Source organism: Epinephelus lanceolatus, chromosome 2 (assembly GCF_041903045.1).
Source record: "Epinephelus lanceolatus isolate andai-2023 chromosome 2, ASM4190304v1, whole genome shotgun sequence".
NCBI lineage: Eukaryota > Metazoa > Chordata > Actinopteri > Perciformes > Serranidae > Epinephelus > Epinephelus lanceolatus.
In genome coordinates this window covers 37,523,666-37,595,754 of record NC_135735.1, presented here as the reverse complement: position 1 = coordinate 37,595,754, position 72,089 = coordinate 37,523,666, and positions in this window count along the sequence as shown.

Below are 72,089 nucleotides of genomic sequence, written 5' to 3'. Positions count from 1 at the left end.
CCTTTCTTTCTTTTTCCTTCTGTGTCATGTTCAACATTACAGATGGGCTGGAAAACAGGTTAAGCCTAGTTCACATTACACGATTTTCACCGCGATTTTGACGTTGCAGAGGCTCTTGAGAGCCACCTTGGGTCGGAGGTGAGTCGGCAGATAGTCTGCCACGACGAGTCCTCATGTGTGAACAAGCCTACGAGCAAGTCGCCCACTCGTCTGTGACTGGGACTGGATATCTGGCATGCTAGAAAACTGGAGAAGTGTGACGCGACTGACAAAGACCATCAGCCAATGAGAAGGCAGGATATGTCCCACGTCAGCACACAGGAGGACGGAAGAAATGCGAGGAGGACAAGCTGCAGGGTTGCCACTTGCCAGGTCCGCTTATTAGCCTTGACTTTGGGCTTGTTTCTAAAGTGGAGTTGCTTATTTGGGCTTGCTCTCTAAACATCACCTTTCTCTATATATATCCGTCTGATAAGGTATTTAAACGCATGATAGTCGCTTCTTTTGGGCTTGTTTCCATAGCCCTGGTTGCTTGGGTCCATGTCATTGGTTCGACAGCCCATTGGTTCGACATCCCATTAGTCCGACTGTCTGCGGTGCTGAACGGCTCGCGGCGGGTGTATGGTGCGCCGCGACCAGCTTGAGGCGGAGCAGGCTGACGGCTTATGTGTTTGCCACTTTCTTTTTCATTTTAACCCACACCATGATCTTTTCCTGACCCTAACCAAGTAGTTTTTGTGCCTAAACCTAACCAGACCTTAACCACAGGGCGTCATGATGATTTCGGAACGGACTTCGGAACAATGAGTTTAATATGGTCGGATCAATGGGATGTCGAACCAATGGGCTGTCGGACCAATGGGCAGTTCCTGGTTGCTTGTTTCTCTGACAAGATCTGGCAACACTGACAAGCCAGCCGGCAAGCAACAACAACAATGATGGCGTCCACAGGATCACGGGGAGCGTGTTGTGTTTGGACCCAGGATAATAAAGAATATCCATGCCTTTACGATGTGTCGTCTCCAAGTTTGGTCACCACGTTATCTGGGGCTCTGTCTGCGAGGGCTCGGTGGAGAAATCACACACAGGTCGTAACGCAGTTGGTGAGACTCCCGCTAACAGAAACACACGTTGCCAGGTATGAACACTCAAAAGATTACGTCTCTGCGACGCAAAATCAGGGTGAAAATCGTGTAATGTGAACTAGTCTTTAGTAAACAATGGAGCAGCATGGAGGCCAGTGAAAATGTTATGGTGGTTACTTCTATTTTATATCTCTTAAGGCCTGCGCCCACATAGTATTTTTTCTGGGTGCCAGTGTCTTTTTTTCAGTTGTTCCCAATGGAGGAGTGAGCATATGTGGCTGCATGTGACCGTCTAGAGTAAAAACGCCATGCCGAGCGTCTTTTTTTTTTAGGGTGCTCCAGCTTTTTTTATGTGGCAGCTACAAGCGCTTTTCATTGAAAATCTCTTAACTTTTTTTTCACTTCTTTAGCTAGGCTACTGTCTACCATGACAATAAAGATAGGAAAGCCCATTTGTGGGAGCAGATCGGCCAGGCACGTTTTTCGGCTGGTAAGTGCTGAGCTTCTATTTCGGTACACTTTGTAAGCTTGTTGTTAACTGTGTGGTCAAGCCTCTGTTAATGTCACATTATGTTAGCTACCTCACTAACATTAGTGTCAAGATATTGTCATCATAGAAACAAAACCCATGTGCAGCACATTATTTAACAAAGTGCTGGGAGCACTTGGAGAGCTTGAAAAAGGCTATGTGGACACAGGCTTTTACTTATTCAGCCTCTCTCTCAGACTCAGTGCAGACTAAAATCGGAACAATGTTAGCGCACTGCTGTCCCGTGGGAAATAGAGTAAGGGTAGTTTGGCTAGTCAAGGGACAGCAGGTACACATAGTTTAAATGACTTATTTATACCATCAACTCCTGTGTCTCAACTGTCTGCAACATACCTCTTAAATGAAGCAGTAACACTCCAACAAGCGGGGTTAAATAAGAGTGTTACCTAATTAGCTGCATTAGCTACCTCCTTTTCTCTACGAATGTGTTTCAGAGTTCATCAAAGTTGAACTTGATGCCAAAAATTTGCAAGGATTTACCTCATCCTTTTAGGCAATTTTTAATATTGGTGACAATCCCATTAGAATCAATTGATTTATATGTAAAATATTGCTGTGTACATGATGGTGTGACCAGGCTTTAACTTTCCTCCCTGAAGCTCTCTCCCAGTCCAACCCATCCTAATATTAGCACAACCCCAGTGTTAACAACAGGTGACAAGTCCACAATCAGGGGTTAAATGGTAACTAGCTTGGCGTGAGTCTAAGAAACAGGATTTAATGCAGCAACTCCCTGCACACCTGTCCTGCTCTGAGCTGAGCTGAGGTTTCACAAAGGGGAAAGCCTCGAATGTCTGCCTCACAAAATACAACAGGGTGAAGAAGGTGAACAGAAACAGGTGATAGTAGCTGCGTCTACCGTCTCTGACAAAACTTTCCAGCTGAACCTGAATCCATATGATGATGTCACTCATTTTAACATCCCGTTGATTAATCCCTCTGTCAATTCAAAGCCCAAATTTGCTGCTGCGGATTTAAGAATGCACCCAAGCAATATACAAGCTGATTGCACATAAAGTCATAGGCTTGGTAATGTTGGAGTGTGTGCATGTGTGTGTGCAGTTGTGTAAAAGTCTGGGTCAAGGAACTTTAGGAATGCTGCTCTGTCCTTTTGTGCAGACTCGCTCCTGTGCCAGGACGAGGGCCTTGCCTTTAATCCATGGTGATTTGGTAAACACTGACGTTAAGACCGCTGCCGGCCAACATCTAATTCTGTTGTTTTCTCCTCCAAAGAAAATGTGTATTTCTTTGGAGATGTCTTGAAGCAGATGGAAATGTGGGGGGGATAAATTTAATCTGACTAAGGCTCATGCTTTGATTGGACCCCAGATTAGGATTGCAGCCTAGTATTTTCAATAATTATTCTCTAGTTGAATTAAACGTATCCTCTTAACACGAAAAACATACGCTTGCCGTGCATGTCTGCCCGAACATCTGTAGGACCACTGCTTTTAATCTAAAATATTTATTAAGCAGAGGAAGAGCTCAGCATGCGCAGATAGCTACATATGTGGAATACAGTTTACAGCAGCTGCAATTAATCCATGATGAGATAAACTACACGTGATATGCAATTTCCTTAAATCTTCTCATTTAAACTGTGTTTCTCCTGCTTTCTACTGGCAGTGTGCAACACACAAAGGACAGGATAATTATGTCACAGCATTATTTGCAACATTTAGTTGATTGAATTCATCCAAACGTGAGCCACCTCCTCTCTTCCCTGCTTTCACCTGGACAATAGCCTGGAAACTTATCTCCTAGCCTGCCTGCTCCTCACTGTCCCATATCAAACCTGTATTGTTTTTCTACTGTTTTTGTCTCAGAGACAATCCAGCCACTGAGCTTGTTTGCTAATTGATGGCAAAGTGGCCGAGGCATTCATCCTTAGGCCCCTCTGTTTGTAGGTGTGGAGCCGTGTAGCCCCTCTTCCTGTCGTGAATTAGGACCACTTACCCAGCCCGCTTAAGCCCCATTGTTCTTTTTGTCACTGACCATTTTAATAAATCTCAGGTGGTAATCTCACAGTGCTGCCCAGTCTTTAGGGTTGTGTGTAAAAACAGTTACCTGCCACAACAATGGCCTCATCGGCTGATTTTATCTGACGAGTGTTGACAAAGAAGGCAGCTGCCCTGCTGGACATAAGGTCAAGCTTAATACTACCTACCGCCTCCCCTCCCTCCTCCCTCTCTGCTCCTTCCAGGAGGGAGTAGAAGAAGGGAAGAAGAGGGAGGACGGGCTGAGTTGGTTTGGGAGGGGGGTGTTCGCTGCATCTCCTTCCTCACATTCTATCAGGACAGCTGAGGACCTGCTCTTCTCTTATCACTGTGGAAATGACACTGTGTAATTCACTATGCATGTGTGTGTGAGCGTGTGTGTGAGCATGTGTGTGTGCATGGTTTAATAAAGGGCAAAAAAAAAAGCCCAGAGCAGCAATGAGGCAATGAAAAAAGAAGAGAAAGATTAAAAAAGCATATGTTTTAGAAGTCATTAAGAGGGACTCAGCAGAGCCTGCTGTGGACTTGATTTACACTGGGCCGTAAGCCGTTGGTGGGTGTAAATAATGTATTAATTTTTAAAGAGATTTTTTTCTCTCTCTCTTCTTTCAACGATAAAAAAAAAAAAAATCTCCATCTGGTCAAGTGTGAAGTAGGACAGAGCTAGATTAGAGAATGTTCTGTGTTATCTTATCTGAGCATGGGCTTAATGTCTGCACAATCAATGCTCCTCCAACAAGTGGTTCATTAAAACAGAATGGCAATGTTTAATTCCATGTATTACAAATGTGCGCTGGCACAAAAACTGACACGAGAGGAATCAAAGCGCAAAGTGGGATATGGATTCACATTACTGTCATGAGTAAATTAACGAGAAATATCTGAATCAGGATGAGTGCAAATGCTATAATTGTGAAGAAATGTGTTTTAGTCGCACTGGTGAAGGGACAGGGACAAGAGGAAATCAAAGGAGGATATGTAACAGAAGTAGAGCTGAAATGATTAGGCAATTAATCGACTGAGAAAAAAAAACAAAAAAACAATTTTGATCAACAATAATTTTTCAAAGCAAAAATGCATATTCACTGGTTGTTCTTTAATATGAAGAACTCCTGGTTTTATCTGTCTCATATGATTAACACTGAAACTCTCTTAGGTTTTGAACTCTTGGTTCAAGAAACCAGCAATCTGAAGATGCCACCTTGGATTCCATGATAATCACAGTTATTTTGATCAATATTAAGATCACTTATCATCATTTATCACAATTACTCCTTTATTTAGGAAGAAAATACTTTTAATGCACTTTTACATTTAAGTAATCAGAGCACTGCTTTCACTACTGTACAAATTTTTGCTTAAAAATAAGACTTAAAATAAGTTGGGTTTGTTTTTTTTTCAACTACATTCAGTGCATCTCCTAGAGGCAAAATATAAATAAAATTGCACCCAAAATAAAATGTAGGCTCACTAAAAGTAAATATGCCATTATAGAATGCAACCAAATGAAAACTGTTTATTGGATACATATCTTTGGCCAAATGGAATTTGATTGCATCAGTTATTTCAGTCTGTCTTTGAGAGGTGGATGGATACATATCCATTGCTGTGTTTTTTTATTTTTATTTTTTTATCACAGCAATCATGGTACTGTGCTGCACAGCATCACTGTTCTGGATGTCTGAGTTGATGCTGGACAAGGACAAGGATTCAGAGAGGTAACATTAGCAATGTTAATTTTCTTCTGGGCCTTCCTGCATTCACCGTACTGCAGTTTGTGGTGTTTTTTCAGGTGGTATAACAAATAAGTGGTGTTGCTATGCAGAGCAGAGACAAGTCTCATGAACTCTTCGCACATGATTTGTTCTCTCCTAAATCTGAAACTTCTTCCAAACAGCAGATGATGATGGTTAATGAGTTAATGATTTTCATTTTGCCCAGTTGCAACATTCAGGAAAGTTTTTCACAGGCTGCTGCTGCAGGGTGCACACGCAGTGGCATGACAGCTCTTTAAAAGTGGAGGCTGGCTGTTGGTTTAGGAAGCTCCTGATTTGATGTGTGAGTTTTCTATGAGTGGCGTGCGCATGTCAAACAACAGTATCACAGTCGATCATGTTTATTTCATTGTGAGCAGCCAAAATCGTGATTATGATTAATATTCGATTAACTATGCAGCTCTATTTTTAGTAGCAGCACTACCTCTGGGAAATGTGTCATTTATTAATATGCTTTTCACTGTCCCTACTTGTCAATGTGCCTTTCATTATTATTTTTGTCTCATAGCTAAATGGCTAAAAACTAAATTTCTTTATAATAATGGCCCATTTTCAGGCTTGCAGTGACTTCAGCAGATTCCTGCCACTGTAGTACTGTTCCGACCCACTCCAGAGCTCACACAGACGCCAGGGTCAGACTTTTAAAATAATTGATGCAGGTTTCTCTATTGATGTTGTAAAGTCTTTAAAGCTCCCTGTAATGGATCTGTTTGTCAAAAGTACTTTAAAAACACATCTGACTTGCCATCAGCTTCCATCAGCAGTCGTCACGTCTTATGACGGCCTGGCGTTTTACTGCCAAGGGACTGCTCCAACACAGGACCTGCTTTATTCAGCATCCTATCATTAATCTATGTGAGCATCAGCTTCCAGCAGGACGACAGGGACAGCGGCGCATCAGCCAGCCACATCCTGTCCCGTTCGTCCAACGCTCACACGGCCTCAGCCCCGATCATTCAGCCTCATATCTATAATTCATGAAGTCCTCTGGCTGTGCTCTCACACCACTGCCAACCCCTATAGAGGAGTGCAGAGGTAGAAAGCTGTTTGGTGCCAATATCTCATCATGCTCAGAATCGCAATGGCTCAGTCTGGTCTTCATCCATCACATTGGCGAGGTGAGGCCTGCCATCATATTACCCAAATATTATTAAAACTTTGAACCTCCTGTCCCATAAATTTGGAGCAAATCGCCAGCGATGCCTCCTTATGTGGAGAATGTATGGGCTGCTGTAGCTGGGGAGTAATTACAGACTTAAAGAGGAAGCGTGGCTGAGCATTCTGCTATGAAGAGAGTGGACAGAAGGAAACCTGACAAAGGTAGGAAGAGATCTGCAGCTGGATCTTTATAGTTCCTGTTGTCCATATTCTTGGGGAGTGGTTTGTGACTGAAGATTGCCAGTTTGACTTCTTTTGCTGTCTGGGAAAACTGGGTGGGGATAAGTGAATGAGTAATGTGTCTTCCCTTTCCCGCAACATGTACTGTTGAAATGCCCCGCTACAAGACAGAAGACAGTAACTGGGGGTTGGGAATATTCAGTGCTATGCTATAAACAAACCAACAAACCTCTTTATGAGTAAAGGTTTAATAAGAAAAATCTATATTATTCATTCACTAGGTCAGACCAACCTGGACGGGGAAGTATTACTGGAGATAGAGAGACCAAACATCTGCTGTTAAATGCAAGCAGGCTGCTGTGTGACATGTTTGCAGTCTTGTCCTCTTCAGATGTTTGGCCTACAGTGATCCACTTCAAACACTTGGCTCGTGTTGCTCTCTCTCCTGCTCAGACTCTTGCTGGCTCTCTCATGTCTATCTTTCTCAGTCTCAGCTGAGCTGAGCTGCTGATACCCTCTTCTCCTTGACTCCTTCTTTCCTCTCTCGGCTATCTGTGAGCTGTTTTATTTCTCTCTCACTCTGTTTCAGCTCTCTCTTCCCTCTCCTCTGTGGTTTCACTCTGTCCTCTTCCAGTCACAGTCACTCCCCTTCCCTTGCTGTGCTTCCTCTATGTATTAGCATCTTTGGACGTGCGTGCTTGGTGATGATGAGATTTGATCCCGCATGCTGGATGATCCTTACCTGACATCCCACGCCAGGCAGATTCTTAAGCAGGTTAACTTGAACATCTTAAGAGGAAAGGACACACTGCTTCATTTTTCTCCCCTTGAATTCAATGTGACACAGGCTAATCTGGCATTAAAGTTGAGCAATGTGTCCATCAAACTAAGTACTAAGTGACAGCATGCAGGGCTCATGTTGTGTTACTGCACAGAGAGTAACTATAGCAATGTGATTAGGTGAGAAAATCAGTCTAAAAAAATACAAAGGATGAAATTATTGGAGTGCTGTTTCAGCCTCTGATAAAAGGGGCTGGGGCCACCTTCCAGGAACCAGCAGTGGGTGCTCGGTGAGGGTGGTGACGAACAGGTTGTGATAATTGATGGGACATCTGCTGAACTGCAGGTGTCTGTTACTTCACTCCTTTCATGAGTTAACAGATGACGTCATCCAGTGAGACAATGCTGTTTATGCCAACAGTACGGAGCAAGTATAATTAAAATGTAAAAATGTTCAAATATGTTAAATATATCATACTTCCACTCTACGACATGTCAGAGAAAAATACTTTTATCAATAGGACATTTATTTGACAGCTTTAGTTACTTTGCAGATTTAGATTATGAATAAAAAATCTAAATCAACTAATAAATGATGATGTAATATTACAGATTAAGATTCTCTGCAGTTATTATCTCTGTCTTTACCAGCTGCAGCATAAAAGTGATCAATAAGTATGGTCCAATAATGTAACATAAATTATTCTGAAATAGGCCATTCTGCGTAGTGAGTACTTTTCGAAAATAATTTTTTTTATTCTAATACTTTTGTAGTTTTACTGACCTAAGAGTTGGAATCATGACTTTTATTTGTAACAGAGTATTTTTACACTATAGTATTGCTACTTTTATCTAAGCAAAATGTTTAAGTACTTCTTCCACCACTGAAAACAAAATCGAACTTTGGTACTAGGCACTTTTCGCACGCTTCGGCATGCTTCCATACTATTTAAACAAGACTCTACATGTCAGCCCAAAAATATGAATTTACCTTGGCATGTGTTGCAGCTATTTTTATGCTCGATTAATGATTTGGTCTATACATTGTCAAAAACAATAATGTCATAAATGACCAGAAACCACAATGATGTCTTGAAATCATCAGCCCCAAAAAGCTCCCAAAGCTTACATTTGAAAATGATGTGCAAGAACAACCATGAAACTATAACCAGAAAATGCTTATCTTTGCTTGATTAATTGTTATCCAACAATCATCTCATGTGTTAATCAGCTAATAGTTTTGGCTCACCATTCAGCACTGAATTAACAGCTCTGGATATCAGGAAGTCATACCACATCAAACGGCGCCTGGTGCTTTATGATGGTTGACAGATTTGACATAACATCATGAGATGTGTTCATGAATTGACTCACATCTCGTGCCCAGACAAACAGCTCTAATGCCCTCATCATGACTTCAGAGGAAAGGCATCGGCAATCCTTACATGTGAATGAACCTCAACACAGCTACATTTGCCCACAGATGAAGAAGAAGACATTTTTTTTTTTTTTTTTTTTTGCAAATACAGCTGGCAGGCGACTTAAAAGGGCCATTAGACTGCTCTTGTAATTGTTGAAAGATAAGAGAACAGAGAACAGGGAAAAATGCAACCAGGACAGAGACAGGAGAGCAGGGGGGGAGGTGGGGGAGGGGAGGGGGTGGCAGGGCATTCTTCAAAGCGATATCAATTTTGCCATTAATTCCATTTGAATTGATTTTCCTCCCACGAACACCAAAAAAACAGATGCTAAAATGCTTTCTTTTACAGTGTCCCGTAATGTAAAGTAGCAGAAAAAGATACAGAGCGGGAGAGAGAAGGAGAGAAAGATAGAGAAGGATAGAGAGACAGAAAGGGAGAGCATGGAGTTCAGCATCTCTTTGATTGCTATCTTGGGGCTATAGTGAGCAATTACTGGCTGGAACCTTTAAAGAAGCTGATTACAGGCAGTCACAGACTGTGAAGCAGACAGACAGACCTGGTCCCAGGTACCACTCAGCTGTCTGCTGACCATCTCACCAACCAGGGTAGTATCCTTTAGCAAGACACTCCACACCCAAATGCTTCAGTGGATCTCCTCAGGAGCAAGAGGTGGATATAAATGTCGACTCTTACCTGTGTTGCCAACACAGGTAAGAGCTCAACATACCGTTAAAGGTTGCTTCAGTATCATACAAGATGGTCTCTGAACCCAGCAGACCACAAGCTCCAGACATCCTGCTGTTCCACTCCTTCAGTTTCATCTTTCATGCTGCCTGGAAGTCAAGAGAGGCGGACAGTGAGGTAAGGTGTTGGAGAGAGGGATGGTGAGAGCAGGAAAGAGCAGGGGAAGGGGCAGATCATTTGTTTCCAGTTTTCTCACAGCTCCAGGCCTGGCGCTCCTACTTCTGTTGATTTACGGCCTTTCTCAACACGACCACATCTGAGAGAGGAATAATTAGAAGGCTCTAAAACTGTGCAGTTTAGGGCTGTTGTAATGAAATTTGTTGGCCTCCAGTCGTGTTTTTGGGGTGGAGTCAGAGCTGAGAGGTAGACGGGGGAGACAGGGAGGATGTAGGTGAGTGTCTGAGATTCCAAATAGTCATGTGCGAGCGCGGGAGAACAGAAGTGCATAAAAGCATGCATGCCCATACACACATACTCTCAGATCTCATGCTCCGCTTCCCACAAACTCTGATCCAGCTTGTTCGAAGAGCTTTGCAGCGCCTTTACAAGATCATTTTATTCCTACCAACTCCTTGTTATGGTGATTAAATATATCCCCAGTGCAAGGCATCAATTACTGGGCAGTGGAGCACCACAAAGGGGCCTGGCTGGGAGCTGGGGAAGGGGCTTGCCTGCCTGGCTCGCTGGCTGGCTGGCTTGGCGGCTGCTGTCCTGGCTGCGATGTGCAAGACGGAGGAGTTCCAGGCCTCGTCAGTCCCCAGCCCAGCTCCAGAGGAGAGCAGAGAAGCGCTGCAGGGCCTGGCTAAGGGGAGCCCTGGCTGGACAAGCAAGCAGCTGCCTCCCTGGCTCCAATGAACGATGGAGCTCCTGAGGGAAGCCAGAACCCCCCCCGCCCCTCTTCGCCTCTCTCCCTCTCTCTCTCTCAGCTCTGAGGTTAGCTGCTCTGACGCAGGTTCTCTAAACAATACTGCCTTCCCATAAACAACAACAGCTCATCTCTTGCACCGGCTCAAGAAAAAGGTAAAAAAAAATGGAATCGCTAATGGCGCTGACAAAAGCTCGGAGGTGGATGTGGTGGTTACCCCATCAGTTTTATTTTGTGGAATTACTTAACCTCCCTCACAGATGAAATGGCTGTGCCCGGCATCTCCCTGGAAGATAAGTGAGAAAAGAAACACAACAAAAGAATAACGGCTATTACTGCCGTCATCTACAAACAACTATAATCTGGTCTATGCCATCAGACCCAAAGCTATTTCCATTTATCTTGGGTGCAGGCGTTTTTCGTTTTTTTTGGTGAATGTGTTGCGGCCCTTGACCACTACTTCAACAACATACATCAGAGAGTTTCTGCAGTCTCCACGCAGCCTACCCTCATCCCTTACTTCAACAGAAATAACACACACATACCCATTCATATACGTGTTTGCACATAAAGGCATAAACACACACTTTTAAGTCAGTTTTTGTGTTCACACCTACTGTAGAAATTTTATCAGGAAAATTAAACATTTACTTTGAAGGGGAAAATTCTATTACCTGTTAGCAGTTAATAGAAAACTATGTGTGAATACTTACTACAAAATAAAATGACAGCACTGCGATAGTACTTCTCCAGACACACACACTGCTCCACTCATCGCGGTGGGGCCAGCCAGGTGACCCCCCGGCATCACCACCAGCCCAGCAGGAATGGCAGCTATGCAGGCTGCCCTTCTTTAATGGCACCTTGCCTCTTATTTACTGATCCCGGGGCATGCATCATTTACTCTGAAGCTACTGGTTTTTGTCCACCTGTCACCTGACCCCTTCCGCCACTGTTGGAGGGGGCATGGGGCTCAGGTGGCGTAAAAAGGGGGGACATAGAGGCCATCACTCACACTCAGCGGTTGTACATCACAGACATCTGCACTGCAAAAAAATGTCCCTCTTTACAAGCACTTTGATTTGGTGTTGTATATCAAAATGTGTTTCTTTCTCTTGAAAAATGCCAAATACGCTTTTATCAAAGATTTTTGTTAGATTTTGAGTATCTAAGTCTTCATAATGAATCCTGTCATAATGAATGACATCTATATAACTACAGGTATGTAACAGGTCAGGACTGACAGCATGTGAGGGGATGTGAGGACAGGCAGGGTGGAGCCAGGTATTAAAGATCCACAGAGGATAAGGTGAGACACCAGAGTCGTGATGTCCTTGCCCCTCACAGGCTGAATTCTGGGCATGTCACAGCACGAACTAAAGATTGCCTTTACACTGGGGTGGGAACTACAGCTACAAATTGAACACTTTGGTTTGTCTATTTGAAAAGATTACTAGTATTTAATCAGTGACCTGGCGCCCCTTGCAACAGAGATCCTTGAAGTCAGTATCACTAAAATTATAGGTGGTTATTTAATTCTGATTGTGCTTAACGCTGCACAATCACCCAAAATAAGCGACGCACTTTCCTTCAGCGGCAGGATTTCTGATAAGGCCAGACTGACACGACTCTCACCAAGTCTACTCCATACAACAGTGCAACACTTCATTGGACATGTGTGGACCCTTTTTCTATATCCAGCCAGCCTTTCCCTGCTCACTTTCTAATCAGGGAAGGGGAGGGTTAAGGGGCGGCTGGCCAAGAGGACTGAAGAATCTTACTGGGATGTAATCCCGTCCAAGTGGCACTGGCTCTTTCTTCTCTCTTGTTAGGGCTCCTTTGTGAGGCTCCAGAGCTTGGGGCCCGGAAGGGAGCAGAGGATGTGCAGTGGATGTGGCAGTAAGGCCTGGGGAGAGGTGAGGGTGGGGGTCGGGGTAGAACCTACACTGCAAAAAAATGTCAACCCTAACAAGCTGTTCAGTCCAGTGATGGAATTCATAATATTGTTTCTGAAAGGCAGCTGATCATTTTCATAGTTTGTTTATATTGTTTTTATTGATCGATTAATTTATATTGTTGTTATTGATTCCTTAATTAACCACACATTCCAAGAGTACAAAGTGAGGTCTTCAAATTGAAGATATTCAATTTAAAATAATATGAAAATAAACAGAAAAGCAGAAAGTCCTCTCCGTTGCTGGAGTGGTATCAGTAAATGGGTTCTTTTTGCTTATAAATTACCTTTTTCAATTATAGATAATATAATATAATAATATAATATAATTGTACTGAAACTGTTTCCGTACTAGCTAGAAAAACAAAAAGTGCTTCCTTTCTATGCCAAAGAACTCTTCCCAGGACTGTAACACATCTGACGTTACAAACTGGCTCAGTGATTAATCACATTTCATCTACACAAGGAATAAAATGTAGAAAAGCAAAATTCAATGTAAAATTTAAATTAAAAAAAAGACTATATTTGACTTTATAGAATTATTTGCAATGGAAGATTTGCTGTATTACTCTATTTTTTATATTAAAAAAATACTTATGCTACGCTACTGCCCAAACAGTATTTACACATGTTCATAAATTAAAATAATAAATCTCTGTACTTTTTATGTAGTGTGTGCCAGCTGAAGTGAGGGTAGACGCGCCCTAACCGTTAAATATCAGTGACATTAACACAACACTGTGTTGTCATCTGGAAATCATTTAGAAACCTAGTGATCTATGACAAATGGCTATGTATCCTATTAAAATAAACACATTGGAATCCAAAATCCATATACATGCATTTTTTTCCCTCTTCTCCGCACATCTGTCTCCACACGCTTGAAGAAGTGTGTGGGTCCACGTGCATGTCTCCTCCTTTGAAAATGAATGGCTTATGTATCCATACCGATACATGTGTATATATCTCTTTTTATGGAGGCCTGTTTGTATGACAGCAGTGTCACTGGACCATCTGTGCACACTCTGCATGATAGTGCCTGTCTTTCTGCTCTTCTGAAGTGAAGCTGCCTAGTTAGACAGACAGTAAAGGGGTGGGTACGGGGGCTCAGTAGGAATGCAGCCCTGTGTATTGTTTATAAAAATAAACCATCTGTACAAAGATATTTGAAGAGAATTTATATTAAACAGCTGCATAAGCAAGCTTCTGTGTGTGGACTGGTGATGCAACAGGACCACACCACAAGTCTGAATCTGATCATCCTCCAGGACAAGGAAATAAAGAAATCAGAGGAGAGGAGTTTTGACTGGGGCCCATGCTGATGCCTCCCTCAAAACACCAGGAGCCTGCCACAGTGGAAGGAAAAACAGAAGACAGCTTGAGTGTGGAAAGGGATCCTCCAGCCGACAGGTTAGAGTGGGGACATATCATTCTGCAGTGGGGCAAACTTGGGTGCACAGGAAAGCCCTAACAAGTAAAGCTGAGACACTCACCCAGTCGCTGGCACATCATAAGGAGCAGATGTGGAGGGCTAAGAAGCCTGCTGCATGCAACCGGCCATCTGGCCAAGCTAAATATTGCCTCAGTGCACCCCAATTCTATTTGCCTTTGGCGCATTTGTATTGTCCATGGTCACACATAGGTACACTCCAATCACTGTCGACAGGGAGGGGGATTTATGGAGGTGCCATCAGGGTGATTAGTTCCACTGGTAAACAATGGCCTACCCTTGTTGTGTTTGACTCTGTGCGCTCTACAGCAGGCGTGAATGGCACGCAGCAGAACAGCACTCCCACTACTCAATGGTGTCTGTCTCTTTCTGCTAAAGTAACATCAAACAAACAGTGCAAACAAAGGGGGCTACTAAACGCAGACACAGAATCAAAGGGTTGGTGTCTGCACAGAGGGACTGTGGCACTTCACCCGTTCCAAAATGCCTCCTGCTCAGTATGGCCAACATTTCTGGACACAAACAACTGAGTGAAGCATAGTTGAGTAGTTGGGCCAGCTGTATTATACAAAAGGAAAATAATTACCACTTGTTGCATGTGGCTTGAGACGTCTATAATAAACGACAAGGCTTAGCACTTTTTGTGTTCACACCTACACCTATGCACTTTTCTGTATTATTAACTGAATTACATACAAAAGCTGCTACTGTTCAGTTTCAGACTTCAGCATCGGCAGGATTCTGTGCATTGTTCGCGTATGATCTCACTGAGAACAGGTGTCAGCTGAACACTAAATGGAAATGAAGACTTGAACACACACTTAAGTAAAGCAATTGTGAACATTAGATAGAAGAATGGCATGTTTAATTAAAGTCAGCCCTTGGTCTTTAGCACATAGCAAAATCAAATCAGGAGTTGGTTGAACTTTGTGTCGACAAATCAACAACATGTCTGGCACTGTTATTAGAGGTTCACACCATAACAGCTAAATTAAAGGGAAATCTACATTTTGTTGCTCTTACATCAGCATATATTATTATGTATATATTATTTACTTTCACTTGTTATCTTATCTTATCTTAGATGGTTTAAAGACAGTGATACCATCACATTGTTTGAACATCAGACAACACTGACACGATTATATTTCAACTGTACATCTAGCTCCTGCATTTAATGGACACATGTTTAAACTCTCAAATATTGGTACTGGGATCGGCTTTAAAAATCGAGTACTGCTCGGACTGTAGACTTGTCATCTTTCTGTGAATACATCACTTATCTGTAAGGAAAAAAGTATCTTTAAGGGGACAGTCTACATACCCCCTCACCCTAAAAAATAAAAAAATGTACAAAAAATGGAAATTTGATGTATAAGGCTTAAATGTTACACTGATTACTAAAATAATTCTGTTACTATACTATTAGGAATGTGCATGTAATTAATAGAATTTAGACATCACAACTGGTTGCAACTGTCCTCTTTGGGCAAACAGGAAGCCTCTCTTCCTCGGCCCTTCTTGGATGCGGCGCAGTGGGCCTCCACTATAGGATACAGACTTATCTGAAGACATAAAAAAATGCATCCGTCATTAGTCTCACCTTGGTCTGCTTGCATCACAGACCAGGCATTCCATGTCCTCCTCTAATCATCTGAACACCAATATCCTGCAATTAGTTCAGTTTCCACACTCTGCCCTCGGGTCCTGCTTCAGCCTGGGAAATGGGATCCAGTCCCTTCCTAAGCCTCGGCTTTGGTGCTGCAGAGCACGTCACACACTCGCAGTGCAGCCTGCCAGCCATGATGTGGTTGTTATCTTACGTTTGCATGGGAACCACATGTAGTCAGTGCTTTCCTTTCATATGGCATGTTAGTTAGCACAGACAGGGTGGCAGGGTGGGCTAAGGATTACAGAGACTGTCCCATAATGATTAAGTCCAGCTAAGTGTAATGCTAAAGAATCCTTTAGCATGGTACAAACCTCTGCCTGAGTGTGTAAATTCCTGAAATGCAAAATGTACAGCCTGCTTGCTATGATGTGGTTAATTATGTGTTCATGGGAAATATAAAAGCAGGTAAATGTCTTTCATGTTCTGACATGTTGGTTATCAGACAGAGAATATGTTGTGTTTTTTTTCTACATGTTTGACTCCGAAGTATAAACAGGGTCAGTCAGAGTTTTCCTGCACAGGAACTCTTTTGTCGATCACTGGATTGGGATCATATTATTAACGTCAAGTAGCACACAGGCGCACTTGTACAGTTGTGTGTATGATAGGAAGTCTGCACGCACCCATCAGAGGGCCCCTGCTTATCCCATCACACAGAGTTAATAATAGCCGCAGAATAGCGCTCTTTAGAATGTGCTTTTAATTGGTTTATAAATTCTGCCAATTATGCAGCGGAATTCCCCCTCAGGAGTCACCTTCACTAATCTGCTTCAAGCCTAAGTGGAATCCAACAGGCCGGTGTCATGGAGTCAAAGACTGTTGCGAGAGAAGGGTGCAGACAGCAGGCGTGCGTGTGTATGCCCATATGTATGTGTGTCTGAACAGAGGATGGCTGTCCTGCAGCCTGGCAGATCATGTGAATACGGCAGGCCAATTGGATTAGCAGATTACCACAAGATTTGCCCTATGACCTCTGGCACTCAGACAGTCATGTATTTGGCTGACTGACGTTGGTACAGGCTGTCGCTTCCTCTCACACATATACAGTGTGCATACACACTAATATACACACACACACACACACACCGGCTGGGTAACGGTGTAACCTTTCCCTGTCTGGAAGGGCATAGATAAACAGGACACTATAACTTAATGTTCTTGCTTCAGGAGGATTACAAGTATGAAGGAGATTAGCTCATCCACTACAACAATAAGCAGGGTTAAACCCAAGTATCCTCAAGTGCCAACTCTATGGACTTATCTTTGACCATATGGAGGTATTAAGAGTAGATATCGATATATAGAAAGAGACAGAACATGCAACTTGTTGGGTATTATCTCTGATTTATAATGTGCTTGAGGTTGTCTTAATACATGTCAAGCATATGTAAGTGCACCACTGGACATTTTTTTTCTTCTATGGCATTCATTCAGCAAAGCTGGTCTCACTAGGTCACGCATGGCTACTTGTGGTTTGAAGCCAACCTCCCCAGGAGAATAAAGCAGACTTGTTCAGACCCGGCAGCCCTAATGTGTGGACACATTTTCTCAGAGTCAGAAAGCGCTCTGCCAGTGGCCCTCGCTGTACCTGATGACCCGCAGATCACCCCTGCCATTCGATGATGTATTTAATTTCCCATGTCTCTTGGCTGACTGACAAATACAGGTTATTCACACATGTTGCTGCTGTTGTTCCTAATCCATTACACAGCTCACATGTCCAGGTTTGCCAGTAGCTGCTCTCTGAACAAGCAGAAAAGACATAGCAGCGCTGTTGCCAAAAGCCTTTGAACAAAATGACTTCCTCTCACACACCACGGCTTTAATTATGTGTTGCAGAACATAAAACAGGTTGGACAATTTGTAGTGGGAAATCATATTTCCATTGAAAGGGCTGAGGACATAACCAATGATTTATAGGAGGAATGTCATAATTATTTTTCTCCACCAGGCCAAGGATCGGGTTTCAGCTAATGGGTGTCGAGCTGAAAGCACTAATTAGGTTTTGTAGTCGACTGACACCGGCAAAGAAAGAGAAGGTGCCACAATAAATAAGTTCTCACCGTGTAACTCAAAGCCTGTAATTTGAGTCGATGCTCCTGTATTAGGTTGTGGGAATTATAAACGTCTCAACAAAATGCAGATAAGTAATTGTGAGGTGTCTCAGCCATACTATGGCAGTGTGGAGGGCTGTGACAAGTATGATTACTGGAATAAGCCTGTAGCAAACCTCACCGTGGGCTGCTGTATGAATTTAAAAACAAATGACATATAAGACGCTCACGACTTTCTTAACATTTGCTACTGTAAACCTCTACAAAAATACAACCCTGTTACCATCATAAATTTGAAACAAATATATTAAAGACTGTAATCTTGGAGGGGTGTATTATATTACCATACGCTAAATAAACACATTCAATTTTTGATTTAAACACTCACTCCCCTCTCAGGAATAATAGTGATATTTTTGAGGAAATTAAGTCCTTGTAAAAGATGGATTGTTCATACTTGTCCAAACATGACATAAATCACTGACTAACTTCCAGGCAAGTGTTGTTTTTCTTCTTCGTGCCCGACATAAAAAGCTATAAAATTATATAAACATAGACTGTTACCTTTCTCAGTCTTGCATGAGCAAACAAAAAGGTCTGTTGGCCCGAGCGCATGACCTCCACGGTTTGGAATTTTCCATCTCTTCTTTTGAAGAGGCTTAAACATGACAATTAGAGAGTGTATCACATGACCTCTTGATTCATGGCTATTCAGTTAGAGCTGCGCATACATGCGCGTACATAAACCGTTCCTTTTGGCTTCCTACAACGTGAGGAGCTAGCGTGGGGCTGTGCCGAGTGCCAGCCAGGTGCTCTCAGCAGGCTGTCATCTTGTGAGACGCACTCAATAGTCATTAGGGATGAAGGAGGCCCTATCTCTCCATACAGGCCCATGGCCCTTAGCAACACACCCACACACCCACACACACACCCACACACCCACACACACACACACACACACACACACACAGCCAAGTGGCACCTTCCTGTAAACAAACAACACACGGCAGCAGGACATGGCAGCGGCTCCTCGTCTCCCTCCCTTGACACTGATGGCTTATGTCCCTCATGCATTAGTACTCTCCTCTGGCTCTGGAGAGCAAACCAGTTGGGCAAGCCAGGACACCTGATGGTTGCCAGGTTGGATGCAGCCAGGACCTGAAGGAACACCTTTTAACAGCAGTCGAGATGAAAGTCACTGCAGGCTATGGCTTTTTTTTCTCTCTTTTTAAATAGCAGCCAATACAGTAGGTAGTAATACCAAAACAACCACATGTGCTACTGGTGTAAGGTTTCTACACCACTAATCACAACTCACAAGTTGACACAACAACTTTATGTACATTTTATGACTGGAAGTATGTGAATGACTTATGTCTTCTTTCTTTAACACCAATCATCATCTGTACTCAGGAAATACATACTGGAGTCACATTCTTACAAAGGTAATTAATCAAAAGTGTAGCAAGAAAACATAAGTGGTCACGATCTTTTAGCAAAATATCAATCTGCATTTCCTGAAACACAACATGTCCAACACAACAGCTGTGACATGTCAATAATGGAACATGTGTGGCTGGCTAGCTGCCAAGACTCTATAATTCATTGTGGCAAATATAATCACAGCAAAATGGATAAAAAGACTTTTTGATTAATAACGTGTTTGATATGGCCGCTGTTATGCAACCAGAGGATGCAGTTATTTTCCCTTTGCTTCTCATTTACTGATGCAACAGTAAATGTTTAGCCAATGATGTAAGCAAGTATTGTACCGAATTATACACATCCTGGTGGCTCAGATGAAAAAGATGAACAGTTTTTTTGAGGTAAAATCAAGCTTTGAACTTTAATAGCATGTTTTCACCCCATAAACCCTGTGGAGTACGGTAAAACATCATTTAAAAAGTCTCTAAAACAGGCGCAAAAAAAACATCATCATCTCAAATATGAAATCCATCCACATTAACCCTATGATTTGCACAATGATCCATGTTTCGACACAGCATGTGAGATGTTTTACTAGCTTTGCTTCATGCCACTTCAGAGTAACATGTAAAGGGAAATTCCATTACTTTTCAACCTGGGTCTAACCCTTATAATTGTGGCCAGTCTGACTATGGGTCATGCTGACTGTGCACTCACCACCTCTGTTGTTGGGTAAATGCAGAGTCTGGCAAAAAAAATAAACAGTGTGTGAGGTCAAGCAGGACAAGCATCTTAAAATGCATCACATAAACTTACATTTACTTTTTACATTTATACTTTTACATGAATCATTTCAAACACTTGCTCCGGAGAATGACTGGGAGTCAACACAGAAATTAGAGATTAGCTTTTGAAGCTAACTGTGAGACGAAGAACATCAACATAATACTGACAATGTGATGTAAGACTAGAGTGGTATTGTGTGAGGTTTTGGCAATATGACATGTTTAATGTTGGGTTTTTTCCCCCTTGTCTTATAAGCTCCAGTGCAGTTTATATTTAGCTCCATCACCCAAAGCAGGCTGAACTTCACATTAAAAGCGTTGGAAAACAGAATTTAAATAGAAAATAAATGCTGTGGTGAATAGAGGGCAATGATGTGGGATGTGAACATCTGTATGATGAGTTCATCCATGGCGAGGTCTGATTCTTCTTGATCCTCCTCGGATCAAAGGCTGAGAAAGCCAATGGAGTGGAGCAGGTATATCACAAAAGCAATAATAAAATCATCAAGTGCCTCGCAGTGCAGAATAGTCGGCTGCCAACTCATTATGTTGGCTATAAATAATTTAACATGTGGTTTATGAGATTATGAACATTATTTTACTATATTTTGTTTCTAATCGTTCTAAACGTCAAAACAAACAAATACGTTTGATTAACGTCTCTGTAATTTATTCTGTTTTTAAAAGCACGGCTATTTCTGTTGTGTTATCTGATTCATTCTGGTAATAGCAGTGAAGCTACATCACCCACACTGCAACAGTCTGTTTTTGCCAAAACAGCACATTCAACAATCCAACACAAAGTGTAGAGTGACATGCCCCATACGACCCAGAGAAAAGACGACCAACACACACCTACCTGTCTGCCACACACACACATACAACTGCTCTACAGTTATCCACTCAAACTACTCTCTCCACACACACAGAGCAAGGTAGATGAGATGTGAGTGTTGGAGGGGGAAGAAGTTATATATGTGCAAATTCGCAGACAGACCCCCCCCCCCACACACACACACACGGCTCTGCCCTGTTTCGACTAGGCTGCAGAATCCCTGGCCCCTGTCATTCATTAGTTTACAAAAGCTGTGTGAGGCAGACATGAGGTCACTGTGCCGCTTTGAAGACTGAAACACACAGACAGTGTATTAGAAGGTAAGGAGCATCTGACTGGGACCAAGACAGAATACTTATTAACCCGGTCAATGACTGCTGCTATTGTCTCCCCTCACCTCCCTGGCGAGGAGGAGCTGCACTGAACAAGACTTTGGGTGTGTGAAGGGCCAGACAGGTCAAATCCTTTCCCGTGCCCATCTGAATAATGTCTCCCTGATACTCTGAGAACACCCCGCTCCATTGCAGATTGTGCAAATATGACCACTGATCTCAAACAATTTGTGCAACTACGCAAAGTTATTCTTAGAAAGCATAATATGTCGACCAATGTGTAGACATACGCATGTAAGAACACGCTTTCCATATGCACACACACACACATACACACACATGCCGCCATGGTTGGTTGCTGAGTCAGTGTGTGAGGTTGCTGGTGTATGAAATGAGGGGAGTACCTTTCATTTCCTCCCCCTGGTTCTCCTCAACTGCCAACAGGAGTATGTATACCTCCCCCTCGGCTGTTTCAGCACGTCACGGCTATGACTCAGAGCTAAGAGAGCAAACAGGAAGGATGTTAACTGCTGTGAAACACACACACACACACACACACACACACACACACACACACAAATAGAAAGTAGCTCAAAGGAGCCTAAAGGAGCACATGGAGAAGGAAAAAATGTCAGATAACAACAGTCTAACCGGAGCAAAGCTGGTACAAATACATAGGACTAAGCACATGACACGTGAGTAGACAAGTACTTCCATGTTTGCACACACTTACAAAAAAGCCCACACACACATTTGCTGTCAGAGTGAGGTAGAGAGAGTTCAAAGGTGTGATGGAGTGTGATTTCTGGTGAGACGAAGACGTGAGAAGTGGACAGATAGAGAAAGGATGACAGTAAGAAAGACAGACAAAGAAGAAGAGCGAGAAAGAGCGATTCGGGTGAGTCGGTCAGATGCCGTCACTCACCTCCGTCCTCACCTGGTAACTTTTCTGTCACCTCATGCCATCACCTTGTCACCCCACGTCCGTGCCACCTTGTCACCTATCCCCTTAGCAACTGAGCCTGTCAGCCCCGTTCTCATGCGACCAGGTTCACCCCTGACCTTTTGTTTCTTTCATACACGCTACAGAGAAAAGAGCCAAGGCACAGGAGGGAGGGCAGTTGTGTCCGGACATGCCTATCACCCTAGATCACAGGCCGCCGACATAAATGCTACAGGGGCCATAGATTTATGAGCGTGTGTAATATTGTGGGTGAGCTACCCCCCTTTAGTCCTGTTACTAACACAGGGGTAGGGTGTCTGGTCAGGGCACACACATACACACACAAGCACGCACACACATGCAAATGCCATTAAAATTAAAATTAGAGGCCTCTTTCTTTGAATGGAAGAACTGTCGCTTTAGTGTGTTCGTGTGTGTGTGTGTTTGTGGGTGCTTAAACATGTATATTGTTTATGTTTTACAAGTGGAGAAAGTCATTACGTGACTAAATGTGACTCACATTTGCGTCAGAAAAACGAAAAAGGCTTTGTGGCTGGTGTTGACGGCAATAAGTCAAAAAAAAAAAATCAAGTAAAAAGAAAAACATCTGCATTAAAGACCACATCCTGATTATGAGAAGCCTAAAACATGATAGCTGGGACATGTCAGTGTTACCTAGGACTTCTAGTTACGTAAATTCCTGTTGACTGCTGGTTTTTGTGGTCTGTATAAATTCTGTGTTCTTATGATATTTAACGCATGGGGACCGCAGTAGCCCAGAGGCTAGAAAGAGTGTAAATGACTGGAAAATTGCCTGTTCAAATACTGTTGAGGTGCTATTGAACAACGAACCAACCCCCCCAACTGCTCCAGTGGTCAACAGTAGAGGTCTGTGGTTGAACTGGGCAGTTTCATATGTGAGAATGGATGCAACTGTGAAGTATAGTGCTGCTGAAAAATAGGCATCATGATGTAAATGTGTATATATGGTATATATTCTTGGACAAACAAAGGTTTGGGGGTATGATCATGGAGTCAAAATGAGTCTTGATATAAATAACATCAAACTGGGAAGAAATTATTTGGGGTAAGGGATGGGGGGTAGGTTAGTCTCACTTTTTTGTTAAAGTAAAGAAGGGTTGTTTTTATTTTAACACCCCAAATTTAGGCTGTTTTTCAGCATTCCCCATGCAGAAAATATTTGTAGTGTGCACAGTCTGTCATAAAGGTGCAAACTGCCATGCACAAAGTATAAGAAGCCTGTCTCTTTTGCTGTTCCATCACACTGATGCCTTTTTTCTACCAAAATTAGTACGTATACACAGGTTTTTTAAAAACAGGTTGACCTGCTAAAAATAGAAAATACACTGAACAAAAATATAAACGCAACACTTTTGTTTTTGCTCCCATTTTTCATGAGCTGAACTCAAAGATCTAAAACATTTTCTATATACACAAAAGACCATTTCTCACAAATATTGTTCACAAATCTGTCTAAATCTGTGTTAGTGAGCACTTCTCCTTTGCCGAGATAATCCATCCCACCTCACATGTGTGGCATATCAAGGTGCTGATTAGACAGCATGAATATTGCACAGGTGTGCCTTAGGCTGGCCACAATAAAAGGCCACTCTGAAATGTGCAGTTTTGCTTTATTGGGGGGTCTGGGGGGGTCAGAAAACCAGTCAGTATCTGGTGTGACCACCATTTGCCTCACGCAGTGCAACACATCTCCTTCGCATAGAGTTGATCAGGTTGTTGATTATGGCCTGTGGAATGTTGGTCCACTCCTCTTCAATGGCTGTGTGAAGTTGCTGGATATTGGCAGGAACTGGAACACGCTGTCGTATACGCCGATCCAGAGCATCCCAAACATGCTCAATGGGTGACATGTCCGGTGAGTATGCTGGCCATGCAAGAACTGGGATGTTTTCAGCTTCCAGGAATTGTGTACAGATCCTTGCAAAATGCCATCAATAAAATGCACCTGTGTTCATTGTCCATAACATACACCTGCCCATACCATAACCCCACCGCCACCATGGGCCACTCGATCCACAACATTGACATAGGCAAACCGCTCACCCACACGACGCCACACGCTGTCTGCCATCTGCCCTGAACAGTGAACAGTGAAGGATTCCTCCGTGAAGAGAACACCTCTCCAACATGCCAGACGCCATTGAATGTGAGCATTTGCCCACTCAAGTCGGTTACGACGACGAACTGCAGTCAGGTCGAGACCCCAATGAGGACGACGAGCATGCAGATGAGCTTCCCTGAGACGGTTTCTGACAGTTTGTGCAGAAATTCTTTGGTTATGCAAACCGATTGTTGCAGCAGCTGTCCGGGTGGCTGGTCTCAGATGATCTTGGAGGTGAACATGCTGGATGTGGAGGTCCTGGGCTGGTGTGGTTACACGTGGTCTGCGGTTGTGAGGCCGGTTGGATGTACTGCCAAATTGTCTGAAACGCCTTTGGAGATGGCTTATGGTAGAGAAATCAACATTCAATTCACGGGCAACAGCTCTGGTGGACATTCCTGCAGTCAGCATGCCAATTGTACGCTCCCTCAAAACTTGCAACATCTGTTGCATTGTGCTGTGTGATAAAACTGAACATTTTAGAGTGGCCTTTTATTGTGGCCAGCCTAAGGCACACCTGTGCAATAATCACATCATCATATCTCGGCAAAGGAGAAGTGCTCACTAACACAGATTTAGACAGATTTGTGAACAATATTTGAGGGAAATGGTCTTTTGTATTTATAGACAATGTTTTAGATCTTTGAGTTCAGCTCATGAAAAATGGGAGCAAAAACAAAAGTGTTGCGTTTATATTTTTGTTCAGTGTAGAATACTTTCCAATTGCCAGTAGATCAGAGCTGTGTACATGGCCGAACATGCCTATCCATGTGTTTGGTTATTTTCATTTATTAGGATCCCCATTAGTTAACACCCTAGCATCAGCTAATTTTCTTAGGGTCTGACACACAAATGATACAATAGAACACATAATTGTGTACATTATACATATTCAAACATCACTATATGCGCATGCTTTTTTTTCTGCTGTCTCACGTTCAACGTCATGAAAACAGGTTAGTAAACAGCAGAAAGCAGCATGGAGGCCTGTGAAAATGTCATGGTGGTTAACTCTTTTTAGGTCCCGTTTATACGACAATGATTTCAACTGAAAATGGTAAACTTTAGTTGTGTTTTGGCTGATCGTTTACACGACAGCTGGGTTTTGAGTGCCTCCGTTGTCATGTAAACTTGCAATATGCAGTTCCTCTGAAAATGGAGACTTTTCGCACGTGCGCATGCCTAGTGACTGGAAGCATAATGCGCATGTGCGAAAAGTCGACCATCACAACAACAATGGCGGACTCCCTAGCTCTGCTTGTGCTGCTCACCCTGTTGAATTTATCAACGCTTCCCCATCATAGTGTAGATTTACTGTAGCAACTCCACCTCGTCGTCCATCCAGATAAACGTTCGTGCGGTTGCCATTTTGTTTATTTATACATCGCTGCTCTGTAAAAGGAAGCATAAGCGTCACACCACCAACTACTGGCCTGGCATGTATACTGCAGCATTTTTGGTCATTTTTGCTGATCTGTGTGCATGGCGATTGTTATCAAAACGTTGTCGTCTAAATGTGGAACTTTTTTCAAAACGAAAATGAGAAACAATTCTGTTTTCAGTGGATCGTTTTTGTGTAAACATGGCCTTAGTCAGCCTCTCTCTCAAACTTGATGCCAACAAGTTTGGACTGATGTTTAAGTGCTGCTTGGATGGAGATGGACTGTTGCATTGTTGCGTTGCATTGCATTGCGCCGGTAAAGCGGATAGTAGTAGTTGTGCATCCATCTGAGTGTTGGGTTTCCATCACTGCCAATGGAAGCAGATCAGAACTGGAGCTGATTAATATCCATGTCTACTGCAGAGTCATTTGACCCAGGAGTTTATGTTGATACCCATTAAATAAAAAAGCCAGATGTAAGCAGGTGTTACTGGGTATTTTGTACCATGGGAAAGGGGTTAAATCTTATCTCTACCAAAAGTAATTTCCTTCTTCACTTTCCTGTGAATCACAATGAAAAGTAAAAAAAAAAGGAAAGTTGTATGTGTCTTTTAAAGTTGGCCTGTATCATGATTCAAATTCAGCCGTGTAAGTTTTTGGGATAAATTTGAAAACTGCTAACTCCTCTTTACATGTATGCATTGGTGGCTTTTCTGACAATTAAAATCCATAAATTTAGCAAGGTTTAAATTATATTACAGCATTTTAAATTCATTATATCTTGCCTTTAGTTAAAGTTGTACCAACTTTACAAACTATATGTTGAGATATTGGGCGGAAGGTGTTTCAGTTTTCAGTTTTCAGTTTCAGAGTCGGGTCTACATACAATATTTATAATGTTGGAGAGGGTCTTGCAATTTAAAAAAAATAAGATAAAAAAAACCACACGATTGTAGCAAAGATTTTCAAAAGCAGACGGACTAATGACCGAAAGAGACAACTGGGTGCTCTGACAGAGACAAGCCAGTCTCGGTGCATTTAGTCAGCAACACGGAACATTTTGCCATGAGGGCTGTGAGCCAAGGAATGCATCATGAAAACAGAGTGCAGCAAGCCACACATGTCCAATCAGACGCCACGGAACATTACCCATAATCCTCTCGACAAATACATGCATCTGATACCATAACAACGCTCGACTAACACTTAGGAAGGGAGAGTGTAGGACGCATCCGTAGCAACACCATAATTACAAAGAGAGCCAGGGCTGACTAAGTTTAGAGGACTCAGTAAGCAACCCACCCCCCCCCCCCCCCCTCCTCCTCTCTCCCCTCTTCACATGCTCCCACACTGATATTTAACAAAACATTAATCTTCTTGCCAGTGGCTCCAAAGAATACTGGTGATGTAGCTTCGGCGCAGAGGCTGGGGTAATAGTAATTCCATTGTTCTGCCCTTTTATTTATGCCTTGGCTCTACCAGGCAGATGAGGTAAGTCTCTTTTTTCATGTTATTATTCAGAAGTGGTGATACATAAAGCCAGATTACACAAATGTCTCTCTGTTTCACAGCGCCGCCACCTCACACCTCCCTCGCCAACGCTTAATGCGACCCCCTCCCCCCTTCTCCTCACCCCCCTTCCCCCTATCCCTCCACTGGCTTTCAATAGCACATTTCCCCTTTCTCCCCCTCTTTTCTAAATCACCCTCAACATTTGCATGTGAATTGCTTGTATATCTTCTTTTATATGATGCACCGACAACACTGGCTTTCGAAAAAGAGAGAGGAGGGGAACTGCCACAACTACCCCCCCTCTCTCTCTCTCCACATCATCTCCAACACACACACACACATCACCAACTCCCACCAAAAAAAACAAGATGTTACTCTAACTCCCCTCCCAGGATTGGCATAGCAGCAGTTTCATTAAAAAAGCAGGGGAACAGTGCAGGTTTTATGATATGGAGACAAGTTCTTTTGTGCTCTCCAGAGACAACCCCTCTGTGTGTCGATGTTACTGGGGCGATAATCCTGCTGGAATTTCTCCTAAGCACTTTTACTGACATTTTCAATTATCACCATGCCAGGGCCCGGTAAATGGCATTTAAGGGGCCCCGTCATCTCCGCGTTGAATCATATTTGTGAATCAGACAGCGTTAGAGTTGGACTCTGTTCTGTTTGCCTGAGGCCGGGAGGACAGTGTGGAAGCTCTGGTGAGCCAGTTAGTCTGAGATAAGGTGAAGTCAGTGGGTGACCAGGTTCACAGTGGGACCAGATTGCCATCAAGAACTCGCCCAGACACATTTACACATGCACGCACAAACTGCGGCGCAAACACAGACACGCACATACTGGCAGGCTCCTCGAACCATGCCTGCCTTGTAATTTACAACGTCAGCATGGCCCGTCCCCTTTTCAAATAGAGCACATGGTCCAGACTCAGAAAACCAAACAGACAGGCTGACCTCCCCGGTGCACAGTGCACGGGGTCAGACTTGTTTTCTCTTCACCTCTGACTAGATCCATTTACACAGACTCCAAAAGCACTCCACATCTTTGGCTAGGGTTACATACTTACATCCCTGTAATAATTCAGACATGTATTGCAGAGGAGATTTCTTTCTCTACCCTCGTTCTCCCCCGCATTCTGTTTCACTGAGCTCTGCTTTGTTTCAAACGTGGATCAACTTCAAAGCAGTGAAACGGACAGATTGATAGCTGAAGACAAATGCTATTTCATAAGAGATTGAGTTTCGGATCCGATCACTCAGACGCCTTTTTGTAACAGTTAGAAGATGCAATGGCACCAAATAAGTCCACTTCAACCATGGAGACCTTTTTTAGACACTCTCCTGCTATATAAACAGCAAACAGACTTAAGGTGCACAGCGCAGTGTGGAACCGAGGTAGGAGATAAAACCCATAATGTTGCTCCACTGGAGCTGGCATTGTGTTTGTTTAGTCTGTGACCACAGAGTATGTCTCTTCCATAAGTGAGGACATGTTTCAGTGTGTCAATCCCGTATTGCGTAATCGTATTTTCACACAAGAGGCACCAATTAACCAGGTCAAATTTCGTGTGTACCCACTGCACTCACACACATTGTGATTCTGACAACATGACAAACACACGGCATGCTCAATATCCAGCCGAACCGCAGACAATCTGAGAACAGCTGTTTACATGCCTCCGTGCGCCCTCTTCCTCTCCACCGAGCTGACATCATTCCTAGCATCCCCTCCTTCCTGTCTCTCTTTTAGATGGGCTCTGTTATGACAAGTTTAATTGAGGGTTGTCAAGCCATAACATTTCTGTAAATATTAGACTTGCCAAGAGTGCCAATAAGAGGAAATGGCCTTACTGTATGTTCTTCTCTCAGAAGCACAATGTGTGCCTTTGTAAGTGGATCGCCAAGAGGCATTTTGACACCCCACTTTTGTCTCAGTGAGCTTGCATAAAATCTAATCTAATTCTCATTACAGAACTGTAACACAGACATCCTCTAAAGCACTATCACAGCTAAATTCACACTTGGATCAAAGTATTCACCTGGGGAAAAAAATAGAACAGATAATGTCATACTTTCTTTGCAAGTGGGAAGATGTAGCACTACTTGAGAATGTAACACCCACCAGTATTTGTCAGAACAATACATGAATCGATATCGTGTTTAAGAATATTAAAGAAACTGGAAAAAAGTCTCTTGTGTGATTTCACTTGTTTCATTTTCCTCCATTAAGGTTAAATGATGGTTATTTTTTACAGTGTAGTCAAAGTAGCAAAGCTGACATCACCTCTTATGTCTGTGCACACACAAGTTTCATCATTGGTCAAAGCTGTGACAACCTTGGCTATGAATGTTCATGTGTTATTCTAATCCTTTTCACTGTGTGTTCAAAGAGCACCTGGTCCAATGCACACTGGAGGTTATTTTAGGTTTTAGGGGATGGTGACGGTGAGTTATGGGGATGTAGAGAGGGAAACCAACCCTTCTGAGTCATTAGCAAGGGCCTGCATTATTTAAATGGGAGTATATGTGTGTGTATGTGTGAGACCTCCATTGTGTTTTTGGAGAGTGTGTTCCAGTAAGTGACATGGAGTCTTACTCACCTGGGGGGAGGGGGGTGAGTCAGAGTGCATCATCAGTCATGGCTAGCCAGCCAGGGGCACTGAGCAGCACACTGTGTTAATACTGACATGGATTTTTGTTGCTTAATCTAGTGCTACATTAGAGAATAGGCGTGCTGTTTCTGTGGTGTGGTGCAGATAAAGTTTTTTGTAACCTGACAAATACAACCGGGGGTGCAGAGGTTTCAAGGTGCAGATTTGGGTTGGATCAGGTTACATTCCTACACTTTTTGTTTGTTGATTGATCATTTCAGTTAATATTCAAGCAAAAATGCCAAACACTCTCTGGTTACAGTTTCTTTATAGTGAGGATTTGCAATTTTGTCTTATGCTTTACAGTTTGAGACTGTTAGTCAGACAAAACAAGCAACTTGAAGATATCACCTTGGGACATTTGGGCATGTTTCGATGTGTTTTACATCTCAAACAATTATCAAGAAATGTATCTGAATGTTAATCAGTAATGAAAATTACCGTTAGTTAGTTAGTTAGTTAGTTAGTTGCAGTGTATACAGTCACCCAACATAAAAAAACATTCTGCTATCATCTGATTTGGAGTCAATAAAATATTTCATTTTTCTCCTCTTACACGGAGGCTGACAAAGTCATAGATCTAGAGTAACTGCAATATGAAGTTATGTTAAACAGTGAGCTCTGCTATAGCTCTAGAGTTGGGTCGATTACTGCTTTTGCTGGTCTGGTTTGGTATATGAGCTTAAACCAATTTTATGCAAACTGGCTGTACCGGCATTTGTCATTCTAACATGTTCTGGCAAATCAAAAAGTAGTCAAAATTGGCAACATGTGCCAACAGCGTCACAGTGGTAAATCCAACATGTATTGCATTAATAAGCAATGCAATAAACATAGTATTATGTTTATAAACGGACTAATGGAGCCACTAGTGTCTGACCAGCTGTGAGAAAAGGCCTGTGATGGCAACATGAAGAAGATCACCTTTTCTGGAGATGGGAGGAGGTGTTTGTTTACAACTAAGTTAATGTGTTTTGCGGTGACGAGCGGAGACATGGCAAGAAAACTAAAACTAAACTGCACGAATATGGCAACATTTTGGATTTTAGGTTGACATACAGTAAGAGGAGTCCTTAATAACCACAAGTTAGGCAGCACTACCACTGTCGAATGGCATGTTTCTATCTATATCTGTCGCTTGCTTTGAAAGCACCACAATGGACAAGGAAGGGCTGATTCATGTGGTTTAGATGAGAAATTATCTACCCGATACCCTCTTATTTCACCACAAAAACCTAAATAAGGTTTGAGCTGACTGGAGGGAGATCCAGGGAGCTACGTGTGTCTTCTTTATAAAGTAAGTAACGTTACACAGTAGGAAGATAGCAAGTAGGCTACTCACTCATCTTTTACGTGGTTATGTCTCCAGTCTGATCTTGAGCAAACAGCTGATATGTACGTGTTTTACTTACACGACGTAGGCCTTACAGAAGTGCATATTTATCGGATTCAGTCAGTACGTTTACATGCACAGTTTAAATCCACTTTTAATCGGAATGAAAGGCCATTCCAATTAAAAGTGGTCATGTAAACGGTCATTCCGATTGAAAAACGGTCATTCCGATTGAAAAACGGTCATTCCGATTGAAAATTAAATCCGATTAAAGGGGGTGGTTTATTCCGTTTGTCATTCCAAATGAAAGAATTTTGTATGCATGTATACACTCATTCCTCTTTAAATTCATTCCGGTCTTTCTGCACATGCTCGTTTCCTTGCCCTTCTGGCGCGATGACGTATATAGCGCGCATAGCAACGGGCTGCATAGCAACAGGCTGAGATAGAGCAGTCGGACTTGGCGCACTCACCGGTTTCCATTCGCCACAGCACGGTCTTCTATCTCCCTTCTTCGACCTTCTACCTCCCTTCTCCTCCTCAACAGATGAAGCATTAGCAGAACGTCAAGCATCTTGTTATCCGGAGCGAGGACTATACAGTGTTTTCTTCCGGTAAACGTAAACACGTAACATCCGCCCCGCCCCCTATCCAATCAGAAACCTTCCCTGCCCGAAACCTTGCGCAGACCTGAATAAAGGCGGCTGAACTGATCTCCCATGTAAACCCTCATTCGGAATGAATATTTCCCATGTAAACTACCTGGAAAGACTTTAATTCCGAATGATTTCATTCAGATTTATTTCATTCCGAATGAGAAGCTATCATGTAACCGTAGCCAGTGTGGACAGAGAGCTATGCACAATGCGATGTGATAGTCAGATGCTCTTTGCTGTTGGGACAAAATGTTCCACTCAGTTGCAACACCTGGAAAAAATGCCGTATACCAGTTCAGGTTTTGGCTTACTATCAAACCAGTTTGAAAATTTCTACCCTAGCCCAACCCTCCTGAGCTCAGTTACTGTCATCTTTGTGAATGATCAAATGATCTTTTCTCCAAGGCTGAGAAATGTAAGCTTCTCAAACGCTGATAGGTTAAAACTTCATTTGCAAACATACGTTACCACAATTACCTGTTTCCCTCTGAAAGCCTGTTTGCACATCCAAACACAATACTTAGTTGTTTACACTATACAGCAATATTATTATATCTGAAGTACATATTTCAGCATCTTCAGTAAATACAGCCATCATAATCATACTTTTTCCCCCCAATATTTCCTGAGCCAAAGTCCCTCCACACCTACACTTCAACAACTGCACAGTTTTGCCAAAACATCATAAGAGGTCTGCTGTTGTTGCTGATCAAAAATACAGAATTGTATCCACATATTACAGACATCCTCTAAAGCACTTTATAGTTAATTTCACACAGGGATTAAAGTATTCATTTGGAATAAACTAGAATAGATAAAATAATATTGTGCTAGCATTTGGAAAAATGTGCCACTACTCTAGAGTGTAATCCAAGACCATGAAGAAAGCGCATCAGACAGACAGAAAAAGACAATACACTATTTATAAAAACAAAATGCTTATTTACAGATTGAAGTGCCCTTCACTACAATTGAAAAATAATCAGGTGAATTAATTCCCTTGCTCTCTCCCTTTCCTGTCAGCATTACAAGCCAACCGGAGCAGCTAAAGAGCCCTCCTTAACGAGAGGCTGCTGAAGATATAACTCAGCACTCCTGGCCCAATAACTGATGAAATATGAAAATTGACAGCGCCGTCAGGGCGGTCATGCCACATGTTTACGAGTGGCTGTCTTAACTGGCCGCCTCTGTGCTCCATAAGTCATACGCAGAGTGCTCATCATAGAGCAGGGATTTATGGGGCCTGAGTCTGCATATGACCCCCCCTCCCACCTGCCTCCCTGCCATACAGGAGGAATCATTATCTAGAGCCAGCCACTATAAGCTTCATAGACTTACTCAAAGCAAATTGGCTCCGGGGTCTGCTCCTCCTGTAAACACAGCCCCCTGCTCATGTGTGTCTGGCAAGAGAGTCACGCATCAACTTCCAGTGATGATGAAAGAATAGTCACAATAAGTGCATTGTCTCTAGGAGTAGTCAGTAGTCATAAAAACATATTTATTGAACACAAATTGTGCCATATACTCCATGCTCTACTTGCAAAGATGTCCAGTATCTATGCATGCGGCTAGTTCTGGCTTTAAGGGATTCAAGTCTAGAAGATTTTAACCTGTAGCTTTGATATTCTTAAAGTTATAATCCTTAAAATGGTTGATCTGGCAAAACCTGTAGTTAGTACCAGTAACATCCAGAGCACGCAGTATAATACTTAAGGTCCCAGGATACTGGGGCGCAACAAACATTGCATGAGAGGCTATTTTTACCCCCTAGAGACAAAACAGCAGAGCGACTGACATATCCGCTTACAGTGCAGCCAAACATACTCAAATTATTATTATAAGGAAGTGAGTCAACAATAACCTTGGTGACAGACATATTGATGACTGCTGCAATATAAAAGCCATCCTGTGTTTCGCAAGACAAATACCTTTGATGTGAAGTGGCAGCAGTAGGAAATGTACAGTTAGCAGTAACCTAAAACAGCTCTGATAGGACTGGAGAGCGTCAACAATAAACACAGAGGCTGACAAACTACAAAGTGGATTACATGCTGCATCGTTTCCTGAGAATCCTTTTTACCTGTAAAGGCTTTCAATCCAGCAGGGGAATGCCGGACTCCGTCACTTATAATGGGAATTACCATATAGAGAGGTAACTACAAACTGTAAATACATTGAATGGCTATTACTGAAAAATGCATACCGTAAATACAACCAAAAACTGAGTCTGATCTTTTTAATTGATATTATATCATATCACAAATTCATTTCAACAGATTGGGTTTAGTGATCATTACAAATGTAATTAAACTTTTACGTGCAATTACATGTACAACTTCTGTTAACGAAGTCTAAAACAGTAATAAATGGAACTCGTCTCTGTCATCTTCCCCTGTGTTTTCTAGTCTGGCCCAGCATGCTTTGTTTGCATTTTTGCACTGAGAATGTGTGGCATTGACAGAGAGTTGGTCAAGGGAAGTGCTGAAGGCAAAGAGCCAGCAGGGAAAACAGCTATTACAACAGGGAGGCTGAGGATGAACACTGTATACTGCTGGTCATGTTGCCTCTGGGCTGGGGCAGCATGACCTGGATCTGAAACAGAGTTTTAACCAAAGATTGGACTCCTCACCCACAGCAGGACAGGAACGACTTGCGGTGTTGTTTACTGGGGAGGAGTTTAATGAGACTGTTGAGAAATGTTAAATCAAAGTACATGGCCGTTTTTACTACAAAAAATGACCAATGTAGACAGAGCTCCACTCTTAGACCCAGGCTATGAGCTGGAAACAGGCTGAGATGGAAGATGCTGGGTAATAAATGGGACTTTGAACAGCATAGCGCCTCCAGCTCAGTGTAGAGTCTTGTCCCGCTGCCACTGAGACTGACATCCATGCAAATCATAACAGAAATGACAGACCAGGCCACCCCACCACCCACCCAGGCAGTCATGTCAGCCTGCCTGCCAGCCAGTCAGCCTGCCAGCCCATCAGACAACAAGTTACCCCACCCGAGGTTCCACCCCTGTGCCTGCACAGACAGACTGGGACAAATTGGGACAATCCCCCCCTCCATTACCACCCACTCTTCCTCTCCATTGCGCGCCGCAGCAGCCTCTGCTCAGGGGGCTAATTCCACGTTCAGATCACCATTTGTACTTATTATGCTGACATAATTAATCCCCTGTTGTGATCAGCGGGGGCATGAGGGCCTCTCCGCTCCATTGGCCTACCCCTGCCATGACACAACTGCTCCCCCCCTCCACTTCTCATACAAATCTGCTTCTCACTCCCTCCCATGTCCATCTTGTCTGGTTGGAGAGGTCTTCTGTCTATCTCTCTATAATCTCCAGTGTATCTGTCTGTGTTATTGTTTGTGCTGTCGTGGTCACTCTCATAGTGGACTGACAGGCCGACAAGTCTGCCAAACAGTCACACCAGTTCATGTTTGCATACTCACTGAAGAAGCTGGGGCAAAGTGCTTGCATCGGGGCTCCAGACCAAAACAGACATTTGTTACAACTCAAATGTGAGTTAAAATTAAATCTCATTTTTGTCCTGTTTGTAGTGAATGACACCTGTTCTCTTTGAGCCTTCAAACACAGACACAGAGCTGGCCACCTGAGATATGGGCCTGATATCTGCCGCCTGCTCCCAAGTGGCAAACAGGTTTGATGCTAAAGTCAACGTTAAAGACAGAAAGGCAGGGGAGGGGAAGGGAAGAAGAGAGGAGGACAATGAGGGAGGAGGGAAGGGGGTTCTCATCAAAAAACACCAGCTGGATTAATAAATCCAACCAGTGACTGTGTCCACATCTTAAAGTGTAGGGCAGATTAAAACAGAACCGTCTCAAGTTGAGAAACATATGTCAGCAAGGCTGAGCAAACACTGTCAGAATAATAACTGAGGAGATGAGTGCTGCTGTTGGCCCCCGAACGGCCGCTCAGCGACAGGCTGGACCTGCACTCCAACCGCTGTTTCCTAGAAATCAAAGACCCAAATTGCTGAACTTTGATTCCTCGGTGAATGGCGCCATGCATGCGTATGTGTGAGGTCAAAGCTCTGTAAAAACATCAATGGATGTTTTTGTTGTATTTTTATTTGAATGATGTGCGTGAGAATAGACGATTCCGGGAAATTATTTCCATTTCCATGCAAGTTCAATAAATAAATAGGAAGTAGAAACAAAATAACTTGCTGGATTTATCAGTCTTTACAGTTAATACAACCTTAATTTCTAAAATATGAAAACCAAAGCAGAAAAATCCTACAAAAAATCAGGCTGAGCAGTTGTACAGCAAAGCTTTATCATTTACCTCAGCCTGTAATACTGTAGGTTCTGCATTTATATAGCACTTTTCAAAACACAGTTACAAAGTGCTTTATGGGACAGATAAAATAGTATACACAATCAAGACAAAAACAGCAATAACATACATAAAAACCATTGAACATAGGCTAAGACCAGATAAAACAGTGTAATTAAAAAATAATAAAATTGATAAAACAGGGATAGAAACTAGACAAACAACAGATTTACTGTGACAAAGCCTTCTTGTAAAAGTATGTTTTGAGAAGTGTTTTAAACAAAGACAGTGAGTTTGCTAACCTCAGTAAGATAAGGCATCTGAACACAAACATATCCAAGATCATATTACAATAATATTCTAGGTCCCATTTCAATTGTATTTGTCTAAATTCAGTAACAGGACTCGACCAAATTCACATCCTGACCATTTGGCATTAAAGGATACCAGGGTACCCAGAACACCTGCTAGCTCTGGGAAGCGCTGTGTTATTCTGGCAAAAGAAGAGAGTGTACAGTCAACAGGTCTGCGTGTACCGCTGGAGGAATTCATTACAAATACTGAGAAAAAAACATGAAAGGGAGAAAGTTTTGCCTCTTTGTGAATTCTGTCAAATTTGAAGGCAAAACTTAGTGCAGATGGTCAACAGTTACATAAAGCACCAATGATACAGTCATGTATACTTCGAGGATAAGCAACACACATTTAGACTTTGTGCATGTGGCTCTATATAACGTTACACTTCAGACTGAGTTTAAAGAAATTTTAATATTTTTCTATCAGTCTGCTGCTTGATACCATCAATGTCAAATTCCGGGAACGTTGACTCACAACACCCCCCCCCCCCCCCCCAATCAGCCCCCCCTCCCCCTCCACTTCTCATCTTTACATAAAAGTTCAGGCTGCATATTAAAAGGAGCTAAAATATTCACACTGTCAAAGGTGGTCAAAGGCTTCTGCGTTCACACAGGAGCTGACAAAGAGGAGGCACCCAGCGCTTGGCCAAAAGAGAACTGTTGAAATAAATCAGCACATACAAAGACACAGAGAGATAATGGGGCTGGAGCTGGGCCTGATCCAGAAACAGAAACACACTGCGCACCAGAACACACAGACACATACACACAGAGAGCGCCTGGCTGGGAACAAAGTCTGCGCATAGATTAATATTTATTTTTGGAGCACACATTGTTCAGGACATACAGTATCAGAAGATGGAAAACATCATAACTCCCCCTGTGTGCAACCTTGCCGTGAATCCCATGCCTGAATCAAACTAATAACAAATAACAAAAAAAAAGAAAAAAAAAAAATCACAGATGGTTTCACATGGGGGAGTGCATGAGAGGAAGCGGGTGTCTCACAAACAGCCATTGAGACAACTTTAACAAACATATACATCCCAGTTTTCTAAAGGCGATATTCTGCTTCCATGCTGTGCTCTTTAGGGATCATTTTGGGAGAAATGCTTCAAGGTTTGCCGTCCATGCAGTCAGAAACCTGAACACGACTGCTGTAAAAGTTTATGGCCGCTATAAATTTCACAAAACACAATTGTCTGGATGTAAACACATGTATTTATTTGTTCGGTTTTCCAGATATACACAAAATGCTCCAAACACTCAGGTAAAAAAGAAGTTTTATGAAAACAGTAAAAATGTATGCTATGTCGGGGATGAGTTTAACGGCCACTTTGTGGACATATTCTGCATTTGCTATAGGGGGTAATCCATCAGTCTGTTGATGAAATAATGTGATGTAACACATACAGTAAATCTGGGAGGGAAGTCACTGTAAGTCAGCATTACCCTCACCTGTCAGTATAATCACTGCCCACAGCCTGCAGCTCTACAGCCAATGACGTGTGCCTTGCTCAAAGATCACTGTAAGAAAAGAGCTTCTAATCTTTGTCTTCTCTATTTTCTTTTCTTTCTACTCAGCCTAGGGATTGAAACATGGCAACCATTCAACCATAACAGGCCCCTATTAAGTATATAAAAGAAATTTAAAACTTACTCTGAAAATACATCGGGCCTTCAGCTTTATATCAGTGGCAGTTCAACTCACTGAGGTACTCGCAAACTGGGGCTCCACGTTTACGCAGCTTTTTTATTTGCCCCTATATCAACATAGAGAGGAAACAGAGGCCTCCCTGAACTAATTTCACTCATGAACACTCAGTCATTTGTTGAGCACCACACAGCAGGCCCTGCTGTCTGAGGCCCAAGGATTAAGGCTCAATATTTGTAAACCTCAGTTGGCTTTAGTGCGGAAATGGGGAGTGGAGAAAAATGGGAAGCCTTGGCAAAGCAAAGTGTGAAAAACTATCAAATTGTCAGCCATGACAGAAACAGTTACACACACTGGCTCCTGGCTGACACAGAAACAATACACTGTTAAACCTATGAAACACTATGGCCTTGTTTGCATGAGTGTGTGTAGGTGTGAGTTTATAGCTTTTTCGGTTTTTGGTGCAACAGAAAGCAAATATATATACTTGATGGATGCATGTTCCTTTTATGACACAACATACTTTTCCCAATAACAGACACTTCACTTCATTACTCACTTCATTACTTTGATGATATGTCTCCTGTCTGTTTGTAATAATCTGAATAATTTGCTTTTTACATGGTGGCCAAGCCCCTTAACGTCTCCCATAGCCTTTAACCTCCTCCTCAGTGAAATATTCTCCCACATTGCACATTATCAGCCTCACAACGGGCCCATAAAGTACTAAAAATCCCAGGGCCTTATATCCAGCTGTGACACACAACCCAGACCTACTTAAGTCCTCTACTTTGACCTTTGTTTGAAAAGTCTCTTTCAGCCCGAGGCCTTGGTAATAAATTCATACAGCTATGAAATTAATGTGCCAGAGAGTCCATCTCGTCTTTCATTAATTACAACCAGAGAAAGGACGAGACGGGTTACCCAATCACGTTTCAGTTTCCATTTTTTGAACTTTTTCTTTTGTAATAGGGCAGATTGTGTAATGACTGCCCTTGATATTAACTGTGTTCCGCCTATCAACATCCTCTCTGTTGTTAAATGGAGAAGGTATCGCATGGGTGCAAGCACGTCTAACACATCTGTGTTCAATGGGATTTGCACAGCGTGAACCAGGGCAAAGTTTTGATGACTGAGTGCCAATTTAGGGAGCCAGCATAAGATTAAGGGACACATAGGAAAAGTGCACACATAAAACAAAATATTTTTCATCTCACTTCCACACTAAACTGTTGAGTTGTAGTTTGGATTTCTGAACTTTAGCTAATAGCTCTACATAACTCCTTGAGACACAAGGTGCCACTAGTTGCCATGCAGACGGTAGCTTTCATGAAGTTGTCACTGCTAACCTGACAGGTGCTTGTCAAGGGGGCGCAGTTCAATTCCAGTTGCAGAGGAGTGTATTAAATGTAACCTGTTGAAAGCAAAAGTATTTAAATGGCCCAAAAATATAATGCATGCATTTTATGTCATGTTCAGCAGCTGCACAAAATGGTTCCGAGGGCCACACTTTGAGTAAAGTATCAGTCACTAGTTATCATTCCTAACCAGACAGACGGTTGTTAGGGGGGCGCAGTTTGACGCAGTAGCCAAGTAGTGTATGATTAAAATATAATACATGTATTTCAAGTCATGTTCAGTGTTGATGCAGAGGGGGCTGTCATTTGGCCTGTGGGCTGTACTTTGAGAAACTATGCACGACACTGACTTTTTTTATGTCGTATTGTGTGATACAAATTCTTAAAGTTTGATGGCTAAGTGCCAATCTAGGGAGCCAGCCAATGATCGAGAGCTGCACAAAAAAAGTGCACTTGTGAAACAAAATATTTTATCTATTTCACTTCCACGTTTAACTGCAAAGCTGTTCACCAAAATCGCTAACTTAAGCTAACCATATTGAAAACAGAATGCTAGTCCCGTGACAATTCCAAGGTGCTACTAGTAGCTTTCTAAAAGTTGTAATGCTACCTGACAGACTATTGTTAGGGGGACACATTTTGACATTAGTAGTGTATGAGTGTGTACAGAGTAGTGTATGAAATGTAAGCTATTGAAAGTGAAGTATTGAAATGGATTTTGGATGATTAAAATATAATGCACGCATTTGATGTCATGTTCAGGGGCCACTGCCTTTAACCTTCAGCACCTATCAAATGTACACACACGCATCCATAAATACACATACAAGCACAGACATGAATGTAAATGCTTTAAAAAGATAGCGCAGCGGTTGACAGTCCAACAGAGTCCACTTGTCCTCTATGGTCAGTCGTGCCTCTGCAGGAGCCTTTGATAAATAAAGTGAGGCAAAGTTGACATGATGAGAAGTGGGCAGATGCACTTTGTACCAGGGAAGGTGATGTGAAGTATATCCTACAGGGTAATTGTACAGGCAGTGAACCACAGCACTGTCAATGAGGCGTTGTGTCTGGTTGTGGGTATTAAACATCACTAGTGTGGCCGGCCACTCCATGGGACGCTCAGCACAGCGCTTAATTACACACGTCGTGAGCGGCAAACGCTCAGAGCAGGAAATGACAGCCGAGCGGCGCTCACTTCAAACGCAAAGGCGTAAAAGAGCATTCAATAAAAACAGACCTAAACTCTAAGCGGGTCCTAATGGCCTGTGGGTAATGGATCAGAGGGAAAGGGGGCTGCACACAGACCTGCAAGCATGAAAGTGGGCTTCACTTGGACACAATAAAAAAATGACAGAAATTATAATTTCATTCAATAAAAGAAAAATAAAGGCGACTGCTGTTTGAGAAAACAGAAATATGAGGAAAATTAACATAAAAAAAGTTAAAGATAACATGAAATAAAATAGATCCATGGCTGACAATATCACAACACATCAAACCAGATCCAGGCTTTTACATGTCAGTGACATCACAGGAAATATAAAACAACAAAGAGATGTTCAGCTTTGTCACACTCCAGGGTAAGAGATGACTGCTGTCTCAACATAAAGCCTGTCCCCTAATAACACTCTGGCCTTTGAGGAGAAGCTGCTAACCAGGCTACTCACACACACACACACACACACACGGGGCAGGATGACAATTTGTTTACAGTTTTTATGGCCTTTTTAGTGCTGACGGGAAGTTAGGGGAAAAATACGGTAGAATAACGAGCTAGTTATTTGTGCTCTTTACGTGTAAGAACTCATTCTGTAAACTAGTGTATGTGCGGCTTTGTGTGTGAGCAGGATCCGGGGGTGGAGTACTTGAGTCACAAAGCGGCTGGCATATCTCAAAATGAAACAACCAATTTCACTTTTGTATTCGGCTAATTTACTAAAAGCATGAGGCAGATTAGCACTCCAACTGACGGCTGGATGCCTGCCAAACTAGCTGAAGGAGAACATTAACCTGCGTAAAATAATGCAGGTACTGTAGGAAAAAACCTGCTTAAAGAAAGTAAGGCAGAACAGAAGGATGTGGAGAACAGATAATTTGAAAAATTAGGGAGGCGCAAAGAAGCGTTTTTAGTATTGAGAGGATTAATGTTTTATCCTCGACATTTCTGACCAAAGGATGAAGTTACTGGAGTGTAACAGATGTTTTTGTGTGAGAATGATGTGGGTGTGGTGGGAGATCTGAGGAACACTTGACTCGGTGGTGGATGCCACCACACTGGCCTCAGGGATCTTTATAAGAGGCACATTTAGTCTTAGTGACCTGTACCTCAGCGCACACACACAAACTTTCACGCATATTCACACACATAAGCACACATGCACTCTTTTTTTGTGACACACACACAACACACATACTGAGCCTCCGCCTGCCTTCCTGAACACAATGGCCCTGCTGCGCTGACAACTCAACTGAAAGAGGGCTTAACCTTTGACCCCTGAGGTCAGCTCATTAACACTAACTCTGCTTACCGAGATGCAAATGACCAACTTATGAATAATATGACACACAGACTTTATGGATGATTGATAAGAGCTGTCATTTTGTATTTCACAACATGTAATGACTTGTTTAAAGTTTGGCCTGCTGATTTGTTTTAGAACTAAAAAAATATTTCAGGGTTTCAAACTATGGCAGCTGTGAGAGATCACAGGAATAAAACACTTTGAAAAGCAACAGAACAACAAAACAAATTCTGTGCAACACACAATTTCCCTGCACTTTGGGTGACACTAAATGTTTAGATTTGCAAATGTAAAAGCTTTAATGAAGGTGACCTCAATAATGTGTTACATCCATTGTATCATGGCTCACTGTGTAAACATTGTCTTGTACCGCACTGTTGTTCAGCCTCCAAAACCACGAGACAGCAGCCATTGCTGAGTTTTGCAGGTCTATTTTAGCACTCCTCATTAGGAGCACAGTAGTTACAGAACCTCATAATTTGAAGTGCCTTAAGTGTGCAGATAATGTAAGGTCAATGTCGAGAGTGAGGAGACGGGCAGACCTAATGTTTAGCTGCATGTAATTGGGCAGAAGTGTAGGAGGCAGGTGTGTAGCCATTGTTCACTTTGATGGGATTATTTGCACCTCTCAATGCGGAAAAAACAGGTATCATCAGAAGGCAGTCATCTAAATTTACAACGGCTGGATTTAAGTTTTCCTCTCTTTCTCTCTCCATCCAGGTTCTGTAATTACAGCTGGTCTGTAATTAAGGGCAGAGCCTTCAGGACCAGGGTGACTACTGTCTACTTTAAAAGGGTTTGGCAAAGTACAAGACTTCAAACTGGGGGATGGGGAGAAAGTACAGCACTCTTGTTTTGCTCTTTTTTTTTGCTCAATCTCTGGGTTTAACAGTCTTGGAGATTAAATTCCCGTCCGCAAACGAATCTGACGTACAATGCTGCATTAAACATTGTTATTGTGGGGCTTCTGCTAAGTTCTGAGTTCAGTCAGAGGCTGAGCTGAACAAAAACACAGGCACACTTTCACAGACACAGCTGGTGCATGTGCATGGAAAACCTGTTGTTAGCTATCTTGTCTGCACAGTTGGTACTTTGGATGTTAAATACATACACTCCAGTGGTTGAATTCACACAAATATTGCAAGGTGAAAATTTACTTCATTTTCCTAAGTATCCTGGGTGGCCTGCTTGTGTTAGACCTGGGGTTGTAATGTATAACCTTCATTGTATTTCACACAGGCTGACACAGTTAAATTACACTGTGAGGTTACTCAGTGAGGTTAACTGTGTAAGCCTGCGTTAACCAATCCTGGTTAACCCTGCATGTACTTAAAGCACGGACACACACAGAACCACATTAAACCACACTCAGGAAGAGGAAAGGCTGGGGAGGCAGCACACTACACTTCCTTATTGGTTCTTAAAAAACACATACAAGATAAAGGTGTCCACTAAGCTGCCAGGTAAACACATTACATCTAATGGAAAGTCGCCAAGAGATGGCTCAACAGCCAAAGGTCTCCAGACGTCCATGGAAGTTAGCATCGTCCTGGCGAAGGACAGTTCTTAGGAAATGCATTACAGGCATATATAACATGTGAAATATATCTATATATAATATAATACATAACTTACACAGTCGGATGATGCTCTGGAGACAAACACTGATACTTATATGTATCAAAACCCATTTTTTTAGAAACATTTTTTTAGAGTGCGCTGAGGTTTTAGAACCCTATCTTCCATTTCCTCCAAACATTTCATCTAACCTAAATGGTCATACTTATTGTAGCTTGCAACTAAATTGGGAAAAACTTGGGAGATATTACTGCCATGGAGCTGTTAAACTACACCCACTTCAAAAAGTTGCATAATATCTCAGACAATTATTTGTACTTCCACTGTCTAAAATTATTACTTCTCCAGCAGATATGTACAGCAGTAGCTTCTTTCCATCGTTAATGATGTAACATTTATCAAATTAAAGTTATGGTCTTCCTACATAGGCCTACTAGCAACCAGTGCACTTTTCATCTCCCATCCGTGCCATCAACCCCGAAATGTGAATGGCAGAAAAAGAAACATATGCTTAAGTCACATGCATTTACTCCTGACCTTCCCTGCCAGGGTGCTCTGCAGCTAAGCTGCGGGGATTTGCACGAGCTCAACATTTACACCATATGGATGCTTTATTACAGAGTAATGATGTCTCTCTCTGTCTCCCTCACTTCTGCCTCTAACTAGAGATGATTTGAGAAACCAAACAGCCTTATGTGTAACCAGGTGATTAGAGGGACTTAAGGGGGATTTCATACAATTCAGCGGAGGAATGTAGAAGCATATTTCTGCTGTGCTTAATGTGAGTCGCGGTCAGATTCAGAGCGCCCCCTCAATGACTCCATAAGGAGTCGTAAAATCAAATACGGTTTAGTCATAGTTATACTTGACTAAATCAGCTACCAAAACCCCAACAAGTTAACAAATAATTTATTTTAAGCGATAAATCACAACAGCAACATAATGCATGAGGTTGATCATATGAGAGTTGATTCATGCACTGTTCTGAAACTAAGACATAACTTAATCTCACTGTGTTATGAACATACTAGGCAAAGACTAGTGTTGAGGCCATTATACATGGGCAAATAAAAATAACATGGCGATCCATTTTCTCACTAATTTCCTCAGCTTTAGCAATAGCAATAATTGGATTTATATTGAAATGAGAGCAGGACTGCTTATTGATTTCAGCTGCTGCATATTAGCAGTGAATAATCAATAAAGTGGATTCAGTACTTATTAAACTGGAACAAGCTGGGATGGCCTTTTTCATTTGTAAGCCAATGACTGTTAATCTCATAACTGGTCATGGTAATGCATTGTTCCTAATAGCAGCATATTACTATTGACACTTGGTCAAATTACAGCAGTTGCATTGATTAGTGTATATATATTTATATGTTTGTGCAATAACAACCAAGGCTAACTATCTTGAAATTCTCGCTAAATCATAACTCATCAACCAAGTAAATGTCAGGTCTTTGGAAATCACAAACATTTATCTTTATATTTTATACACTGTCTGGGCAGCATTTTCTACTACCTGTTGCCATGAAAAAGGATCCACTGTTAAGTAATACACTGAGAAAATTTTCCACAAGAGCAGAGCTGGTTACTGTGAGCAATGGCTTTAAAATGTCCAACCTGTAACAACAACAGAGAACTTCAGTGAAAACAAGAATTTAGGGTAATGCTGCCAGGCCAACGCCAAATTATAGCTGTCCTTTACTTTCTTTATCAGCCCCTTACAATTTCAGTCTCAGGGGATTAATTGTAAGGGGTCGATTTGCAAATGAATGCGATTTCAGTTGTGGAAACATAACTGTGGGCTTAGTTTGGGACATTAGGACAAACAGCTCCGAGACAGAAGAAAGAGAACATCTTAATTTATTAGCGATCTGCGACATTTTTCACCTAGAAGCCACGGCAACTGGTGTGTCGAGACTGAAATGAAATTAGTGCTCTTCTTGAGCAGGAGAAACAAAAGCGTCTCCTAAAGCAAGTGAGGTCCCAGTCTGGCACAGTGAGGTCAGCAGGCTGAGGCCTATAGCCAACCCCGAGCTGAGCTGTAGTGCTGTGTGCAAATCAACTGCTTTTCTCCCATTTCATTTCTCATGCGCAGCATTTGTGCTCCTCTTTTCATGAATGTAGGACCCTATCTTTGGCCCTCCCCTCTGAAAGCGCCTTTGCGGTGACGAAGGTGACCTGCCACTGAGAAAAAGGAGGACCTGCCATGAACTGAGTGTCAGCCATTAAATATGATTTCGCCCCTGAATGGCGCGCAAACACATTCAACCACTGAAACTCATTAAGCCCGCATAATCTCTCTTTTCTTAAGCATAACAATGATTTCAGCTGGGAAATGCAATGGTTTTGGGAAGCTGAGCCATTGATTTGAGTTGCATTCAAAGTAATAAATCAAGTCCAACTTCACATCCTGGGCCCATTTGCCTAATTCAGCGCCTCTCACCGTACTGGTCAATTAGTTTAGAGCGAATATATTCAATACACAGAGCAATTCACTGACAAGGCATAATAAATCCCGTGGCTTGGAGACTGTCCAAAATAACCTTTTGCTGCTATTCTGCCCCTTTACTAACTCCACAAAAGGTACCAGAAAGCAACATTTACTGATGAAAAGTAACTGTAACAACCATGCTTTGCATCAGTATAACCCTGCCTCAACATTTAAAGAACTGAATTTTTTTTTCTTAGTTAAATCATGAAATGTTACATGCCGTGTGGTCAACTTTCATGTTGTTATGGAGGTTGATCCTGCTTTAAGCTCAAATGAGGCCACTGGCAGCGAGTGAGACGGAAGTGTGAAGGTGCCAACTCCTGTCTGACAAAGTGAGCTGCCCGTTTGATTCCCCTCAGTGCACTCTCACTCCTGTCTTCTCCATCTCACCCTGACACACATTCGGCTCCAAAGGGCTGTATTTTTCTTAATTATTATTTTTATTTCTCCTTAACAAAGTTTCCGTCCAATTTCTATTGACTTTGCTTCAAAGCTTACGAGGGGGGAGCTAGTGACCCAGCCGGCTAGATTACAGCCATGCGGGACTGGGAGAGGTGGGAGCAGCTGTGAGGACGGCTCTCAGTAGTCAGACCATTGTAATCTGCATTAACCACATTGCAAGAGAGTGCAAGGGGTCAAAGTCTTTAAGCGCCTGAAGGGATGGGTGCTTGTGGATTACATGTTATCGCTCCAAGAGGTTGTTATAATTGTACAGTGCTGCTTGCTCACTACCTGTTGTTCACCTACAATGATTTACACTGTACTGATGTTTTTGAAGAGTCTTCATTGTTGTTTGGGTCTGAGGAGCAGATAGGCTGGCAGAAAGCAGAGATAACACAGAACAATAGTTGACACAAATATCCCTTTTTGCAGGTGGCTTCAAAAATGAATGCAAACAAAAACTTTCACATGTGAATTTACGTTAGGAATCGTTTTTTTCCCAAGTTAGAGGGCATGTCACTGCATCACTGCATGAATAAATTCTTCTTGGTAATGCTGAACAGATTAAGTGCACTTCCTGGAAGGTGTTCTCTTAATGCTTTGGGGGGAAAGGTGTTTCCTAAGATGATCTGCTCTGTCCTTTCTAACAGAGCATTAAGCAGTGAGAGGAGCAGAAGCAACGCTCCTCCTCCCTGTTCAAAGACACCAAAATGACACCAGTTTAATTTTTTCTCTGCAAATTTAAATATGTTTTTCTTGTGCACATCATTTATCAAGCAGGAAGGGAGTGGAAATAATTTCAAAGAATTAATGAACAAAAGTCTTGCTTTCCAGTGAGACTATGAATTATTTATGGATACATTTCAGAGTGATTGAAATTGTGAATTAATCCCATTAACCTCTCTGATGGCAAGAATAAAAGCATATGTCTTGACGAATGTTTGCTGGGCTCAAATTTAGTGCTATCGAGAGCCGCCCAGCAGACACATTGTATGCTGTGTCGCACGGAGCTTATATAGATCCTCACGGTCTCTGTCTGAGTCTGTGGAGGAATGACAGAAAGCTCAATGGAGGCGTCTGTCTCCCAGCCCGACACCCTGTCCGGTCCTCTCCCCGTATACCTCCGAGCCTGTGATGAATGCGTGCAGGGCCCTCTCTCCCCCACATACATCTGACATTATTAACACAATATAAAATGTGATGGAGCGCTCTGCCACACTGCTGGGGCCCCCTGATCCGGCACAGCTACGTTGTGATTTATTCCCACAACCATGAAAAAGTAAGCGTGCCATTAAAATCACAGGTGTTTGGAGGCCACACGACTCACCGGGCACGATCGATAATGTCACTCTTTTACATGGCTCATTTTGAGGCCGCCGCAGCATCATATGCCATTAGTGAGGCCTTGATCTATTGAGGGGCAAACCTCTGTCTGGCTCTAAAGCTATGGGCGTGCATAGATACAAGCTAACAAGGTGTATGCACATGCATGCACGCCTACTCCTCAACACACACATGCATACGCCCTCGCAGAGCTACAGAGTCTCCACCTGCACTTGCACATAATTCAACAGAGCTAATGTAGGAGATAATGTACTGTAAATGGCAAGGGCTCTGATTGATACCTGCACTTAGAACAATTACTGGGATAAAAACTTTGGGATAAGACAAAAGTTTGCGCTACTTACGGTGGGGTTACCTACTGTGGCCCGGGAAAGTGATTTGTTAGTGTTTGTTGAGCGTGTTCCCAAGGCTATAAAGTGTGACACCGGCAACAAATAAGGACTAATGTTCCAGGTCCAAATGAATACTTAGCACAACCTGTAAAAGAATGTGCTGTCTCTGCCCTTTCACAACCAAACAGATTATCAGCAAATTATTTGGTGCTGCAAATCCATTTCAGATTAAAGAGAAAGCATCACCTCATTCTTTAGTTAATACTCAAATTCTCCAGTATCTTTTGAATTTTTTTTCCTACTGTGTACTATATTTAGAATGGTTGAATTATGGTTATTTTTAGTTGATATATTTTTTAATTGTTATTTTTTTTTATTTATTTTAATTTTACATTGTAATAATATAATGTTGTTGTCTTATATTTTCCACAGGTTAATAAAGTCAGAGGAAGATAATGGACCTGTTAACTCCAAATTGTCATGGGTCATTTTGGTGCAGGCATAAACATGTTTTTATTTCCAGGCTAATTCAGATATATTCAGGGAAGGTACGCAAAACATTTCTGAAAAGGAAGACCATTGTTTCTGCAGCAATTCCCTGATAAAATAAAACAGGAGATTATGGGAAAGCGCGGATGGGGCGGCAGTCCTCCTAAACTTCCTTGTTGCTGAGAACGCATTCCGGATGACATTGTAGTCAAGTTGGAAAAACAAAACGTCTATTCGAAGCAAGCCCAGTGGAAATGCAGACTGGTGTTTGTCTGAAAGCAAAGCATTTGCATAAGGCTATACAATGAGCATGAATATTCTTTTATTATTTATTACAAATGTCAATCTAAAAAGAAAAATGGGGCAAAGATGCTCGTAAATGATACCAGAAAGAAGTTCATTTCAAAAAAGAGCCTGTGTTTTGTTTTTTTCCTCACTCATGTCACCCTCTCTATTTTTTTCCTCTCTCTCATTCTCAGTGCAACTGCCATGAAAATGAACTATTAATCTGTTTCCCAAAGGAATTCCTCATGCCACGCAGGCCTGACAGCCGCAATACGATGGTTGTTGTGTGGTCAACAAACAATTTTCCTGGGCTTCACTGCCTTTCAAAGGCACTTTTTCATCCAGCCCTGATCATGTGAAAAATGTCGTTGTCAAAGGTTTCTCTGCTTTTCTTCTCACACAAAGATGTCAGATGGAGAGAGTTAGAATTTCCAAACATGTTAATCCGCGTGAGCGTAAACTCAGCCCCTTCCTCCACAGTGCTTGAGAGTTCATTCAGCATGTTGGAAATTTCCTGTGCTTGAGCAACACAAGTGTGCCTTTGAGAAAGGATGCAATATGTCCTTAAACTGAAAGAATACGGGATTATGGAGTTACACAATTCAATCGAACAATTCATGCATGCACAGTTTACAAACACCTGTTTCTCAATACTTCCCTTGATGTCATAAAACAAAATGACACCTGTTGTGTAAAAATGGAAACTCTTCATTGTTATGAAATGACTGTCAGTTCAGTTGAGAGCATAACAATGCAGAACTATTTTGCAAAACAGTTTTGCAGACTAAAGATGATGTGAGATTAAAAATAAAGGGACCACATTAAATGAGCTCCTGTGGATGGACGGATGTAAGGGATTTATCAGACAACGTAAACTGACTGAGGGGGTTGTTCTTCTGCTCTCTGCAACGCCCCCAATGAGATCATCTCTTACCAGGTCAACTAGGTGGGCCACATCATTACCGCCATGTACTCCCCTCCTCTTCCTGCCTTCTCTCCCAAAACCACTCAGTCCACCCATCATCCCTTCATCCCACCCTCTTCCTCCTCTCCAGCCTCTCATCACCCATCTTTCCTGTCATCACACACACATCCCCTGTCACGCTGCCGTCTGATTGATGAGGCCACTTTTGATAATGGCATCAGGAACCAGGGTGCCTGCCTTGTCATTAGATACTATCAGAGCTGTCTTATTACAGCGGAGGACGACCCCAGGCAGACAGACGGGTTCCTCGGTGCGCAGATATGGCCACAGATAATGAAGCCCCACCACGGTGTACTCTAATATACCTGGCTGAGTTAATCCATCCATCACATGTGCTAAAGTTCAGGTAGCTCCCTCAGGTCCCATGAACTTCCTGTCAAGGTGACACCTGTACTTCCTTGTAGCAGGGACGGAAGTTGTTGTCACTGAGAACATAGTTTTTATTCATTATGTCTATTTGGCATTTATTTTGCTAAATACTCTGTTAAACCAACAGCATGAAGGGAAAAGATTATTCAGAGAAAAGTAAGTAAGGCCCAGGTTAGAAAAAGTATGAAACTTTGGAAACTTTTAGTACGTCTACATCAACACTGGTGAGAAATTGTGCTCCGTGCTGTTCATAATTGTAGACAAATTGCTTCTATTACCTTACTGTGAGCTGAAAATGGTGATGCAACAAGTCTGGGAAAATAAATGCGTGATTAGTGACAAAAATCTTTCTATCGTTCTAAAAATACAGTTTGAATTCTACCAGAAAAAGCACACTGGCAGCGAATGAATAATAATGGTTTGTGTTATACGAAAGGTTTCTATTATGAAGGACAAAGGTGAGGGAATGATCAAAAGACAGTGGACAGAGGGGCGTGCAAGCCAGGATAAGAACCATACAACACTCACAAAAGCCCCGGCTTGCCAGTGGAAGAATAACTATGGTTTGAATTATGGATAGATCTGAATGGTGTCTCTTCTCTACAGATGGCTGCACACATGAGAATCCCAAGGCCTGTATAATTGTATTGCTAATAAGGAGTAAAGCCAATTAGGCATTTAAGTGTGCTGTAATCACTTGGACGGGGAGCGATGAAGAGAGGAGCATGGAGGAGATAGAAAATCCGGCCAAAGGACAAATGAATGCCTCCCCTATTTCTCTCCCACACTGACAACCATAATTAGACATAAACTGTATGTATGCCACTGAAAAGTCCCCACTGGAGGAGAAAAGATTCATGTTTTTTTTCCACTGCTTCTGCTGTGATTCATTCATTTTGTGCTGTCCGAGAGGTCTGTATGACAGGTGAAACAAGGCAAAAAGAGAAAGGGGTGATGTCAATGCTGCGTAGCAACCATACAAGAGAAAAGATGTGTGAGAAATCATGCCCTGTGAAAGTAATATGAAGGGGAAACAAAAAATGGTGAAGACTTTTTGTTGTTCCCTCACACAGAGTGAACAATGCTGTATTATGACAACTGCAGAACCCATGTTTTCAGCTTTTAACTCAATATCAGGTTTTCTTGAAAAAATAAATAAATAAAACAGACTGACTGTAGAATCATGTGGTTTTGAGTATTTTCAATGTTTTAAATTTGCTGTGAACTCAGAAAACTTTTTCTCAGGATTGGGCACCACATGCCTTCGCCATTTGCTTTCTCCTGACATTAAAATTTGGGACAAGACTAGCCCATTGTACGGCTATTTTCTCTGCTATTCATTCTGTTGTTGTGGTCCAGCCTCCAATTAACCAATGAGAACATGTATTGCTCTCCATCAATACTCTCAAGGTAGCCCATCCACTCTGTTTCCTGTAACATCTTTAAACTTAGTTAAGTGATCTCAAGCTCATGAGGTGGTTATAGAGTAGCTGTGGCACTTAATATGAGAAAACAGGTATAAGCAAGCTATAAGTAAGCTCTCCAACTTGCATCAACTTGCAGATTGAAACAGGCCACATACTGTGTATAAAAAAGCTATATAGATGAGCTGGATACATAAAATGTGGCTAACAGATACATAAAGGATTTTCCCAGGGGCTGAATGAGTGTAATTTAAATCCAAGTGAAACACATTTTTGAAGACATCAGGGAAAGTTGGCCTGAATAACAGTGATATATTTGTCTGATACTGTAGTTAATAAGTAACTTCCTTTACCTTGTGTGCCAACATATGAGGTCATTTTAAAATAACCAGGCCAAACAGTTGTTTTTATTCCTTATTGACTTATTAATTATTAATTATTGGATGTTCTGTTTTCTGCAAGCGGAAGGATAATGAGTAAAGACGTACTCCTCTTCAAACTGTGAGCCTAAAGCAGCTGCTGGTGTTTAAAGTCATTCAGGGACATTTTATAAGTGTAATGTTAGTTGATTTTTAGTAGTAACATTTTGACCATTAACGTTACTCCACTGCATGAAACCAAATGCAGCAAAGCCACAATAGAAATGTGTCATAAACATGGTCTACATACCAAATGTGAGAGGGTCTAATTGCTTCTATATGGTGGCACTAGGAAAAATGTAGCAGAAAAATAAACAGGGTTAGGCATACCATTTACTGCAAGCAACATCATAGTTTAATAAAAGTTACAAAAAAAGCATTTTTTTTTAAAAATATTTGGGACTTGCTGTGTAAAACTGAACTAACTAAACAAAACACTTGTAGAGAAACAATGCACAAAGTGGGTGCCTTTTGCTGGTTACTCATCTTTAAAAAATATGAACACATTTACAGCAATTTGTCGATCATGTGGTTTGTAGTGTGTGAGTCAGGGAATCAGTGGGCCATTATTAGCTGAGCCCCTTTCAAACTGTGCACTGCTTCATCTTTAATTAGATTCACAAACCCTAAAGAGCTACATAGAAGTACAGAGCAAATGAATTAAAAAAAAAAGGAAACAGCAAAAAATGTGTACTATGAAACTAAATGCACCTTTCCATGCAGCATTAACCGTTAAAGGGGCTGGTGTAACCGTGTACCAACAGTGCAGACGGGCCATAAAATCCTTCAGACAAGCTGTCTGTCACAACATTTGTTTGCCAGATTACATTCCTTTCTGCCACTGCGAGTGGCAATAAAATGGGTGAAATTCTCCAAGCAGCATTGCTCTGGTCTCTCAAACTGCAATATGTCTGTAGTCAAATATGTTTAGAGGTGGGATTGTCAGCACAATGCCGTATGCCGAGTCCTTTTTCCATGTTCTGGAACTTTTTAGACTTCAGCAGGCCAAGAGGACAAAAGACTGAGACGTCTATGAGGACTATCAATACATTTAAACAGGGGCATGCATTTCTCATAAAGTGGCTCCAAAAGAAGAGCGAGGCAATGGGAGGGGGCTGCTTGATCAACCCATAAAGGGAACCTCAGTTATGAACCAGAGAAAGAAAAAGAGGAAGAAAGAATTGGGCAAAGGGGGAGAGAAGAAAAAAATTGAAAGAAAAGGTCATGAGTGGCAGTTGATTTGAGGAGTTTCTGCGACCCCACAAAGGGCCATGACATCATCAGGTATTGAAGTGAGAGACGAGGAGAAGGGGTTCTTTAAAAAGCTGGCCGCTTACCGAGGCCGTAATTACATTTGCGCTAAACATGCCCAAGTGCTCCTGTGCTGTGGGGGGAATCATTTTCAGGGGTGGGGGTTGGAGGGCTGAATTAATCAGCTCTGTTTGCTGTGGGGACTCTTTATTACAAAAATCTTTCTCACCAAAAGCTTATGTTCCAAACACTATGTTTCCTGTGTCCTCTGTCCTGTGAGGAGTGAATTTCCCTAAAGTGCATTTGTCTTTTGGACTAGCTGTTCTTGTCAACTGTGAGTTACGAAACCACCCAGAAAATTCACACTGTCCTGATGTCAGGATTTAAAGAAAAAAAATGTTTTACCCACTTTAACACTACCCCTGCCGACCCCTCCGACTCTGAGCCTTTCCGTAGCACTGAGAGCATATAAAGCCTTTGCAGTGCATGGTGGGTAAGCATGGCGTGAAGTGTACAAGGAAGGAATGCTATTAAGTAAGTTATGCACATAATGAATCTGAGCAATGCTTGGGAAAACTTCAGCAACATTTATTCCTCTTTGAGTTTAGCCTATTTCTCAGTGAAAAGAGCAGGCCAAGTGGTGAATACAGTAAATCACTCTTTAGTTCTGCCAGAGCTGCTTTCACCCAAGGCCAGTGCCCCCAAAGACTTCATCTATTTACAGCTGCATGGTGGGTCCAATCTCGTGTCAAGTTTTTAAATAGGCTCAAAATATACAATGCTTCCACTGTTCGTCGTGTCAATTTTAACACCGCAGAGACGAGCCAACACAAAATTATCACGTCGAAGCAGATCAACAGAATTTTAAAATGTGGTTAAACCGGGCTGATATAAATCTAGCATTCAGCTTTATCCAGTTGTGGTGACTGCGGTGTAATGTGAGGGTGACAAATTCACCAGTTGAATGATATTTGCGGGCTCGGGGCTTTTCCTCACTGCTGCTGACATGCTACAGTCCAGCATGACGTGTCATCACCATCCTGACAGACACACAGTGGCTGCGCTGCAGCACACTCAGCCCGCAAATCCAATTAGCTTTCCCACGTTGACACCGCTCTGCCGTCGGGATGACACACTGTAATATGATGAAATTATACACAAACACATCTGACTCAATCTGAGCCCTGTGGGACACGACTGCCAAAAATCATACAACAACATGCTAATTCAAAGCTGACAGCCTGTTCGCTGCATTCAATTTTATCTGCTGAGCCACTAAACTCAGGGCTCTTCTTTGCACCATTGGATGCAAAATTATAAACACAAATGTGTGTTTACTTTTGGCTAACACAAGTATTTATCCTTTTTAACACTGCTGTACTGTATGCTGGCCTTATTTTGCTTTGCAAAATGTAGCTTAACAAAACTGACAGGCATTTGCTAAGGTCAGAAACGTCATAAACAATGTCCAACCAAAATGATTTAAAAACAATCTGATAACAGCCTTTGATCAGTGAACTGATGATTGATTGGTATTGTCCCACAATGAGAACTTCTTCATCTTCTCTCCACATCAGTTAGAGCATTGCACTTAGTGAAGGAGTTTAAGACAGAGGTTTAAACCTTGCTCACTGTCTTACCTCAATGCAGCTTGTCAACTGCTGCGTGAAGTGAGTTTGAATGTCAGATTGTTGCTTTCAGAAAATAAAAAACATGGTTGGATGCAGCCCTACGATACTGATGTCAGAATGGCATGTACTTTACCTTAACACTGGTTTTGTAAGGCTTGATGTACGCCAATTCTTTAGACAATGAACACAAAAATGGGATAAACTACTTTTTGGGACATTTTCATGGGTGCAGGAGTAAATTGTAAAACCGTATGCCATGGTAGGAACATTGGCAGTTATCATACCGTGTACATTTTCTGATCTATGGAATAAAAAATAAATTAAAAAAACTTGAGAGAATCAGACCTGCATATGTGCATTTCCTTTTCTCCTCCAGTGCCTGTCAGACATTTTACATAAACTTCGATAAAAAAGTATAGTGAATTTCCTTCGGGATCAATAAAGTATCCATCTATCTATCTATCTAAAAGTTTTTTCAACCAAAAGAAAAAAATAAAATCTTCTGTTTTCATTCTTCCAAAGGTCACTGTAACTGATAATGATAAAAAATAATTGTCTAATACCATATGCCTTGATACTGAAAATTCTTGCCAATTCTGAGACAGTTATTGAAGGTTTGTCCTGCATAGAGAATTACAAGGCAGCCGCCTTTGTCAAATTTTGTCTTGCCTCTGACGGGTGTCTTTATGGAAAAAACTTTTGTAACAAGTACTGCACTGAATTTCTGTCATTTGTATCTACAGTTGTGGGATTACACAGATGTGGAGGCACTGTATCAGAATCGACACAGTGCATGAGGAAAGGCAATGCAAAAACTGCCAAAGAGTAAGAAAAGAGCAATCCATTATTGTCTGCGCTGCAGCAAAGTGAGTACCAGCTCTATAAACGGAAAAGAATGCCATTCAATGTTTTAATATAGCTTAATATCGCCAGTTTTATATTGGCACTCACAAACGCCATTGCAAAGAGCAGCAGGTGTAGTTGTGGGTAGACACAGCTATGCAGTTTGGTAAGGCTGGAAAGATGTTCACAGATTTGAACTTCCTAGATCAATAACTCATAAGCAAAACCTTAAAGCACAAACAATGCCTCTTCTCAACTAAAGCACAGTAGATTCACTTTCATCTGAACGAGCCATCTTCACAATTGGACAAATAATGTTGCTCTTTATGTGCAACTTGCTGTAAGACAAGTGTGCAGGGACCATCTACAAAGTATAACACAAAAAGATTTGACTAACCAAAAAACAATTTCAAAAAGGTCACTCTTACACAGTGTGGTGTTCCCAAAATTCACACCTCACACATCAGTGGTCTCCTTTTGGTCATACTACAACTCTCTTTTATCTTTTATTGGAAAAATATTCAACAATTTCACTTGTCACCAAAATCACTTCAAAAACATAATTATTATAACTCCTAAAATATGTTGCTCATAAAAAAAAAGAAAAAAAAGTGTATGCTTTAGCCAGATGAAGGCATGTGTGGTACCACCTCTACCTTATTTTGAGCCAGGACCCCCCGCCCCCCGTTATCCCGTTGATACCCTTGTGGTGATGAAACCATAATTAACATCCAAAAGTTGTTGCTTTTAATATTTAATATCACCCATTGTCTGCTTTAACAATTAATGTATTGTGGTACAGGATTTGGGAGTTCTGGATTCTAACCGTTGAAGACTTTAATGTGCATATTGTTGCTTCAGTACAGTGTATGTTGATAATGAATAAGATAACAATATTTTATGTATTTTCCCAAATACATGCTGAAAATACCATTGGCCTTTAAAGAATGTTTGAATAACCAGTGTCCCCAAAGACATACTAAAACGTTCCCACACTGAGCGGACTTTAGTTTAGCAGCCAGCAATGATTTCCTCCTCAATGGATTGGATCCTTCTTGCCTCGAGCTTTTATCCATTTTCTCCTTGCCATGATCTATTTTATGGATGTTCCTCCATGATGGCCGCATGTTGCCATCGATGGTTTCCTTTCTTTATTTCTCCAAGGACCAAGAACACCTGTCTGCTTTAATCACTAAGTCCTTCCCAGCAGGAATGCCATCACTGAATGGACATCAGGCTGCTATCTGACATTGATAGAAACAAGATAGTATAGATCCACATTTGGCAACAACAAAGAACCAGCAAAGAGATCAACAAGAGAATCCGTCTGTTCTCCTGATACTAAAGTTGTGTCTCTTCATAGTCTGCTGCCACATGACTCACTAATATCATAAAAGAAGGACTGTTGTGTCAGCAGTGACTCACTATATCAACATGAAACATGGATGAATGAAATCATATTTTTACGAGTCACTCCAATTATCTGAACGGTCATACTGTTATTGAGGATGACACATCCATAGGATTTTCCCAGAAGTTGGACCAGTCATCAACAGCATATTGTTACCAAAATAATAATCCAAAATCCAGGAATAGGACAATATCCTGTGGCTTTACTTTGTTTTTTGTGCCCTATATACAGTACTTGGTATTAAAGTGCTTATTCAAAGTTGTGCCAGTACATCTGCTCACTGACCAGCACCAGTAAAACACAAAGGTGGAAACTGGTAGCTTTTTGTCAAGAGTTTATATGTACGATAGATATTTCCAACAACACTATTCTACCAGTTCATTGCTGTGATTAAGAATGTGCTCTTACTCAGCTTGCTGGGTTTTAACATGTATCTTTGTCCTCCACACACAGCAAAATAACTCTTCTCTGTCAGGTTGGAGAATTTCATGATTCTCTATCTGGTATGACATCATCTCAGGAAGTGACCACAATCATTGTGGGAATTTATTCCCAGTGGACTACTGTGTCCCTAATTGTTTTAATGGGGGGCAACAGCCTTGGGAGCTATGAAATAATCTACCAGTGAGGTTAACAAACTACTTTTCTGCCACTGGGGACAAACGAATCAACTCTCACTATTTGACTGAGGAAGAGCCAAATGCCCCAGACTTCAATGAGCTGCCCCTCAATGGAATTTTTTTCTGAATGCAAATAATGACTAAAGTTTGCTCAGTGATGAACAGATCGTTCCATCAGTTTTTCATGGAAAACAATTTGTCCTTGAATGCACAGTGTTTGTACCCATGGACTTTTATGAAAGGTCCCATTTACGATTTCGCATGAATCCCCCACCCACACCTCCCTTTAGTGAGAGATAAGGACGGGAGATTAATCAATATCTAACCCTACAGAAACACAGACGCATACACACAGGGGCTTGTTGTCATCAAACTGCCCACAACTTCAAGGCCACAAAATGAATGATTTAAAAGATACAATTTGATCTCCAAAGTTTCTGTTGACAGAGCTGTTTCACTCGTATTTTGTCCTTCCAAAACATCCCAAACAATAATTGTGTCAAAGTTCTTGTGGTTGTGTGGCTAATGTCAGCAGGGTATAATGAGCAGTCAAAAACAAGGCTGTTGCCAGCAGTATCCAACATACCCAGCTGTTCTTTTTCATATCAGAAACGTTCATTTTAACTGGAATAACAAATACTAAATAAATACTGAATATTCATAGTGGGATATTTCATGTTATTATATACCTGCTTTGTTACCAATATTCCTGAATGGCATAAAGAATAAGGGAAATAAAAATTTCACTTGGCCCTGGCTTGAGGCACTGGCATGGCCCTTTATTCCTGCAAAAGCCAGTGGAGGTAGCCTTCTTAGCAGCAATAAAAGGTAGGATTATCACCCTGCTTGTAAAGACTGCCAACCTTTTTGGGTAAAGTGTAAAAAGCGACAGGAACCACAGCTGATAGTTAAGTCAAGGCAGGTGTTGGGGAAAATTACAGCTGCTGCACACAGAATGGGTGATCTGTCAGGGGCGTCTGCTTTGTTAGGTATACTGTGGATCAGTGAGGCTTGCTTTACTCATAATGACCCATTGTATACAGTGTACTGGCTTAGCATGTGGTTGTAATCTTAATGCTACAATGCACAAGGTGATTCTTTTAAACACACACCTCTGCATATTTAGCCACACTAGCAGCATGGCTCTAGGGATGGCAATGTTGGTGTGGTCGATTAGTCCAGACTGAAATATCTCAGTAATTATTAGACGGATTGCGACAAAATTTTGTACAGACATTCATGGTTGCCTGTCGATGGCATGATATTGGTGATTCCCTGACTTTTCCTACAGCACAGCAACAAGGTTCACATTTGTGTTTTTTAGGGAAATCTCTTGAAAACTATTAGAAGGTTTGGTACAAAATTTTGAACAGACATTCATGGCTCCCAGATGATGAATCTTGATGGTTTTGGTGACCCCCTGACTTCCCTCTAGTGCTGCCATGAGATTAATGTTCCTGGAGTTGAGTGAAACATCTCCAGCAACTAATGGATGGACTGTCATGAAATCTGAAGCAACATTCATGTCCCTCACAATATGAGTTGTAATAATGTTGGTAATCCGTTAACTTTTAATGCAACACCATCATCAGGTCAAATTTTTAACTTTTCAAATACTTTGGTTTATGAACAAACACCTGCAAAATGGATTAAATTTACATTAGCCACAGTTATACTTTGCATTTGGTACTAATAAGCAAATATTACCATGCTAACAAGCTAAACTAAGATGATGAACATTGTAATAATTATCTGCTAAACATCAGCATGGTAATAATATCTCTGTCCAAAGCACCATTGTGCCTGAGTATAGTCTTACAGAGCTGCTAGTGTGGCTATGCCTGGATGCCGAATGAACCAGGAAGACACTTAACAACTTGCATTTATGCTGAGGCTTGAAGGAAATGACCAGGACGTACATCTTGACCACCCTGACTATCAATGTGATGTAAGTAAGATGGGGTACAGTAGCGTGATGGTGAATAGTGAATATTAAAACCCGAAAGAGAGAACAGACCAGCTTCACAGTGACAGTGGTTGCTGAGGTTGGATAGAGCACCCTCAGAGTTCAAAGATGACAAGTTTCCCACAGAGAAATACCAAGGGACTCAATTCAACTTGTCCCTTTCTGTGTCTTTGGAACAAAATTTAGCTTGTTGTGAAATCAGATTGTGCTTCATTAGGTTTTAAAAAGATTTGCATATCTTACAGCGCCTCTATTTTACATGGTTCAGATATTCAAGAGGCCTCCAATGGGATTATTCTCCAGCTGTGGGGGCTTGTATGTCTGAGCATGTTTGTCCAGCAAACAGGCTCCTACGCTTACTGGTCAGTCGCTCTGGCCACTGGTCACTTCTGCCTCCAAATCTGCTTATAGATTTCCTTTGCTGTGTGGCCTGAGACAGGTCAGGAGGTCAGCTTCTTGCATGGCATTCTGGGAGTGTTTGTTCTCCAAAGGCCTTGGGTGTGGAATCTATCATCATTAATGCACCAGTCTGCTCTTGTTAACTGGCTGCCCAAACATGATGGAGAGAGAATGGAGGTCTTTTGAATTGGCTGCTTTTGAAAGGACATCAAATTCGTCATTTCATCTAATAATTGGGCCAAATGGGAAAATGCCAAAGAGGTCACAAGGTCAGCCTGATATGCTAGAGACTAGATGTGATATATAAAATTGTGAAAATGTATGATTAGCATTATTAAGTTACTACTGCATCAGTAAATACTTATTTAAGTATAAGACATATAATTCCATTATGTGATGGATACATGTATCATTTCTAAAACAATATACAAAAACCATCTGCCATATGACTTAACTGCACAAAGACCACCAGCGTGATGACCATACTTTAGCTTTTTTTCAGGTTGCATGACAACAGCTGTGAATTCTCACACTGATGAATACGGTCAAATGTATGCATCCTCGGAAATGTTTACTTAAAGATTGTGAACCTGGGTTAGATATTGCGACCCAGGACTAACATTAGTGTCCTCCATCACCCGGTCGTGCACTTCTTTCAGCTTACTGCTATTAAAACTGTCCACATGATATAGGTGAGAGAAGCCAGCTGCTGATGTTAGCGTGAGGTCTCTCTTCCCCCATCCGTGGTCCAAAGCAAACGATTCCCCCGTTTTATCATTGTTTCCGTTTGACCTTTGACCCCACACGGGAAACTAAATAATGAATTCCATATTTCCCTGTGGTGACGGCAGGATTGGCTGTTAGTGACCATCAATCAAAGCTGGCAGAGCTGAATGGTCACCTGACTGACCGCTGAGCTACACACAGTGTCCACTGCCTGAAGAAAGAGATGGTGAGGAGACGTATAAACTGCAAAAGTAAAAGAGTATAAATCCAGGCATTAAAGTCTGTCAGATAAACAAAGACTTAAGTTACACTTTAATGCCACTTTTATCAGACGAGAAGAGTAAGAGCAATGTACATATGAAAATACAGTCTATATACATGCTAAAATGGCCATGATCGCACTACAATGTACCCACTGTTTGCTCATAATGTAGAGATAGAACCAGAGGAAAGAAAAAGGGATAAATAACAATATGACAAATAAAGATTAAACATGAGCAGCTACCTGCTATGTCACATCAGCTCTTTGAGACAGCAAAACTGTGCTGACTAAACAGCAAGAGAGAGATGTTTGAAAATGCCCAGCAATCACTTATTGTCATCCACAAGCAGCATGATGTTAACTGAACCAGATTATTGTTCTTATTACCTCATACCAAAAAGATACCAAAGGGGTGACAGAAGCAAATGCCTCACATCCAGCTTGTGGTTGGGGTGATGGCTCTCTGGTGTTTAGCAGAAACTTTTGCTTTGATTCATTATTTCTTGTGGGTAGAAACTTTTTTTTCTTCTGCCAGTGCCAATACTTGACAACTGAATTTAATTTGGGCAAAAAGTGCAAAACAACATCTTAATTAGATGGGGTGCGAACACATTTATTGCAATCCCGCATTGTGTTGCAGTCTGAAAAGGTTGGAAATCATGCACAGTGCAGCTTGAGATGATAAGCACAGGAGAGCCAGAGTAGCAGAAACGACAGCAACTGTGAGACAACATCATGGAAAACAACAGAGACCTGTTATGCACAGTTGAGAGAGGGAATGGCAGATGTGTGCATCACATCTGAAATGACACCACTACTCATTAGTACAAAAAAAACTTTCTGAAACTATTGCCCCAGATAAGAACCGTGTGAAAAATCGATGGGGGAGCTCAGTTGTCAGTATGACGGTGTGCTGACTAACTCTCGGAGGAGCAAGGCAGAGTGGGAAGAGGGTTTTAAGGACGCCCACTGGAGATAAGAGACCATTCACATGGGAACAGCCGTAGCCCTTTTTATTTTTTCTTTTCTAAAGTCACCAAATCTTTAGAGGAACAGAGTTGAGTGTTTGCCTTCCTCCTGATTGAGACTGGGATGACAGCTCAGGGCCGGACGGAGAGCACTGTCGACAGTGGGAAAGGGGGAACGGGACCAGCGGAATAATCTCCTCCTAAGCCTTGCCTATTTATCACGGAGGTAATGATAAGAATCAGATTTAAAGGTGAACCCTGAGATGGGTCAGAGCCTCACACAGGCGGTAACGCGATCTGCAGGAGAGCACTGATAACCTGGGACAATACGGGGGGACGCCTGTCAGATAAATAAAACAAACGGTGCAGAGCTATAAAAGGGGGGGCCCACGTGGCGTCTGCTTCACAGAACAAACGCACCATCACTAAGAATAGGAGGAGAGTGATGGCTAGAGAGAGGAAGAGAGGGATGGTAAGGAAGAGATAAAGGAAGCAAAAGAGATGACTTATTTCAAAGGAGCCAAAGACAGAGCACTTTCAGACAGTCGGGGACAGCGGGGTGAACATCACTGATGTGAAATGTCAACAACAGTTTGCATTCCAGGGTGATGCTCTACGACCATACCACAGTAAATGAAGAAGAGTTTTACTCACAAAGTGCAATGCATTGATTTATCAAACATACATTTTTTTTAAAATGATGATTACATTTAGATTCATGAGGTTGCTTCATCAGTTTGGTTCATAAACTAATCAAAAACACCTATAATAAAATTCTAGGGGATCATATTACCATTTTAGGTCACATGTATGTCATTTGCTGGATCGATACACAGTTAAAAAAAAATACAGCATAATTATTGTCCTCATAGTCCTCCTTCAACCAGAGTGGAGGATCTAATCAGTAAAATTGTCTGCTGCAGCGTTGTGGTGGGATGAAAACCTGAAGGCATGTTCACCATTCTGCTGTTGCATTCTATTTCCAGCTGCCGCATTAACCCTGGGCTGCTGGTGGGCGTCTTGAGCGGATTGCCCTCTGCTCGATATGTCGCCTGGTGAGGTCACTCAATGGCCTCCAGGACCCTCGCTTACTTCCCCTCTGAGGAACAACAGTGCTTTGACCTCTGGGAATCTTCCCTCTCTGAAACGCGTGTGAGGTCATGTTTTCCAGACCTTGCGCATGTTCTCATGTTTTTTGTCCTCCCCAGCACACTGTATCAACAGGGCTCTGCAGTTATGAAAATATAGCAAGGCAGACAGGAGCATATCCTGTGCCATCTAGCGAACAATGGAAGTAAACATGTCACTGACACTGCACAGGTTTGTTTCTTGTGAGATAAAACGCCTGCCATGTATAGGCTGTGTTTGTCACTCATAAAAAGTCAATAGGATTTGGAGGCGGACAGTCGCCTCCCACACAGTGAATTAATGGCCAGAGCTGCTGAGCATCGATGACTGATGACTTCTATAGAGAGCCCGGCAGCCCTACTGCCACTGTCACTTTAGTGTCTCTTGTGGGTCTGTATCACTGGATCATGTCTTCCAGCACCAAGGAATCACCTCTGTAGATAAAGTTGACGCCATGATGCTCCACAGACTGCAGACTTCAATCAGTGCTCTGACTATAACCCTCCAACTAAACCACCTGTAAGCAATGCTTATTATTCAGTGTACTGCAGTGTTTCGAGTATTTCCCTCCGAAGCACATGCAATCAGAAGAATCTATTAAAAAAACATGTAATATGAAAAAAAGAGGAATTATTTAGCAGCACATTGAGGTTTTCAGTTTCTTTTCCTCTCCTCCTTTCATGTAAGGGGGGGAATAAAGCTGTTGTGGAAACTTTTCAACAGGAAGTGCATAGTGAAATTACTATTTCCTGCTTTTACCAACGCACCAAAACATATTTCTGGAGTGGGCAGAAAGGCCTCATCCTTAGGGTAGCTTAAAGTTGCCCTTATTAGTCCTCTTACTGTACGTGCAAAAGGCTTTAATTTTACAGGAAGTCAAATCCAAACACCAGTGTGTGACTGCGATGACTCACTGAATCACACAACTATGAGGCTATGCTGTTTATATCCCCCAGTGAGGTCATGCCTTACTCATATCATCTAAACACACAGTTATGATGCCAGCCGATCCTAATCATGACATCTAAAATGCTGCGTTCACCATTTGTAAATGAATCACACACCATGAAACAATGAAGTAGAAATTTGGGGTGGATTTCTTTCTAAAAACTTTTTTTTTCTGAAAAAAAAAAAAAAAGGTTTGTTTTTATATTATTTCCTTCCTCTTTTTATATTATTATCCAGACTCAAGGGCATAAATCCTGACAAAAGTAAAAAAAAATCTGAATGGTTGTTTTTCTCACATTTTTTCATGAGATGGTGAACTAAGTGCATGCAGTAGGCCAACAACTTGCTGTTTAGTAACAACAACAGTAAACAGATTCACACCAACCCCCCTCCTCACATTCCACAAGTTTTGATTCCCATGTGTGCTGGAAACTCAGTTTCAGCCCTTTGCCACATAACTACACTTGCACACTCTTAAACATGTACACATTTGCCCCCAATATGCCATTGTTCTTCTTTTCTGTCAGTTGAAAGAAGTTATTTCTCCAATTCAGCGACAGTTCCTTTTCTTAGAACATTAGGGTTTTTCCCCTTTGCTCTCCGTCTCACTTTCTCCTTTCTTCTCAGTCCTCTTTCTTTGACTCCCTCTGCCTCTTGTATGCTAGTGTCTGCAGCTGTATTTTTAATCAACTGAAGGATCCATAGAGAAATGGGCATTTCTTTCAGAGCATTACATTCTTCCCCCTCCTGTCCGCGCTCATGGATCACTGGTTAGCTTAGAAATACAGCCCGCACAAAAGCAGCAGCTGACATGTGGAGCTTAATGGTAATAATGGCCATTTTTAAGCCCAATCAATCACATTTAGTGGACATCTCCATTTTTTGCCTGTGAAAAGGTGTAAATAATAATAATGATAATAAAAAAAAGAAACAGGAGTGGAAAATGTGGTTGGTGGGGGGGAAAGAACCACCTCGGTAAATATTTTAACTGCTTATTAAGATTTGGAGCTCACCACAAAAGGAGCATCTGTGCTCCACAGAGCAGAGTGAAAGGAGAGACCCAGATGGTTCTTAGAACTAAACAGTGAAAACTGAGCCATGAACTGGGCAAAGTAAAGCCCATTTATTTAACTATTTATTTATTGTGTGTGTGTGTGTGTCTGGGCCTGTATGAGTGTACAGACCTGGTCGTGTGCGGATGCAATTGCTTTTATACATGGGAGGACTGTATATGTGCTTTTGATTGTGCAAATTGATCTGCAGCACTAAAGTCTCAAAAGTCCTGAGAGGACAGAATTCTTTGGACAGCCTGTAAAATGTGCAATGAATACCTCAGTTTGTTTATCTTATGCAAGGTTCAGATATTTCAATGTCTCTTCGCCTCTCCTTTTATGAGTCTCCGCGACTTGTGGTGCGATTCGTAGACACGCAACACAGAGGGCAAAAGGAGGGGGTGAGTCAGGTTGTCTTTGCACAACAATGTTCTTAATTTATGTCCAAGTCGTTGGCCATTTTCTTGCCACGAGGAAAAGAAATGTATGTCAAAACACTAAAGAAAAAAAAAGCATCTGAATTAGTACTGAGTGTGTTAGGGATGACTTGCTGAAAGTTCAAATTAATCCCACTTTGGCTCTGTCCTTCAGAGTAATTAAGGTAAATGTAATAAGGGAGAGCAGAGAACATAGCTTTTCACAAGATAATATGGAAAATTTTACAGCTTTCATCCCTTCCTAATCCTCCCTGCTCTTTTATCTTGTTGGCTTTTTATTGGCTGTGCAGCTCCTGGGAACTTTACCCTAATAAAAAACAATCCTGCGGAATTTTCCAGAGAATTTATGCAGTATGCAAAAAGATGGGTATGTACTTTCTGCGCTGGACAGCATGCATTTCTGTTTTGTTTTTTAATCAGAGTAAATAAGTGTGTGGGAGGCCTGTAGCCGGCACAGTTTTAGTGATAATCAAAGAGAATCCATTTTGTAGGCAGCAGCATGAAAGTGATGAGGAGCCTGGGTGTACTGAGTATCATTGAGGTCTGGAGCTCTATCGTACTGTGTCTGCCACACAATAATCTGATTGGTTTGGCAGAAAACATAACTGAATAAATAAATAGATAAATAAATCATGATTTTGGTTTTCCTAAAATTACTGCACTTAACTTACTACACAAAATATCTATTTTAGGTACTAAATTGGAACACAAAGTGTAAAAATGCAAACATTCTCATGGTACTAGTGCTCCCACGATCCTGTGTGGTGCCTTGTAACAAGAAGCAGAAGATAAACAGATGCAGCGTGGGGTGAAATGATTAATGCCATTTGTACTTTGTTTGATTTCGCTCTTTGGAGGTCACACTGAAATCTTTGTCCAGGTAATACATTACATTTCATCTGCAATAGCTCTGTTCATTTTCAAAATCAAACTCATAAAAGCATCATATAAGCAATAACCGAAGAGAGCCCTCGTAGAAATTTACATATTAATCCAATGTTAAAAATCCTCCTCTATTAAAACTTTTACTGGCTAAAATAAAACTGAAAATACTTCATGACAAAATGAATCTGTCCTCTGCCAAGACTTTGTTCTGAGGAAGCTGCAATTCTATAGGCATAAATTCACACTGTCTCCAGCGTGGTACGCTATAATGCAGGCAACATCTCCCAGACCACATATTCCAACAGTCGCACTCGATCCTGGTGCTGGCTGTTGTTGCCAGGGAGCAAGAAAACTATCTCCTGCTGTAAAGGGAGTCACTTAAACTTCCTCCACATGAAGCTTGAGTTATATATCAGCAGCAGCGTGACACTGAATTTAGGCTGGGAGGTGTCAACCAAATGTAACAATGGAAAACATAGTATTCCTAAAAATAAATAATTGTGACACTAGCAGATAGTGGATATGATACTTTTTCTAGAAAAGTTCTCTTATTTTCAGGAAGTGATGGCTTTCATGTTTTTGAAAGCAGGAAAAAAAACAAAAAAAACATATAAGCAAGCAAACAATAGTAGTAAGCTGTTATAACTACAAATAGATAGCTATCACAATTGAACAAAGAAGCACCAACTACAGAAACTCAAACTTTAAAAAATCAAAACTAATTATTTAAGCAATCAAACTAAAAAGGAAAATGTTTAGATTCATTAAAAGTCTCAAATTAAAGCGCTGCCAGTGGTAAGTTAATAAATAATAACTTCTAGAAGTTTCTTTCTACTCACAGCTTTCTCGTCTTTTTGTGATACTATTTCTATCACTTTTCATACACAGACCACATATTTGTAGTTTAGAGGAATGGTTCAACTTTTTGGGAAATAATTACCTTATTCACTTTCCTACCAAGAGTCAGATGATATTTTTGATACCTCTCTCATGTTAATATATAAAGCAGGAACCAGCAGGCCTAACTTAGCGTAGCATAAATGCTGGAGGCAGACAGAAGCAGCTAGCTTGGTTCTATCTGAAGCTAACAAATCCACTTACCAGCACCTCTAAGGTTTCCTAATTATATCCAAACTGTTGTCATCACCATGTCTTCAAATAATGATGCTTGGTCACGCCCCTCAGCATCTGACACTGATGCCACCCAAGGCACCATTTTGTGTCTCTGTGAGACGCACTGGGCTAACCTTAATGTAAATCTTAGACCACATAAAATAATGGACATTGTCACCGTGATGTCATTCACTTATTTGTAGACTTGCTGGTTTTGAAGCCTCGACTTTGTCATTCTGGCTGTCGTGGCATCTTGTGGGGTTTTTTTTGAAGCCAGACGTGACCAAATTTGAACAAGAAGGTGGAGGTGTGGAAGAATAAGGGGTGGATCTGACTCTCAGACTGTGGTGCACCTCTTAGGGCTCATTTATGCTCCCTTTACGTACGAAAATGTATACGTCTGTTTCAAACGATGTTACCGTCATTGCCCACATACTTCCCTGCGCCCGTTGGCATGGATGTTAACCAATATATATAATATGTTAACCACCAGGAGGCAGCCCATCGTCAAAAGTTTATGACAACAACAAACTCAAAAACAAACATGGCGACTGTGGAGATATTGATAATGTACCTCTTGCATAAAAGACAAAAACAGAGGCAGCGTTGTAGGAGGTGGTGGTCGGTGAGGCCATTAAATACATCGCGACTGGAGGACGGAGAATTCTTTTCTCTAGTGCTGCTGATGAGAGAAATTGAATTGTTATTTCTTCTTCGTGTCTCACTAGAGCTACGTATCGGGTAGTGACAGCAACACTGCCCCCATGACTCCCGGTGGTACTGCTCTGTTTGGCCCGTATCCGTAAGCTTTATGGAAACGTGCAGAAATACCGACGAAATGAACACAGAGCACGGACAGAAGGCTCCGTCCATATCCGGATCCGTATTTAACGTCGAGCATAAATGAGCCCTTAGACAGCATGTCATTTAAAGCAGCCACACCCTTAAAGGTCCAGTGTGTAGGATTTAGGGGCACCTCCTGGCAGAAATGGATATAAAACGATATTCATAACTACGTTTTCTTTAGTGTATGATCACCTGAAAATAAGAGCTGTTGTGTTTTCATTACCTTAGAATACGTTGTTTATATCTACATACAGAGCAGGGACTCTTCCCTGGAGTCAGCCATGTTGTTCTATAGTAGCCCAGAACAGACAAATCCAAGACTTGCTCTAGATAGGTCAATTTACATTTTCGCATCAGCCACAAGCAGCAACCTCCAGGGCTGAAAAATGAAGCCAACACTCAAGTGTCAAAATGCAGTTCTTTGAATGGCCACTTGAGGCTGGCTCCAGAAGCCAGCCAACTTTACAGCAGAAATAAACATGTCTACAGCCTGGTCAAGAAACGGTTTTGGTCTCTGTAGCTAATTTCCCCTTTCATGACAGCTGCACTGGGTTTGTATTGCAATAAGATTTAAAGTTAACCAGTACATAATTAAAGGGCCAGTGTGTAATATTTGGCATGGTTTATTGTCAATCTGAATCTGAATCTGAATATTCTACCCATTAATATGTTTATACAAGTGTATGATCGCTATAAAATAAAATCCGTTTGGTTTTCGTAGCCTTATAATTATGCTTATATATATATATATATATATATATATAGCAAGGGCCTTGCTTTAGAGAGGTCGCCATCTTGCGCCGCCATGTATGTATGGCAGACCGAGCGGACAATCCAGCCAGCCAGAGAACGCATTTCGCGTGTATAAATGAACCAACGAAGACAGCAGAAGGAAGGAAGAAGGAGGAAGAAACAGCAGAGAGTGTTAGTAGTTCATCGACAGAGAGTAGTGAAAAGTTTTTTTAGTTATAAAGTTTGCGAATGGACCACACTCACCACGCAACAGGAGAGAATGAACCCGAACCGTCATCTGCGAGGAAAAGAAGACGCAGCTTCACTCCTTGTGATGCACTCTCTGCGGCGCTTTTCCTCCTGATGATATATCTCCCCAACGATGGCAGCAGTAGCACCGAATCCCATTCTGTGCATTCAGCCTCTCTTCTCACCCGCTCAGCATCAAACACATGGAGTTCCTCATCTGTATGCTCCGGCTCAAACAGGTATGGCTCTGGGTCTGTGTCCGCTACAAGAAACTCTTCAAAATCGCGTTCAAAGTCGTCCATTGCAGCTACTATAGTCTGGAGATATTGCTAGGCTAAATAAACAGCTGAGCTCTGTTTACCGGCTACGCTGTCAGTCAGTGTGCGGGCTGGAGATTGGTAGAGCAGAGGGGGGAGGGGGGTCCCCACTTAGTATGGCAAACGAGTATGTGTGTAAAGTTATGAAGTGTGTCTGTTACGCTAGAAGAGTCAGAGTTTGGGATGGAGTGGAGTGTTACCGGAGTTTCTGGAGTGCTCAAATAAACGGGCCTTTTTCCCGAACGCTCCTCTGGTCTCCTGCTCGTGAGGGATTCATTACAATATCATAACATGGTTTACATTTCTAAATAAACATTCACCTCGTCACTAGATAGACCTACTCCTGAAAAAGTCGTGCGCAAGGCTTTTTGTCCCTACGAGGCCACCGTCATTTACCCGATGGGAGGGGTGAGCGAGTGAGCCCTGCAATCTAGAATTTGACCGCTGATGTCACTGTTTTCAACCCATTTTACACACTGGGCCTTTAAGGGCTGCCCGCTTTGAGTGACAGGCTATCTGCGATAGTGTCCTCGGTTTCTCAGTCAGATCCACCCCTCGTGCCTCCACAGTGCCAGCTTTTCGCCCAAATATGGTCACTTTTTCACTTCACAGGTGACTTTTGTAAAAAATGTACCTCCTGTACAGTTGTCATTAATGGGGATATTAGCTATGGAGACCAAAACTGTTTGCTGTACCAGGATGTAAATATGGTTATTTCTGCTGTTAAGTTGGCCATTTTAACATGGAGGTCTATGGGAATCGACTCCCTTTTGGAGCCAGCCTCAAGTGACTATTCAAAACATTAAATTTTTTTGGCACGCCCATGTTGGCTTTATTGTTCAGCCTCAGAGGTTGCTGCTTGATGTAAACCCATCCACAACAATATAAGGTACTCAAAGCAACTGACGTAGTATAAAGAGAAAGCAAGACAGCCCACGGAGGGAGGATGTAGGGTCGGATGGAAGGGTCAAACAGACACAAGACTTTCACCCAGGAGTCCACTGTCTGTGTCCCATGTGAAAAGTCAATCTTGAGTTATTTTAACTATGTAAGTCACGAGACTGCGTAGTCATATGATGTACTTGACCTGACACTACATAGTTTACTCACACAAATTTATCTGATAAACCTACTTATTTTAAAACAAACCGTGATACTTTTATCCTAAACAAGTACAAGAACAAGTAGTTCAGATTCCTAAACCTCACCAAAAGTTTATTTTGAAAAGACACGACATGCATGTAATGAGCGAAAAACGGACACCTCCAAAACTGATGCTAGAGGGCTACCTGGAACGTCATGGTTTGAAGCATAGGGCCACTGACCAATCTGCTGTATTTGATGAGTTGGGAGTGAGATAATCCTGGTATATAACTATTCTCTTCTGGTCACTGGGAAACCTCATGGTGATGGACTTTCAGGAAGTAGGTCTGGATTTGTGAAAGATGTGTAATTTGACCTAAACCCCATTTTCACATGACTTGCAACCAACTTTGATAGATTTAATCTGTATTTGTTAGTCCAAGGGGGCGGAAGGTCTCTGACAGATCGACGGACTACTATCCATTATTGAAATCAACATGTGACAAATGAACATCAGATGATGTGGGGAGGGGGGTAGCATTTTGGTGCTTTTCCACAGCTCTTCTTGTGAAAATACATTTTATTTATTCAGCTGTATTCTGATGTTACAGTGCCTATGCCTTTAGGTTCCCTTTTGAAGTGTTTTCTACAGTGTCAATTGGTTTCCTTAAGACATGTATATTTCTATATGTGTTATGGAAGTTTATTATTTCTATCCCAGTTCTGTGGCAAGAAGACTGGAAGTGTGGAACTTTAAAAAAAAATGACCGACAATGGTGTGTATGTACAAGAAATCACAGTTTTAATTGCAACAACAGAGACAAAAGAAAATGAGCTATAGGTCATGATTAATTAATAATATCCAGTGTTATATAATATTTCAGTATTTTTTTAGCTTGCCTTCTGATAATGCAAAGAATGAAAGACAAAGTTACTGAGGTCATACTCTAAAAAGTTGGTACTGACGTTCAGGAGCCCCTGAATACATACAGCTGTTGGGCTAGCCATTGTTGACTCAGGCTTTCATTAATAAACAAAAAGCTCCCTCTATGTTAAGTCAACAATGCCCTGTACCTCTGTCCTCAGCTTTATTTTTCAAGTCTTGACACAATCATTCTAAGGTCATTGGATTATTAGGAGAGCACACCACAAACATTGCACTTTGCTCTGAATAAAAGCA